Genomic DNA, 71,538 nt, shown 5'->3' with positions numbered 1-71,538 from the left:
GAGAAAAGGGCTTGTTTTTTTAAGGAGCTTTTTCTTTTTCTTTTTGTTTTCTCGGCTTCCAAACACTGCATGGACGAGATGAGGCTTTTTCTATGGATTTTCCTTTGATTTTCTAAGCATTTCTCTTTGATTTTCTTGGCTACCAAACAGAAAGTAGCAAAGTAATCACATTTTTCGTTAAATTTTTTTTTGAAGGAAAAAGAACCAAAAAAAGAATTGCTGTGTTGTTTATTTTAAGAAGAAAAATGGAGAAAATTTTAGAGAATGATTTGGATAAAGAAAAAGAAAGTTGAGGGATAATGAGGTCCGTTTGGATAGCACTTATTGTTGCTGAAAGTTGATAAAAATTGATTGTTGCTGAAAACACTGTAGCAAAATAATTTTTAAATGTGTGAATAGTATTGTGAGACCCATTTTTAATATTAAATATTACGTTAACAATGTGTGAACAGTACATGCACAGTACACAAACAGTAAAATTTGTCCCCCAGAGTCAAAAAAGCCGGCCAAAAAAAAAAAAAAATGAGAAAACGCAACAAGTGAAACGCGCCTCGACTTTCCTCTGTATCTAAACCCACATTGAGATTAGGAAATAGAAACAAAGAAAGAGTTAGATCTGAGTATTATTTATTTATTTTTTTTTAGAAAAGTTTGTTATTAACAGTGGATGTTAACACCGTTTGTGACGAAGGATTAAATTGGCCATTTTTTATAAGTTTTGGATGTGTTTAGTATTTCCTAAAAACTTAAGGTAGTTTTCTGAAATTTACTCAAAATATTATTATCCCAGCTTATTTCACAATTTTTGAGGAAGGCTACTCCTACAAACTATTTTGTAAATTTTTTTACAAATTGATTATATAGTTAATGATTATTGATAAATAAATAAAAAAATGTTAGGGGTAGAGTTAGATAAAAGGTAAAAATTAGTATAAATTTGTCATATCAATAAGATGTAAAAATATTATAAAATAGTGTTTTCAAAAAAAAAATTATAAAATAGTGTTTTAATAAATTTATCATGTGACAAAATGTGAGTAGTTAAAGAAAAAATAATAAATTCATATACAAGATAGACAAACTATCTATCATTAATGGTCTTGATTTTACCACCGCATATTCTTGGTGCGGTAGTTATTTTACAAGTATAAATGTTTGTGAGGTGTGAAAGGCAAATGTCAGAATTCAAGTCTCTAGGAGAAATTAATGGTCTTGATTTTACCACCGCATATTCTTGGTGCGGTGATTATTTTACAAGTATAAATGTTTGTGAGGTGTGAGAGGCAAAAGTCAGAATTCAAGTCTCTAAGAGAAAGTTTCACATGCATATACACTTAGATTAAGTTAAAGTAGAAATTCTATTCTTTAAAAAAAAAAAAAAAACTAAAAAAATGATCTTGATTTAAAAAAAAAATATATATATATATATATATAATATATGGACCGAGTTTTTTTTTTTTTTTTTTAAATAATTATTTTAAGATATCCTAAACTAAGCCCCATTTCAGGCCCAAAGTCACAAACCCTCTTGCACAATAATAATATTTTGGTTAAACGCATGATTCATCTCACGGTCTCTCTATTATTTATTTTTTATTTTTGGGTAAACCAATGCTAATATAAATTAACTATGAATAAATCTACTTCAAAAAAAGCTCGATCTCTCTATTTCTCTATCAGTCTCTCTGTAAGGCTTCCTTTCTCCTTTCTTTTCTATGTTTTTATTTTTTTTATTTTTTTTGAAATTAGGTTAAACGCATGATTTCCTTGTTGGGCTGGGGCTGGGATGAATTATTCTTGGAGGGGAGGGGGGCCCAAAGGCCCCAAACATAATTTTTAATAAACATTACCCATTATTATTATTATTATTATTTTCTTGGAATCAAAGCATGGCCTCCCCCTAAAAGATTGGAAAATTATTGAATATTTCAAGAATATCATAAATACACACTTTCTCATTTAGTCTTAATAGGACCTACAGTTATGTGAAAGGAGAGAGTACGCATTTATAGTACTTAGGAAGTATCCAATAATTACCTTCCATCCCTACGCAATATATTAGAGGCTCTTAAAATTTTATTACCATAGCTTATTTCACAAGTTTTGAGTAATGCTAGCTCTACAAATTATTTTATAATTTTTTTTACAAATTGATAATATGATGATTAATTATTGATAAGTGAAAAAATGATGTTAGTGGTAGATCTAGATAAAAAGTAAAAACTAATATGAATTTGTCACATCAATAAGTTGTAGAAATATTGTAAAATAATTTATAACAGTAGCAATATTCCAACTTTTGGTCACAATTTATTATTTGATAGAGTGTAAATGATGAAGAAAAAAATAGTAGATTCAAGCAAGTGATAAACAAACTACCTATTATTAATGGTCTTGATTTTTTTTTTTTAATAATTATTTTAAGAAATCCTAAACTAAGCCCACCCCAAAGCCAAAGTCACAAACCCTCTTGCACAATAATAATATTTAGGTTAAATGCATGATTCATCTCTCGATCTCTCTATTTTTTTGGGTAAACTAACTTTGATATAAATTAACTACGAAAAAGTCTATAACCAAAAAACCTATGTCTCTCTATTTCTCCATCTCTCAATCTCTCTATAACGTTTGGTTTCCTTTCTCTTTTCTCTTCATTTTTTTTTTTGGGTTGAAAATAGGTTATACGCATGATTTCCTTGTTGGGCTGGGGCTGGGTATGAATTGTTCTTGGAGGGAAGGGGGGCCCAAAGGCCCCAAACATAATTTTTAATAAAAATTTACCTATTATTATTATTATTATTATGGGGTCAGAGCATGGCCTGGCGCACCTAAAGATTTCGTTCCTGCGCAATATATTAGATGCTCTTAATTAGACTTCGGTTATTTCTGTAAACTTAGGCAGGTACCTTAAATTCGCCTAAAGAAGAATATATAAGAATAATGATTTATTGAGTTATTTGGCTAGTTATTATGTAAATACAAGTTTATGGTCACTTTGAAAGTTTTTGGGAGAAATAATGAGAGAGGTCCAATTCTATAGAGGGGGTGCCAAACTGAAAAATAATTTGATGTGCAATTCTGAAGTATAAATATTCTTAATTTTAGATTAATTACTAATATTGAGTAGTCTTTTTTTTTTTTAATATAAATTTTCTATAGGTTTTTTCCCAATTATTTATTAATTTATTTTCTCTTAATCCAGTATGTTATATTCTATCCTCAAATTTTATGTATTTAGTTGTGTTTATGAGAGATTTAATATTCATCTTTTTAACAAAATGGTAGAATTTTCACACACACCCGTATATATAGTGCAAGGTAGCATTTTAATGTTTTATATATAACATGTGTACATATTACGACATAAGTGATATCATCTTGAATTGATCCGACCCATAAAAGACTAGAAATTAAATTTTAAAGAAAAATACAACAATTTTAGTTGCGCCGATTCTAAACCTGTACCTAATTGGATTATATTCTAACCGGATTTGATTGCCAAAGTGTACTCCGATCCTAACACCATGTAGGTATATTGATAGGTTAAAGATGGAAACAAGGACAGCCTCAAGTGCAACTTTAAGTGAAGTTCTTAACGTAGGCAATTATTTGGTTTGGAGCGTTCAAGTGAAAACCTATTTGATTGCTCAAGATCTTTGGGACATTGTTCAAGCAAACAAAAAAGACCTAAATTAAAAAATGATAAAGCTGCTTTCAAGGCTTGGAGAAAGAAGAATGCTATGGCTTTACACGTGATCCAAATTTCATGCCCGCAACGGATATGTCATGTGATTAGTCTGATTACTTCCGCCAAAATTGCTTGGGAAACTTTGGAAGTAATATATAGGATCCCCAAAAGACATTATGTTGGTATGTCTCTCTCTATACTGCACGTGCACAAACATTTTATACCTCAAATAGGCCTAAGGTCTAGAAGATATGATAATAAACTTACCCAAAAAAAAAAAAAAAACTTAAAAGAAAGAAATGAAATGAAATATAGAATCATCATGCTTTTCCTCCTCCCCTCTGTCTCGTTTGTTTGCCACCACCATTACAACCTTAATAATACACCAGTAGTATTAACAAAAGCAAAGGCAACATTTGAACAGCGGAAATGGCCTTATGCCGGAGGACATGTGATGGGTGCCAAATCCATGATTGAAGCATTCAAAAAATACCCATTCTGATATTGCCACAAAAACGCCCCATCCTGGCAATTTTATTTATATATAAATAAATTATAATTCATGGTCTTATACTATGCTTTTATGCTATAATCATAAAGTTAGGCTCTATTTTTTTTTTTTTCCAAAAAATAAAGTTAGGCTCTTTTGTGGTCAAATCTCATACTACTTAATTATCTAATAAGTTTTGGGTTAAAATACAAATTACGTCCTCTAATTTTGTTTCAAATTCAATTCAGTTTAGCTTTTAAACTTCACTTTTGATTAATTCAATTCTTTACTTTCAAGTTTATTCAATTCATGTCTTCCTGTGAAACGTAATTTCCTTCGAGAGGGAATTGAAGATCCATGATAGTAGCATGGTGTTATTGTGCCTCCATGCATTAAACATTGGGCTCAAGGAATCCAAGGGTTGCAAGATTGTTCCATCAACATAACAAATCTTATTTTTGGCAGTCACTACCATGAGAAAAGATCTACTTTCACGTGTTGTAATTAATTGTGTCGTCCATAAAATGTTGAGTGGCAAGACTAGTGCTTGGATTATACTCCACTATGCCAATGGTAAGGGTTTCAAGCATATTCTCCGGTTGAAGTCTGATTGGAGAACATGTTTTAGCAAACGTTGAAGAAGCTACCACTGAAGCAGTGGTGGTGCCAAAAACTTTTTCAAGGGTGACCAAGCTATATATATATATATATATATACACATGAAGAATGTTTATAATTTTTATTTTAACATATGATATTTTCTTAAACAAAAATATTTATATTAAGTAAGTCTTTACATTTTTGCCAAAAAATAAATAAATAAGTCTTGATATGTCTAAAAATATACAAGTCAATTTAATAAAAATAAAAAATAAATATAGTATACATTAAATACACTATAATTTAATGAGCTATATATGACATAAGAGTAATTAGAGGGAATTAAAAATACATTAGTCAACTATTTAAGTGCATTAAATATTTTTAATAAGAATCTAGACAGGCTAGTATTTAAATTTAGGATAAATTATGTATTTGATCTCTATTCTTTACATTATATTTTAATTTGGTTCCTAACCTTTTAGTGTTGTGTTAATTTAATCTATGCTATTATATATTTGATAAAAATTGTTGATGTGACAAATGGTTAAAATAAAAAATTAGTTTATTGCCACATCAACGGCAATTAATTTTTTATTTTGGTTGTTAGTCACGTCAGCAATTTTCAATTAAGAGATAACAACATAGATTAAATTGACACGATACTAAAAGGTTATTGTCAAATTTGTGATTGGAGATCAAGAATGTGATAATCTTCTCTGATTTCTCATTGAATGAATAACTTAATCTCTGCTTATATATACAGGAAGCAGAGAATACAAAACTGGAAAAATAAGAAAAACTGAAACTCTGACTAATTAATAGCTCAAAACTAACATAACAGCAAGGTCCACAAAACTAACATAACACGTGTACTGTCACTATGGTGAATAAATACATAACTAAGCTACCTGTAGGTTTCTCTATTTAGATGTCTAAGCTGTAGGTCGTATGTCACAAAATCATTTCCTACCTGTAGGTTTCACTTTTTTACTTTATCCAAAAAAATGTAATTATGTTCTATTTTCCCCGTTAGTTAAAATTTCCGCTCATCTGTCCAACTTTATTTTGTTCTCCCAGACCTGCTATCAATTATTGGAATTTTATTTTTTTAATGGTTGCTACTAGTTATATTCTTGTTTGGGTGGTTGGTACTAGTAGAGTGTTAGTGAGCTTCCCTTCTATCCATTATGTAATTTTTCTTTAATTTAGATCTTCCAAATTACAGGTTAAATATAATTAGGTGAGGAAAATGCTATAAAGTTGTTCGTTGCTATTTTTTTTTTCTTAGGATTTTTATCTCTTGCTGTTAATTAAATCATAATATATTTTCATTATCAAATGGAAAATTACTAATTGTCTCATACTCCCAATATTCACACTCTATACACACCGGACATCACTTTGAAAAAGAGTAAATTCTAATCTGGAATTAAAAAACAAACTATTTACACTAACCTCTTCTAAATAACCGAAAATAGGCTCTAAAAAACTTAAATTTTGTATTTTACCCTTCACTTAAATTGCCATTCACATTCCTCTAATAGGAACTTTGGAAAAAAAAATTCCCCAAAGAATTTTATGTATTTTTAATCATTCAGGGGAGGGCATGTGTAAATAATTTATATTTTAAAGAAAGTGACTATCTTATTCCAAATTAAGGGGAGGTGAGTGTCGTCACAAAAAGTCTAAGAAAAAGTCACTGCTTCCCCTTTAAAAAACTGTGCATGCCTGATGTCCACTCTTTGTAAACAATTGTCTGGAATGCAGAGTGTGTACATTAGAAGTATGAGGAGAAGCTAAGATCAGGTAAACACGTAAAGCAATAATGGTTGAAATGTAATATACCTAATACCCCACTACGGTATTTTGGATATCTAAAAGAGTTTAATAGAATCTTCACTGAGTCACAATTTTAGATGTGAGAATGATATATTAAATTGTTGCTGGTGTTTCAGTTCCAAAAGAAAGTTATGTGGCTTGGAGAAATCGGATGAAAACATTTTTAATGAATCATGATCTTTGGAACATTGTTGAAACAACCACTGAACCAACTACACCTGCTTGGAGCAAGAAGAATGCTTTGGCTTTATATTTGATTAGGGAATCCTGTGGGTCGGACAGATTTTCTTTGATAGAGAAAATTAGTAAGGCTGAAGACGCTTGGGAAGAAATTGAATTCAACTCAGGTATCTATTTCTCTCCTAAAGATACACATGCTCTATCATTCTATAATAATAGCTTAAAGTTTGCAAATCGATGATAAAATAAGAGCTAAAATAATAACACTGGAGTGGTTGCCGTTGTTTCTTCGCTGTATTCGGTGTGGTTGTGGTTGTGGTGGTGGTGGTTTCGGTGAGTCTTTGCCCATTTGGTCATTGATAGGGTTGTAGAGAAATAAACTTTCTGAATAAAACTAAGAAAGAAACTCTCTCTTAATAAGATTCTTGTTATTGAAGAAAAGAAATGGAGAGCATAAAAATTAAATACAAAGCTCCTCTGCTATTTATACTGCATAACAGAGCACGTACGCGAGCACAGAAAAAGAGCGGGAAAAGAAAACTGAAATAACAAATCTAACTAACGCAACGGTTGCAAAAGAAACCAATACGTGCTATCTATACAACATCGCTTTGTGAATTTTCGTTTGTTCTTGTTTAATGATACGGCATCGTTTCTTCGTCTCTTGTTTAACGTTGTTTAGTGTTGTGCTTTTTACACACACTCACATGAAAGAGCCCCAGATTGTATCACATGTATGAAAACTCTATAAAATTCTTTATGAACTTGTTCATTTGTATTTTTTTTTTTTTTTAATTTGTTCATTTGTATACCAAACGCATGGGGTGGAATTTATATTTTACATGTATTAAGAAAATCATGAAATTTCTGATGGATTCTTTTTTGGTCAAAATTATCTGTTTTTATTTGTTGAGAAAGCCAAAGCTATGATTGTTAGGTTTTGATAACTATTTGTTGTGTGTGTAGCCAATAATAGTAAGTTTATGCAAAATAAAATTAGAAAACTGAAAGAAACAATAGCATAGGAAATACAAACATTTACGTTACTAGTCTTTCGGCTTTAAACTTATGTCTCCATGGCCGTCATTGCTAAGAAAATAAAAAGATTAAAAAGTGTCACAAAAGTACCTTTACAAGACCCAAGTTTCATTCGCATCCAAATTGCTCTCTTTCTCTCCCTTACCATAAGTAACACAACATGAATTCCTAATTCTCTAAAGTACTGAGTAAATTAAACCCTAGATCAACCCTAAGGCTACTTAAATTAGCAGTAATGGAACGTAGTATAAGTTGAATTATTATCACTTCGTTCACACTACTTGTCACGTAGAGAAAACATACTGGTTGTATCTATATAGTACATGTATCAATCCCAATAATCTAGAGATAATCTAGGGTAACACATACAAATAGGTCCTAGTACGATAAATCTAAACAAAAATTATTGGTTTGGGTATTGAATTAGATTGGGTTTGATATGTCTGACACCCATCCTCAAACCTAATGCTGATCATTTTAGACCAATTGGATGTGTATAACCATGCTTAACGTGGAATTGAAATTGTGAAAAAGATGTTGACTGCAGTAGTTAGTGATGGTTGATGACTGAATATGGTCGTAGAATAGTTGCAATGGTCAGATAATGGCAATGCCAATGCCAAATTGATGGATCAACAAATGAGAGTGTTGCTAATGGCTGGATAATAACAGTACTAGTAGCTACAATGATGACATCGGTTGTGGACAGCATTTCCCATGATTTGTCGGCAATTGATTTTGCGGGTTGCATATGCCTCTAAATGGCACATGAGGGAGTTGTTTCTAGATTCATATCGATGTTTTGTAGATATACTACTAATCTTTTGGAGTATTGTAATTTGTAACTCAAAATTAATAGTGCCCAGAAGATTTGAAAATTATAATTTATAAGGGGCAAAAAAACAAGTAGAGGCCAAAGAAGACTATATAAATACTCGTAACACCATGTTAGAATTGGGGAGAGAGATGTAACACGGTTCATCCTAAGAACTTATGTCCACAACTTAAAGCCTTTAACAATACCTTTAAACCAAAGTTAGGCCAAAGTTAGTTTACTTGTATCATTGCATAGTATTATTACTAGTACAATTATGATACTTTTGTTTTCATTAATATAGGTCGTGGGATAATGATCCTTGACTAAGATAATGAATTATGAACCCTGACTTAGGATTGGATATGATATCTAATATTTCTATTCTTTTTTCAAACAAACATCATATTATTTTAGGGAGGATTCTCTTAAGATGACCTTAAAATACTAGCAAGAGATTTCAAACTCAGGATCTCATGGATATCACAAGACTTTAAAGAATTATTAAACCAACTCATTACGGTCAGAATATTCATATCTCACATCAACATTTTATAAAAATATTGTAAAATAGTTTGTGGCTGTATTATTATTCTAAGACTTTTTTGGTAAAATTAAGACTATCCCCTAAAATCACTCTCTCTAATGCCATTGCCTTTAAAGTGGATAAGGACACACTACTTTATAGGTTGCTAGAGATTCTATTAAATAAATTGAATTTTGTGTTACGTTCTTGATTTACTCTGGGAAAATCTTCTAAAAAAGAAAAAAGATTTACTCAAGATTAATGAAAAAACAAAAGAGAATAGAAATGAAATCATATTTCAATTGATAGTGTTTTTTTAAGTGACTTTCTTTATTATCGTTCAATTAAAATGCTTTTTTATTTTTCCCGTCTTTTGGCCATTAGTATATTAGGATTTATATCCTAGAATATTCTCTCTCTATTTTCCAAAAAATATTTTTTTCATCAGGAAAAATTTTAAAATATATATCAAAATAATTAAACATTACATTAGTTAGTTAGTAGTGTGCAAGTAGCTTAGGGAAGTCAATAAAGCAACAATCATTGATACATAACGAATCTTCCCCTTTATCAATGTTGTATATATATGCTCCTCAAAACAGGCGGATGCATTCACAGATTCAAACGTGATAGATCTTATGAACGTGGACCAATATGAGGTTTGGAGTCATCAAATGAAATCCTATTTTACAGATCAACAGCTCTGGGACATTGTGGAAGGAACCGATGAACCTCCCAAAGCAGAAAATGATGAAGCTTGGTCCCATAAGAATGCCGAGGCTTATGAAGTGATCAAGTGTTGGAGTAAAAATGAGTTTTATGAAGCAATTTGCAAGACTAGTTCAGCCAAAATAGCTTGGGATACTTTGGAAGCTATATGCAAACTCCCCAAAAGTAAGTTACATAGGTATCTCTACATCTCTCTCTAAAATGCACATGTTCAAACATTTTTAACGTAACACCTTAAATTAAGCTAATGATCAAAGGAATAACTAAATAGGTAAGATTTAATGCATGTTACCCATAAAACAGTATTGATATTTTCGTACATGTATATTCTCATTAAGATTTAATAAGATAATTAGTTTTCTTCAAAATTTATGTATCGAATAATTTTGTTTGCAATTGCAGCTGCTTTTGAATTTCTTGCGGAGGATGACGGGAGCAATTATTTGGATTGGAGTCTTAAAGTGAAAGCCATATTGACGAATCGACAGCTCTGGGACATTATGGAAGGAACCGATGACCCTCCCAAAGCAGAAAATGATGCAGATGCTTTTAAGGCTTGGTCCCATGAGAATGACAAGGCTTTAGGACTGATCTGGTATTCATGTTATTTTTAAGGGTTACGTGTCAAGCTTCAGACGATTACTTCTGCAAAAATAGCTTGGGATGCTTTGGCAGCAATATGCGCACTCCCCAAAAGTAAGTTACATATAGGTATCTCTAGATCTCTCTCTAAAATGCACATGCTCAAACATTTTTAATTTAGTATAGTTATCCATGGTATGAGTCCAGTAAATGTGTATCAAGAACGAAAGTTTAACGTTTTACAAAAAAAAAAGAAAAAAAGAAAAAAAAAAAACAACAACAACAACAACATTAAACACTTAAACTTTCATTCTTCCCGGTGCTGTTAGTTACACCTGGAAGTTAGTACACACCAAGACCAACTAGAGGTCTAAACTAACCAAAACAACGGTTGTTATTAGTTACTACCAACTTATCAAACAATAAAACCTCAACCATATATACACACCAACCAATTACATTAACTCTCTCTCTCTCTCTCTCTCTCTCTCTCTCTCTCTCTCTCTCTCTCTCTCTCTCTCTCTCTCTCTCTCTCTCTCTCTCTCTCGTTTATTATAACATCAAATCCGACTTTGGGTTTGTAATAAAAATTACTTTCTACGTTACCCACTTAACTTTGAATTCAATAGTACTTCCTTTAATGACTTAATTAATCCTATTTGCATTTTTTATATTCACTTAACTTATGAGTTATGTGGATTCCAGTTAGCTCAATTAGTAAAATCTCTAATAGTTGAATAAAAGATTTTGGGTTCAATCTCTTCCTATACAAAAAACCAATTGGTGTTTTAGTCTGATGATAGATAATTATTATCAGAAACGGATGTTATCAGTTGAAACTATTTAACAAAAAAAAAAAAAAAAACTTACGAGTTATAAGTTTGATTTATATATGGTAATATAGAATTGCACAAATATTTTTTTATATATTTAATTTTTTAATTCCTTGTCCATATTTGATTAAGAATCAAAATACTAAATTAGGCTAGAGTAGAATTTCTATCTTGTATAAAAAAAAAAAATGCTATAAGTTATGCAATGCTAAGAGTTTTGCAGCTCAACTAATAACTTTAGGTGCTTCTAATGAAGACATTCAGAGTTCAATTCCCTCTATCCCCAACTATTCATATAAGTCATGTAATATGTTCACATGTTAAAACCTATTCTAATTCTATTATTAAAAAACAAGATATATTTCTTTTAATGTATATGCATGCATGTATGCTATACTTATGTGTGTTTTCTAAGTTTGTTGCATTTAGGACAAATGTTTGTACTTGTATATTATGCTCCAAATCCTAGTATTTTTTTTTTCCTTTCCAAAAAATAATTTATTCATCAGGAAAAATTAAAAAGTAGCAAAATGATTATTAAACATTACATTAGTTAGTAGTCTGCAAGTAACTTAGGGAAGTCAATATAACAACTATCATTGATACATAACAAATCTTCCTTTTATCAATGCTGTACAGATATTGTCACAGATGAAAGTCAATTGCAGCTGTTATTGAACTCTTGAGTCAATTCCAGCTATTACTAAGCGTCTTGATGACATAGACAATCATGGGGATTGGAGTGACAAAGTGAAAACCTATTTGACGGATCAACAGCTCTGGGACTTTGTGGAAAGAACCAATGAACCTCCCGAAGCTTTAGTAGTGATCGTGTTTTCATGCGGATACTGCTTATGTTTCGTGATTTGGGGGATTACTTTGGCCAAAGTTACTTGGGATACTTTGGAAGAAATATGCAAAATCCCCAAAAGTGATTACATAGGAATTTCTAGATCTCTCTCTAAAAAATGCACATGCTCATAGTCAAATATTTTTAAGGTTGGATATGTAGTCTATATATATATATATATATATCAAGAAAGAAAGAAAACTTTTTATAAAAAAGAAAGAAAGAAAGAAAACTCAAACGCGCATCGCTGCGGCGAAAATGGGTAACTAACCATGAAAGTTCAATATGGGTAAGAATCACCCTTGAACGTTTAGACCCCAAATTACAAAAATACCAATTCAAGCTTTATATCAAACAATTAATGTGCGGAACATGATAACAAGCTTATAACAGAATTGATAAACAATCTAGGCCAAATATAAACACATCCATAGCAGTAAATATAAGGCAAAGATAAAGGAAAGAGAGATGCAAACACACGGACAACACACGATGTGTTATCGAAGAGGAAACCGAAGTCCTCGGCGTAAAACCTCTCCGCCGCCTTCTAAGCGGTGATAAAATCCACTAAAGAATATAGTTGTGATACATGAACAGCAGAAGATCCTCCAAGCCTAATCTACCCAAGTACCTAAGCCCTCCAAGCTTCTTGCTCCAACAAGATTACGCCGAACCTATTTCTTCTTTAGCTTGCCGGATTCCGCTACTTGACCATATCATCAACCAATGTATATTGGTTCCTTTCCAAACTGCTTCCCAAAGCACCAAATGGACCTTCTCACAGATGTGAGTGTGGTGAGATAAGGGTTTTGTAAATGACCTCTCAAGGGTATGACAATGGAGAGGAAGAGAGTAGAGGAATTTGTAGAGNGGCGACTTAGTTGCGCTTTGCGACCAACGACCTGGGTCTCCATTTCTTCTTTGATGTTCTGGGTTCTTCTCTCTCTCTCTTTCTTTTTTCTTTCTTTTTTTTTCCTGGGTTCTTGTTTGATATGTTCTTCTCTGATATGTTCTGGGTTCTTCATTGATGTTTTGGTTTATAAATCGAGTTTTAGAGACTTGATTTCCAGGTAGAAAAAAATGCCACATCAGATAAAATCGAGTCTCTGAGACTCGATTTATAGCCAAAATCGAGTCTTTAGACTCGAGATGCTAGAAAATAATATATTTGAATCATAACTACTAATTATATAGTTGGAATGCTATGTCTACTTCGCTGGTCGCAGCGCGCGACCCAGGTCGCCACGTGACCATGTTTCTCTTATTAGGGTTTTTTTTTCTTCTCTGATTTCGGTGAGGTGAGCTTCAGATTCTTTCTCCCTCTCTTTGATCTGATTGAATTTTTTTTGGGTATTTCAGCTTGTACATGGGCGACTTGAAACTTAAAATTTTTTTAAATTGTTTTGGTTTATAAATTGAGTAATAGAGACTCAATTTTCAAGTAGTCGCCACGTGGAAAAAAATGCCACATCAAAGGTGATTAGACCATAAAAATCGAGTCATTGAGACTCGATTTATAGGCCAAAATCGATTCTTTTAGAATCGAGATGCTAGTAAAAAATATAGTTTGTAAACATTGCCTACTAACTATATAGTTAGGATGTTATATCTAGTTACCCATTTTGACCCATCGCTGCTGTTAAAACTTGGCAACTAGCTCACCTTGGCCTACCAGATCTAAACCAAACAAAACAACTGTAGTTATTACACTAACTATATTTTCTAGGGTACCTACTTTTTTATTTTCTAGGGTACCTTCTTAGTTTTGAATAAGTAGTACTGGTTATAATGACTTAATTAATTTTATTGGCATTTTTTTATTGAAAAAGTTAACAGATCTCTTTGAAGTATTAGTTTAGAAACTTTTTTTTAGAAATTTTTTATGGAAAAAAAAGTTATTAATTTCAAAGAAATGATATATCTACAATAATTTTACAAAATTTTCACAACAAATTTTACATGGCAAATTGTTACCAACAGTTACTGGTGGATAAAAAAATAATTTCAATAGTGGATTCATATTAGAATTAGTAATAAATTACGGCTTAAGATTTGTTGTAAAAGTATTGTGAAAATGTTGTAATCATAGCACTTCTCTTAATTTTTTTTGACAACCTTTTTATATTTTCTATAAAAATGATATTAAAATTTTACTAAAATGATTCATGAACAAATGTTTTAAAAGCATCCGTTAACCGGACTTTTTTTTTTTAATTAATTCACTTATCAAGTTTGATGAATGGACATATAGAATTGAATAACTTGTCCATATTTGATTGAGAACTAAAATATTAAATTAATTATAGTTAATGATCAAAGGAATAACTGAATTGGTCAGATTTAATGTTACAATAAAATAGTATTGATATTTTTTACATTTATATGCTCATTAGGATTTAATAAGATAATGAGTTCTCTCCAACATTATGTATCAAACAAAATTGTTTGCAATATATTTATAAGTTATGTAATACAAAGTTTTGCAGTTTAACTAGTATTTTTTTAGTGTTTTTAATGAAAACATTCAGGATTCAATTCTCTTCATCCTAACTAATAATATAAGTAATCCAATATGTTTACAAGTTATGACCTATTCTAATATTAAAAATTAAGAGATATTTTTTCTAATATTTGCACATGCGCTTATGCATGTTTGTATATTTATGTGGGTGTTTTAAGGGTTTTTTTTTTTTTTTTTTTAAGTATCTTGCAAAAGAGTAGATAGCAAAAGTTTCATTATATGTACAAATATATTCTAATTGCTCTACCAAAAAAGAATAATAGATATAATTGCTGTTCATTTACTTTTAGTTTCTGAAGGAATATGATTACGATGCTTGGAGTCGTCCGGATGGAACTTATTTGAGCAGCAAAATCTTTGGGACATTGATGAAGCAGGCTCCGAACCCGAAGATGATGAAATTGCCTTAATGATAGGAGCAAGAATAATTCCATAGCTTATATTTGATCGGGAATCGTCGTATGCATTTTTTAGCTTTAAGAAAAGTACAAGAACTGCCCAAATTGCTTGGAATACCTTGGCAAATTTGGCAAATTAGAGTTAGCTATCTCTCTTTAATTTCTTGTTGTACAGATAGTAGCTATCTCTCTTCCGTCTCTAGAAATGAACATGATCAAACATTCTAAAATAAGCTTAATCCACAGGACAATGACAAACTTATATATAGACTGCAAATTTATGAAGACAAAGATATAACTTGCAATAATGTAAAATTTAATTATTAATAAAATATTTTTGTCTAATTTTGGCAAAATTATGTGTGCACTGTTTTAAACTATAAAAACTTAAATTTAAACAATTAATTAATGACATAACTATTGATTTTATCACTACGATCTTGCAATGATAGAGAATATAGGAAGATAATATAATCTAACAACAAATTCATCTAAAATTCGTATTCAATGAAAAACTAATGAGTGATGTAACATTCCTTAAAGTATATACTAGGTGTAATTCTATAATCAATGACATAACTTTTTTTTTTTTTTTGATAGGAACATAACTATTGATCTTTGATGCGATAAAAATCATCTATATACCATTTTTTGTGTATCATTCTATGTTCCACCAATCAGAACCTGCTACATGTATAATTTTTTTTCCATTTTCAACTCCAGTTATTTTATAAGAAAAATAAAATCAATACATGGCAAGGTGATTGGTAGAACATAGAGTGATACAAAAAAAAAAAAAAAAAAAAAAAAAAAAAAGTACACGAAATTTGTATTCATCTTTAATCACCATGAAACAAAATGTAAAGGATGTGTGAATAAAATGGAAAGATGATAATTGTAGTTATGAGTTATTCTAGGTAGATTTTCATTTTTAATGAATATGATAGAATTTGAATCTATGTTGTCCATTCTTAATGATTACTCTTTATCATCAAATTAAGACATTAATTATTTTTTTTAGTGTTGGCATAATTTGAGTCCATGTCTTTTATTATAGTTTACGAGAAAACATAATACCATTACTAGTTTGGAACCACGATATTGGGGTGACTCTAGAGATAATATCAAGAAGCCTTTCTCACTCTCTTCTAAATAATTCTTTTTATTTTAAATTTTGAGCAAGCATCATATATAGTGTCCATAATAGGACACCCTATAAAAAAAATTAATTTTCTTTTTAAGTAGAGTTGAAAGCATGAGGTAGTTACAACAAATATTCAAATTCCAACTATACAATTAAATATAGCAATATTACTACAATCTTATTATAATTCTCACAAAATGATAGCTGTGTCACTTTCTTTTTTTTCTAAGCTGCCACTTTCTTTGTTGTCAATAAGAGGAGAAAATTACACTTTATCCCTAAACTATACGCTAATATTATCCAAGAGGTTGATTCATCTCCATTTTTGACACCTCTACCCTTTACCTCCTCGTTGCGCACGTATCTAACACAATATCTAATTCAATTCATATTAACCCATTAATCACCACAATTAAAAATAATAAAATAGTCTCTCTTTTTCAATGTGAGATTAAACAATTTCACTCACTCTTCATCTTCCATATTCACTTTCACATCTTTTTACATTTATGTTGTAATATATATTCATTTTAATTGATTAATATTAAAATGTCCTAACAGAAGGGTATATTTTAGAGTGGTAAGGTATAGTTGCCCCTAATAAAGAAGGAAGAAAGTGATGCCCCAACCTTTAAATAGTCTATTTCGCTCTCTACCCATGAGATGACACTTCAAAAATCTTCTAAACTGATTGTGTGGTGGAATGAACCTGTGACTTCTAAGTTTACATTATACCTTAGACTAATAAACCCGCCACCCACCACCTAAGAACCTACTTGGGGTTGATCCTTTCTATGACCTTGATTGAAACTATATTTTCATATCAAGAGTATTGTAACTCAATTGGTATCTCCTAATATTTCTAATAAAGATATCTAAAGTTTACCGCCCATTCTTCCAACCCCAACTACAAAAATCCTTAAAAAATATATAAATAAAAAATAAAATAAAATTATATCTTCACTTACTTTGCACTATATGTGTTTTGGTTGGAGTTTAGTGTATAACCCTTGTGCAAATAAGATTATTCTTTTAGCATATCTTTTTCTGTTTTTTATAATTTGGTAGTTTAAATTGTGAATATCTTTGTTAAAAATACCATGAGGTATAAGTTGAAATCTAGATAAAAAAAAATTTGTAATTACTATTAGATACTCTAAATTTTTTAATTTTTAAAGTATTGAAAAACTTGGCAGGGAGAAAAAGAACAGTGAACTCCGTAAGTATATATCATTTACGCAGAATCTCCGTAATGGTAATTGGCCCGCTGCTATTCAGGTCATTACCTCCTGTCCGGAGGCAAAGAGTGCAATAATCGCAAATACAGGAAGTACGGCTTTACACATTGCTATCCTTGCTGGACATCTGAATATTGTGAAGGGGTTGGTGAACGTGTTGCCGACAGACAAATTAAAAATAAAAGATAAAGATGGTAATACGGTTCTTGGTTATTGTGCTCTTGTTGAAAACACCGAGATGGCGAAATGCATATTTGACAAGTGTCCAAGCTTACTTGGCATTGGGAATGGACCAAATGGACTCATTCCAGTCGTGATGGCTCTTACGCATGACTCCAATACAAATGCTGTAGCTCGATGTCTCTTTTCTGCAACTGATCTGAAATATCTAAGTCCAGGAAAAAGCGTCAATGGTGCTACGTTTGTTACTCGATGCATTTATTCCAAAGCTTTTGGTAAGATTTTTTTTTTTTTTTTTGATTGATTGAGAAGATGGTAAGAAATTTAATTAGATTTGACCATACACTTGTTATAATTATTATTTGGGTAAAATATAGTTAATAACCTTTAAGTTTGGGTCAATAACAACCAAGTTCAAAATTTTTCAAAACTAACCAACGTGATTTCTAATCACAGTGAGAAAGGAGAGAAAAAACCAACGGTTTAGAATCCAAGTTGAGTTTAGGCACTTTGTTTTATTCTATTATTATTATTTTGGCAATCACTAGTTATTTCTACGCTTTGAAATATTATTTATTGTTAAGGAACATTCTCAACACAGTGATAAAGACTCAATACTTATATCTTAAGGCAAAACGCAACGTTTTATTAATCCATGCAGTGCACCATTTTGAACTTAAGCTGAGGACTTTTATCATCCACACAGAAACAGTGTCGTGTGTCTGTGTGATCAAACGGCAGTTACCATTGGAGGGAAAACTTAGTTAGAAGAGGCAGTTATACCGTTCCAGAATTCATGGAAATAGTTCCAGAATTTACGGATCTTAAGCTATTCAGTTTATGTGTATAATTGTACTCTATAAATAGAAGAACACTAACAGTGATAATGTATTGAAGATTGTAAGATCATTTTGGTTAATAGATTCATCTTCAACCTCTCAACTCTCTCTTTCTCTTTCACTCTCTCTTTCTCTTCTTTCTTCTTTATATTCTAAAATTCTTCATGGTATCAGAGCCAATTGTTAATTCAACAATGGCTTCCTCTTCATCATCTTCATCAACTTCCAGTTCCTCCGTAAACATACTCAATCAACCAATTCTGCTTCTCTCCAATATGGCCAATATGATGACCATAAAGTTGGATAATACAAACTATATAGTTTGGAAACATCAAATCACTATGGTGCTCGAAACATACTCTATGTATGAGTTGATTGAAGAACCTCAGTTAATTCCAGAAAAATTTCTCAAAGATCTCTCTGGTTCAACTACTGCTGTGGTGAATCTAGACTATTTGCTGTGGAAATCAAAGGAAAAGGCTTTGTTAACCTTTGTAAGCTTAACCTTGACTCCTTCCATTCTAGCTCTCACTGTAGGGTGCTCATCAGCCTTAGAAGTTTGGAAGGTCTTGGAGAACAGATTCTCCTCAGTTTCAAGGTCACATGTCATGAACCTTAAAGGTGAGCTTCACAATCTCAAGAAAGGAGTTGATTCTGTAGATGTGTATTTACAAAAAATCAAGGTGGTTAGGGATAAGTTGCTAGCTGTGGGAGTAATTGTGGATGATGAAGAATTACTTCACATTACTCTCAAAGGACTTCCTAAGGAATTTCATGCCTTCAGATCAGCTATAAGAACCAGGAGCACTCTTTTGAGTTTTGATGAACTCTCCACTATGCTCAATGCAGAAGAAGAGTCCCTCAATGATGGTTCTGAGGTAAAAGATTCAATGTTTGCTATGGCAGCAACAGCTACTCCAAAACCTAACAATAATGGGTTTAATCCATCTTTCAATAGAGGAAGGGGTAGAGGTAACTATAATCATAGAGGTGGCAGAGGAGGAAGAGGTTCATTTCAACAATCCTTTCAATTTAATCAATTCAATCAGTTTCAGCAATCTCAGACTAATTCTAATGGAGTTAAGTCAGACAAACCAGTTTGTCAGATTTGTTGGAAGGTTGGCCATTCAGCTCTTGATTGCTACCACAGGATGGACTATGCTTACCAGGGAAAGCATCCTCCTACCAAGCTTGCAGCAATGGCTACTGCATCAAATGCTTATGTCACTTAAGACAACCTTGGCTTGCTAATAGTGCTGCTACAGATCATGTAACATCAAGTCTGAATCATCTTAGCTTTCCAAAACCTTATCAAGGTCAAGATCAGATTACTGTGGGCAATGGACAAAATCTTCCTATCACACACTTAGGTAATGCTTCTCTTCCTCTTTCTCAAGCCACACTTCATTTACACAATGTTCTTAGAGTCCCTTCTATTGCATCCAATCTTGCCTCTGTCCATAAAATTTGTCATGATAACAAGTGTTTCTGTTATTTTGATGAAAACATGATTTCAATCCAGGCTCTGGCCACGGGGAAAATACTTTACCAAGGCAGGAGTGAGGATGGTGTGTATCCAATCTACCCTCACAAAGCTGCACAAATCTCTTTGTCCTCTAAATCTTGTAATAGGGTATCTAGTGATTCTATTTTCAATAGAAACCTGTGGCACTTGAGGCTTGGTCATCCTTCTGATCAAGCTCTCAATCATTTGTTTCCTAGTGCCAAGTTTCATTTAAATAAGTGTACTGCTGTAGAAAACACTTGTACTCATTGTTTGTATGGTAAGATGCACAACTTACCATTTCCTACTTCACAGTTTAATGCATCTAATCCTTTTGAGCTTGTTCATTTTGATCTATGGGGGCCTGCTCCAATGTGTTCAGTTAATGGTTTTAAATATTATGTCTTGTTCATTGATCATTACACCTGGTTTACCTGGATCTACTTGTTAAAATCCAAATCAGAAGTCTTTACCAAGTTTGTTCATTTTAAAGCAATGATTGAAAATCAATTCTCTGCTAAAATTAAAGTCTTTAGATTAGATGGAGGAGGTGAGTACACCTCTACTGAGTTTAAGACTTACCTTTTACAAAATGGTATTATTCACCATCTATCTTGTCCTTACACTCCCCAACAGAATGGACTGGTTGAGAGGAAGCATAGGCACCTCATTGAAACCACCATTACTCTTTTGTCACAAGCCAAAATGCCCTCTTCCTATTGGTCCTATGTTGTACTTACTGCTGTTACTCTAATAAATTTGATGCCTACATCTGTGCTTAACTTTCTTTCTCCCTGGACTACTCTTTATGCTTCCCAACCTACTATTTCTCATTTAAAGGTGTTTGGGTGTGCATGCTATCCTAATCTTAGGTCTTACACTCCTCACAAACTTGCCCCCAGAACTAAGGAGTGTATATTTCTAGGTTATCCTATAGGTACAAAGGGTTATCTATGTCTTGACCTTGAAACCAAGCATCTATATACCTCAAGACATGTTCTTTTTGATGAATCAAAATTTCCTTTCACTCACACTACTCCTTCTCAGTAATCCACTATCTCACCATTTGTTTTTCCTGATCTCACTTGGCTGTCAAATCAATTATTTCTTCACTCCTCCAATCACTCTTCTATTCTAGGTCCATATCCTATCTCTTCTCACATTTCCTCCATCCCCTCTCCCATACTTGCATCTTCCTCCAATGTTTCTCAAACTCGTCCTTATATCACTGGTTTCCAACCTCTTCCTCCTGTTCCTAGTACACAGTTTTCTGAAAATGACACTGATGAGGTTGCTACTGATGCTACTGCTAATGCCACTGATGAGGTTGCTACTGCTAATACTACTGATGAGACTGCCACTGCTGCTACTGCTTTTATCCCAGCCTTACAGCTTATGCCATGTAATAGGCATTCTATGCAGACCAGATCTAAGAATGGCATCTCTAAGCCTAAAACCAAACTATGCTACAAGACTGTCATAGATTACACATTTGTTGAGCCTCCTACCTACAAGATTGCTTCTCAATATCCCAAGTGGTGTGAAGCTATGGATGCTGAGTTCCAAGCCTTACAAAGGCAGCAAACTTGGTCCTTAGTGCCTGCTCCTCCCAATGTTAACCTTGTAGGCTGCAAATGGGTATTCGAGCTCAAACTGAACAGTGATGGCTCCCTTTCAAGGTACAAAGCTAGGCTGGTAGCTAAAGGGTTTCATCAACAAGCTGGCCTTGACTATCATGAGACATTTAGTCCTGTGATAAAACCTGCCACAGTGAGGCTTATTCTTGCTATTGCAGTGAGTTGCAATTGGAGTTTGAGGCAACTTGATGTCTCTAATACTTTCTTGCATGGACTTCTTAAGGAGGATGTCTACATGACTCAACCTCCTGGTTATGTGGATTCTCATCATCCCTCCTATGTTTGCAAGCTGCATAAATCCTTGTATGGTCTCAAACAAGCTCCCAGAGCTTGGTTTGAGAGGTTCACATTTCATCTTCTTCACTTGGGGTTCACTGCTTCCATGGCAGACAATTCTCTCTTCATTTTTCACTCCTCTGGCACTATCATTTATCTGCTACTCTATGTGGATGATATAATTGTTACAGGCAACAATTCTGCCCAGATTTCCTCCTTTATTACTGCTCTCAGTCAAGTATTTGAGCTTAAAGATTTAGGACCTTTAAGCTACTTCTTAGGCATTCAGATTTCTCCTACCAAGTTTGGCATCACTCTCACTCAGACCAAATATGCCTCAGATATCTTGCACAGGTTCAATATGTCCAATTCTAAACCTGTCAAGACTCCTTGTTGCTCAGCCACACGTTTGGTACCTCACACTGGTGTTGCTTTGTCTGATCAAACTGAGTATAGAAGCCTGGTGGGTGCTCTCCAGTACCTCACTTTCACCAGGCCTGATTTGGCATTCAGTGTTCAACAGCTTTGTCAGTTTATGAGCAAGCCTACTTCTACACGTATGGAAGCTGCTAAACGGGTTTTAAGATATGTTCAAGGCACCTTGAATCATGGCATTTGTTTCTCCCCAGGTCCCTTGACCCTCACTGCTTTCTCTGATGCAGATTGGGCAGGGGACCCTACTGATAGACGCTCCACTACTGGTCTCTTGGCCTTTCTTGGTCCTAATCCCATTTCATGGTCAGCAAAGAAACAAACCGCTGTCTCTAGATCATCCACAGAAGCTGAGTACAGGGCTTTGGCAACCTCTGCTGCTGAGCTTTCTTGGCTTCGTATCCTCTTCAAAGAACTCAAGCTCTTTCTTCCTTATGTCCCTGTTATTTGGTGTGATAATATTTCTGCCATTGCACTTTCTGCAAATCCAGTTTTTCATTCCAGAACCAAACATTTGGAAGTTGACTATCATTTCATTCGAGAAAAGGTGCTTCGCAAAGACCTCTGTGTGGGTTTTATTTCAGGCAAAGATAACTTCGCAGATGTGTTTACTAAGCCTTTATCTGCTCCTCCATTTCTCCTTATCCGTTCCAAACTTCTGGTGGATTCTTCCCCCATTCGTTTAAGGGGGGATGTTAAGGAACATTCTCAACATAGTGATAAAGACTCAATACTTATATCTTAAGGCAAAACGCAACGTTTTATTAATCCATGCAGTGCACCGTTTTGAACTTAAGCTAAGGACTTTTATCATCCACACAGAAACGGTGTCGTGTGTCTGTGTGATCAAATGGCAGTTACCATTGGAGGGAAAGTTAGTTAGAAGAGGCAGTTATACCGTTCCAGAATTCATGGAAATAGTTCCAGAATTTACGGATCTTAAGCTATTCAGTTTATGTGTATAATTGTACTCTATAAATAGAAGAACACTAACAGTGATAATGTATTGAAGATTGTAAGATCATTTTGGTTAATAGATTCATCTTCAACCTCTCAACTCTCTCTTTCTCTTTCACTCTCTGTTTCTCTTCTTTCTTCTTTATATTCTAAAATTCTTCATTTATGACTTCCTTTCAATTAGTTCCTTCTGTTTGTGACTCAATAGAAATGGCTTTGGATGCATTGCAAATATTCCTAAATTTGGTGACCGCTTTAGATATTGGGAACGAGTCCCCTGTGCTAGCATTAGCTAGCATGTCTTTTGCATATACAAGTGGAAATCAGCACATATTTTGGAAACGATGGATTTATAACTGAGTCTCACTCTCTTTTCTCTACCACCATTAAATTATGGACAAAATTTGAGGACAAACTATGATGTGGCTAATTGTTACAACTCCCACTAAAAACATTTAACATAGCTGTATATTTTGAAAATCTAACTATATATTTTTTATGACATTAACATACATGTCAAATTTCTTGTCAATCAAATGTTATTTACTATTTGATCTATAAACTTATTTTTTATATTTAATTTCAGGTTACAAAAACTTAAAATTTAAACATTTGACTGATGACATAGTTATTAATAATTGATATTTTGCAAATTTTGCAACCATGAAGGATATAAGAAGAAAATTTAATCCAATGGTAAATTTATTAAAATTCACATTTATTTATAATATATTATAAAAGTTAGATCCCTACAACTGGTAAATGCATATAATGATGATACATGCCTCTTTGACAATGCATAAATCACTGACACGCATCATATTTTGTAACTTCCTCTATCTATTATGTATGATAAGGTTGTTCATAACATCATATGGCAAACAACTATTGGTACATGTCAAATTTTTTTTTTTTTTCAATTTTTTTTTCTATGTATTACCAGTAAATATATAAATAAACATTAAGTGCGCATTATAAATTCAACCGTCTATAATAAATATACATTATAACGTCCTTTAAATATCCCATCAATTTTTTTTCCTTTTCTTTTTCTCATGGTAATTTTTTTTTTTCTTTAAGTAATCTAAAGGGCATATTTTGGGGGGAAAAAAAAAAGATTAAAGTAATGTTTGATTTGAGGTCAAAAAACCATGTAGGTGAAGAAGCTAAACAGTTAATAATGAACATCTAAGTACAATACCGTTGCATTTGTCAATGCATAAATCATATATATATATATATATATATATATATAAGTTGAATCCCCAAAAATGATGGTGAGGGGAGACAGGATCCAATCGATTACGCGGTAGATGTTCTTACTCTACTGACCTTGGACATTGAAGACTTGTATGTCAGAGCTTGTACCCATAGTTAATTTTTATGAAGAATTGGTTCAGCACAATATGGGAAAGGCATCTTTATATTTTTTTTACTAGTATTCTTTTAGAAACCATTCTATTCTAAGCTGCAAGATTTCTTCGAAGGACTAGTGTGTAAACAGTAAAGTTCTTATACGAAATTTGCTCATGGTCATGCATATGAACAAAATAACTGTCAATATGTTCTAAAAAAATTAAAATAACTGTCAATATAATATTTCTAGAAATTTGAACCATGACCATGAATGCTTGTGAGTCGTACGTAGAAGAAAGAACTAATTTGATTTTACTCTTGACTTGAATTGTTGTATTTTCTATTACTTCTCAATACTTATCTGGGGGGAACATCCAAAATAAACAAATGTGAACGCTATAATTATAAACTATAATTGAATCTACAGAAGTGTTGGATGCGCTGATTTTTATTCTTACAAAAATTATATATTTTTAAAGTATCTCATTTTTTAAGCTGTAGCTATATTTATACACATAAAACAAAATAAACAATACCCTCGAAATAAAATAAACTAAATAAACTAATAATAAAAATAAATCCATCCAAATGTGCACTAAGAAGAATCTTTTTTTTTTCTTCCTATCCACATAATTTGTTGACAAGTACCGATAATATTAATCAAAGCAAAAAAATAGGTGGCTCAAAACTATCTCTACTCTCTAGAATTTGAGAGAAATCCAATTAAGAAGAGATGCAAGTACGAACTACGAAGATTATAAATAGGGCAGCGGTTGCAGAGCTTCAATGACACTTAAGAAGTCTCCTTAATAATAAGTCTCACATGGTATAGATGGTTTAAATATTTAGTACATTAAATTAAATGTAAAAAATAAAAACCAATAATTTTAAGTACTACAATCTCTAGAGGTGAGAGACAAGCATCTTAATTATTCGAACTTTTAGCTGACAATTTCTGGCTATACATTGCCGTCATTGTCCTTTGGTCGGAAAGCCTTAAAAAATTTAAATTGTCTTCTATAAAAAAATCATTATCATTTCTCAATTTCGTTGACTTAAATAGTATTATTTTGTTTATATTCAAAGTCAAAAATTATATTTCATTGTTTTTATAAAATAATCTTTTAAGTGGATCAATAGCGAATATTTTCTTTTTGTATTTAGTATATTTGTATTTTTTTTTTTTTTTTGAGAATCAGTATATTTGTATATGAATAAATTGTACTATTACATCTCGATTCCTTTCTAATAATGGTAATGTTAGAAACACAAAATAACAAAACTTGATAGTAGATTCTGTACTGACCAATGAGTATGTTATAGAAAAATTAATTTTTTTCCACAAATGCTTATATGTCAAATGTTACGATTGATGAACTTTGAAGTGAAGTATTTTCTAGCTATGACATCATTTTATTTACACAAATCAATATCAATACTTAAATCAAGAAATTTTTTTTGTAAAAATCATTGTGAGCCATACTTAATTGGCCTACCAATTCCACAACTATTAAGGAAGACACTAAAAAAAAAATTTGTGGCCTACACTATTAGCCTACCAATTGGACCACTTTTGGAGGAGAGTGGAGGCAAGTCGGCAAACCCAACTATCTTATTTTCTGAATAGAAACGGCTGGTTGTAATTCAATAGCCGATTATATGTACTATGAACAAAAGTCACGAACTTTCAAAAAAAAAAAAAAAAAACACAATAGTCACAAAGTCGTATACCAACCCACTGCTCGTATCATTAATCATATTGATCGTGTGAACAAGGTTTGGCTATCTTTTCTATCTTTCTTCTTCGCATGAGAAAAGCCAGCTTTAGAAGAAAGAAGTTTTTTAAAAATTGTCATTGTCAACACTGGCTTTCATTTCCTCTTCTTTAGCTGGTCACCTTGACCCGTTTCCAATAGTGTACCAAATGATTCACATTGAGAAAATATTCATAACCTCAATCTTCATTCATGGTTAAAAATATTTTGATATTCACTTCCATTATTCCATCCCTTCCCACTTACTTCTACAGCACCCACCTGGGATTTTTCCTCACTAAACACCTTGGTTTTCCTGTTTGAAAAACTGCTTGACCTGCAGGTTATTTATTAGACCCATAAGGCAATTGAACATCTTGTAGTTCAGGCTTTTTGGAAATTGGAATTGGAACTCACTCCCAAGTTCAGGTTTTTATTTTTTTTTATGGAATTGGAGTTTGCTTTGTTGCCCTTTGTTTTTATTAGCTTTCCCGTTTTTCTTTTTCCTTTTTTTGGTGATGGTTTAGGATTACAAGAAGAGATATGGTTAAGAGTTTTGGTGTTTGAAAGCTTCCAAAGTTTGTTGCAATGAGTGGTGGTTTCTTTGGTGCCTTCAGATGCTGTAAAGGGGACATTGATACCATTCAGACAGGGGCGGAAGGTAATATAGTGAGGTTGGATACGCGTCGCGCGGCGCGTTTCCAGTTTTGCGTTTTCTCCTCTTTTTTTTTTTTTTTTTTTTTTTTTTTTTTTTTTGGCCGCACTTGCTGACTTTGGAGACAAAGTTACTGTTCATGTACTGTTCTGCACTGTTCATGTACTGTTTATGCACTGTTCACGCAATATTTAATATTAAAAGTGGGTCCCACAACACTATTTACACATTTAAAAATTATTTTGCTACAGTGTTTCAGCAACAATCAGTTTTCAGCAACTTTCAGCAACAATAAGTGCTATCCAACGGACCCACTTTTGGAAGAGATAATGTCTTTTTTTTTTTTTCCCCTTACAGTTAGAGAATGGATATAACTAAATTCATTTCAATGATTACAACTATTTTTTTTCTTCAACTTGTAAAGATTGGAAATTTTGGATTACAACCCAGTTGTTGAATTCCCTTCATTAGTTCATTGCTTTTAAATTTGTAGTCCTATTTCAAATTTGGACTCTGCTACTTATCTAGTTGATGCATAAGGTTTTGGTAGATGTCTAGTTTGTATCTTTTCGGTTAGGTGGGCAATGCCACTGCCAAAGTTTGTGATGGAGCATCTCATTGCAGCACATGCTAGAATAAACTTATGTGATGGTTAAATTGTCAATTTAGGATTGATTCAAGCGCTGAATTGATGGCCTCTTACAAATTCCCGAATTCCTAAACCCTTTTGGGAATCTATTTCTTTTTTTCTGTTGGTAGTTGAGTTTGTGAATTGTGACAGTCAAGTAAACTGATTCTGGCTGTTGCAATGGAGGGGAAAAACATAGATAGTGATAAAATATCCTGGCAAAGATGGGAACTTGAAAATGTAGGCGAGGGGGGGGGGGGGGGGGGGAGACTAACAGAGGTTTCTACTTGTTAGTTATATTAGCTGGGTTCACTCCCTAGTGAGCTTGATAATTAAAGCTCTATTGGCTTAGAATTAAAGGTCAAGGGTATCTGGCCTTCAATTTCTCTGTTCTCTTTCTCTTACTGAATACTTGTTCAATTTTAGAGCTCTCAATTCATGAACCTATGGATGGATTACTAGTCCTTTAGGATCACAAACCTTCTGATCCTGAATCACTTTGCTCTGTGCTAATTTTGTAGGATGAACTATGGCCAGGGCAGGCAAGCCTGAATTTTGATAGCCAAACCAGAAGGGCAAAATGGAAATTAATGAATTACTTGCACAATTTCTAACTTGTCTGCAATTCGACTCTTTGAGCATATTTCTAATGTGTCTGCAATTTGACTCTTTGAGCATACTATCAACTCTTCATTCAATATACAATGTAAGCCATGTCAGGCTAGGTTTGGAGTTTAAGCCTAGATATGCAGCTTTTCTTTGGACATTCTTTGCGCTTTTCTTTTAAATGTTTAGATTTGTTTACTGATTTTCTTTGCCTTTTCATTTAATATTGGAATACCATAGAAATCCACCCACAAGGTCTAACATGTTTTCATTGCTATTTTAAATTATGAATGTTATATTTTGAGAGGATGTGTTACAATCATCCTGTGTATTGATCCTTCTTTCTTTTACTAAATATTAAAGCAAGGTTTGATGTGTATCTGCTTTCTATTTTGTGCTTGGTTAGGGATTCCTACGAACAATGCAAGGCAATTTTCTTACAACTTATTGAGATCAGCAACAGGCAATTTCCATCCAACAAACAGAATAGGCGGAGGTGGTTATGGAGTTGTCTATAAGGTGAGATTAACTAGCTTAACTTTGTTGCAGTTGTCTTTATCTGCAAGTGTGGCACCCCATCTATTTTTACGTGCCCACCCTAAGGGGATAATGGATTCTTACACAACTTTTCCATTAAAAATTGTAGGGAGTTTTCAAAGATGGTACTCGAGTTGCAATCAAATGTCTTTCTGCGGAGTCTAAACAAGGAACCAATGAATTTCTGACAGAGATCAATATGATATCAAACATAAGACATCCAAACCTTGTTGAATTCATTGGCTGCTGTGCTGAGGGAAATCATCGGATATTGGTATACGAATATCTGGAAAACAATAGTCTTGCAAGTGCTTTGCTTGGTAATAATCAGATTATTGGAGTTTTATATGGAATCAATTAATTTTTCAGTTGGATGAATTTAACTTTTTTTTGAATTCTGTGTATTATGCTATTGTTAAATTGTGAGGTAACTAGTCAGCCTGAACAGTTGAGTCCTTCTCAGCTAATACCATTTTCTGATAGTTTGGCTGTCTTATATGCTTGTGTAAAGCATTCCTTAGGTTAGGTGGATTCTGGTGGATATTGCCATGGAAGGACAGAGTAAATCAATTAAACCAAATCATTGGATTTGAAAATCTGCTTCTTTTTTTTTTTTTTTTTTAAATCTTGTTGTAATGTTTGATCTCTTTATTTTTGTAAAAGACGATTAACTTACTGGATTTGTCCAATTGATCCTTTAAGATTTATTTCTGATGGTAAGGCTTTGTCTCTCATCATGGTGTGCTAATGTCCAGGATTATTATTTCAGGTTCAAAAAGCAAGCATGTTGCTCTGGATTGGCCAACGAGAGCTGCTATATGCCTGGGTACAGCGTCTGGTCTTGTGTTTCTTCATGAGGAAGCCAAACCACACGTTGTCCACAGGGATATTAAGGCTAGTAACATACTTCTTGGCAGAAACTTTGATCCTAAAATAGGAGATTTTGGGCTGGCAAAGCTTTTTCCAGACAATGTCACTCATCTTAGTACTCGAGTGGCGGGAACTGAGTAAGCACGATTCTGTGTTGCATTGCATTTTACTTATGAGCTACCTGGGCTATTTATTTATTTAGAAACCTGTTAGAGAGTTTTGCTTTTGGGGAATTTCCAATGAATTAATCATATTCAAACTTCAGATTCAATTTTTTGTTAANGGTACTACCATGGAAAGGGCACTGGTATTTCATTTTGTATTGAAGTCAACATGGAAAATTCATAGTGCAATTTATAATAATTATTGTTTAAAAGAAAAACTAAATTTTGTTGCAAGTTAAAATCAAACCGGTAAGAATGTAATCAAGTAGTGAGAGGAAGCAATGGAGAGTGAGATCAGGATATATATGTGGAATGGATCCAAATCTTCTCATCTTCTGATAGTCATAGATTGAGAGGATCCCATCAGACATGAGATTGTTTAGAGAGAGTAAGAGAGCAGGGAGTGTTTGAAGTGATATGCTTACAGTCTCTTGTTATTTTTTGTGCTTCCTCACTGACAACCCTATGTATCTGCAGTGGATATCTGGCCCCAGAGTATGCGCTTTTAGGCCAACTTACGAAGAAGGCCGATGTATATAGTTTTGGGGTGCTTATGCTTGAAATAATTAGTGGCAGAAGCAGTAGTAAGTCAGCATTTGGGGAAGAGCTAATGGTTCTGGTTGAATGGGTATATCTTTCTAAACTTTTGTTATTAGTTATCTTGAATCATGCCACCATATTATTTCATAAATTGCACCAACTTCCTTTGAGGTTTATTGAAATGACATGTCCCCCATAATATTTATTTAAATGTCTAAGTTTATGCCTGACTTTTCTAATGGTATATTTCATTTAAAAAAAAAAAAAAAAAAAAAAAAAAAAAAAAAAAAAAAAAAATTATAGCCAAATTATGGTTGAAATGTCACTACGAGTATGAGTTGTGTTGCATTTATAAGAACTTTTTTTTGATAGGTACATTTATAAGAACATCAAGGAAGGGAGAATTTCATTTCAATAAACCTCAAGGGGTGTAATTTACCCTTTTTTTTCCTGGTGAATGCAAGATGTAGGAGAAGAAATAAAAATGACTTTGTTGCAGGCTAGGTTGAGTTATTTTTCTAAGATTTCAAGTTCTCTACCGTCTTTCTACAACATCTCAAAAGTCCATTTGAGCATTCCTCTTCTCATTATCCTTTGTTATATTTTTGTAATATGTGCTTATATGAACCCTGTTACAGACATGGAAACTAAGAGAAGAAAAAAGACTTCTGGAGATTGTTGATCCTGAATTGACAGCATATCCAGAGGGCGAGGTGCTGCGCTTCATTAAGGTCGCTTTGTTTTGTACCCAAGGCAGTGCTCACCAAAGGCCAACCATGAGGCAAGTAGTGGAGATGCTTTCCAAAGAGGTTCACCTAAATGAAAGTGCACTAACAGAGCCAAGAATATACAGGGGACATTCCTCTAAACAGTTGGGTAGTGCTAGTACAGAGGAATCATCGTCTTCTCAGGCAGAGAAGGGAAAGCAACCAGTAAATTCTAGTCATTCATATACCTCTCAAAGCTCTGATATTGTGTCCCAGATGCTTCCCAGATGATGCATTTACCAATGTTGTATATTATTCTTTGTTTTTGTTCTTTAATGTTTTTTATTTTATTTTTAATTAGTAAGTTACACACACACAATAGATTTAAAACCATAACATCACCAACCACCCAATGTCAATATGTCATAGGAGGGGAAGTCTCAATTCATTAACTCTATCTTCTATTTTAAATTGATGTTAATGTTTTCTAGAAAATGAGTCATTATTTAAAAAGTATTTTCTGTAAAACTATCTCATATTCATATATTTGGTAGTAACTTTAAATAAGTTAGAAAACGTTCTCCTAACTTCTTTTATTTAGTTTGCCGTGAGATAGAATTGTTTTTCAAAAAATTTAATGAAAAACAATTTCTAAAAAATATGTCAATACTTTTTTTGTTAATCAAAAATATTTTTCCTTTAACTAATTTTTTTTGATCTATCAAACACTGAAAAATGCAAAAATTATCTCTACATAAGGTTATCTATTGAATCAGAACAACCCTCTCTCTCACTCTCTCTCTCATGTTGTCATATTTTGTGTCCTATTCTTTTTTGTTTTTAATTATTGTGTGCATTCTTAAACACTGAGTGAAAGAAAACTAAGACCGCAAAACTACGCCAGTGACTTGCAATGAGTCTAGAGTTAACATTTTTTACATAGATGTTTTCATTACCGTTGACGTGATGAGTTCACATTGTTAAATAGTATACAATAAAATGATGTCATATGAGCATCAACAACAATTTTTTTCAACTCAATAATTGTGAAAATATTTTACAATGTGTGTGGCATAACTCATGCAACAGGTGAATAAGATACCTTCTTGGATGGAACATGCAACTACTGAGGGGTTGGGGGGGCCTGGTTGAAAGGTCCAAGCACCTGCTGACAAGACCTGTTAACTGCCCCATTGTTGTACAGGAGCTTAGGCAAAACCTCAGCCAGGTAAAGACAACAATGGAGCAAGAAATCCATGCCTGCCCCCCTGACACAAAAGGTAACAATAAATTCAAAGGGCAATACCACACCAAAACATTTATATAACAACCAAAATCGATACATGAAAGTATGAAATAGAAACCTTTCTACATATACGTATATATATATATATATATGCTACACACCTAAACTACCATGCACATAATGACTCACTTCCACATCATAACTGTTAAGTATAATACAAATTCAGCATCTCTGACTCACAGCTACTTGCTTTTCAGATACATAAACAGACCAAGCAAACAGTTGGTTCAATCTCAAGCGGCAGCTACAACCTTGGGGGTTGCAGCGGTTGCAGCCTTGGGAGGAGCAATGCTAGAACTGCCAGCAGCAGGAGGAGTGGTTTTAGCATCATTTTTAGGTTCTGATGATGGTGGTGGTTTGGGCTTCATATGGGGAGGAGGATTGTGCTTGAGCTTCAGAAGTATATGACGCATTCTTGAGAGATCGGTTGGCTTCCCAGGTTTGGGCCCCTGGATCACAACTATAGAAGGATTCTTCTCTTTGTCCCTCTTCCCCTTTTTCTCTATTGCCACCACCTCATGGGGGATAAGCTCTCCAATTGCCTTCCAGTAATTCTTCTCTGCTTCGGCATGGAACTTCTCCCGATTTGCAAAAAATAGCTGACATATCACATCCAAATTGAATAAAATTATTTGTAAATTGGCTTACAGTATAAGGTAATTGAATATTCTTAAAACATTTTTTCTGTCATTAGAAAGTTACACAAGTACCTTGTGGGCATATAATATGTTGAACTTATAAGAGAGGAGGAAGTGTCATTTGAGTAAGAGTTCATTGGCAGTTGAATATTCTTAATACACTATATTTGACAGGATAGCAATATGGTTCCATATATTCATGGAAATATAATTAGTTTACCTGCCTTTCTTTTCTTTTTATTTTCTCTTGTATTCTATAATTGTCAGATATGAGTCTTTATGATAGCACATCCTATACAACCTGCATTACTTAAAAAAAATTCATCTAAATATTTAAATGAAGGTTACTAATGAGTCTGACTAAATGATTAGGAACTCCGCAAGTTTCCTAAAAGATCACCATTCATTCTTTTATAAAATCTCTCTCTCTCTCTCTCTCTCTCTCCCCCTCCTGGTGCTGCTATTCTACTTATTACTAAACGTAGCGTGTTTCTAATCCTTACTAATGTATGATAATCATCCCTTCATCAGTTAATACTTATACCTGCATGGACAATAAATCCACGGTGACCCACAAGTAAGACAAGTTAATAGGACCTTACTTGAAACTTTCAGCATGTTATTGTGCAGAATCCATTCATGCAATCCACTTATGAAATTTTTTTTATTTATATGATCTCAACAAACTCAACTGATGTTTACTTATTAGGACCTACACCCTCCCCATTTATTATGACGTACCAAATACCAAGAAAATTTAATTTTAAGGATGACATGATGACATCCCACTAAAAGTCAAATTCAACAATGTAGATCAAGACCATAAACTGCATTTTCCAATTAGCTCAACACATGTCTTTGACATTGATGTCAATAATTTAGCGAATCTAATATCAACTTCAACATCAACATCATCATCTTATAAGACAAAGGTAACCCTCCAGGGCATATGATTCCTTAAAATATCTCCTTATTTCCACAACAGGCCAAAAAGAAAGAAAAAAAAAAAAGGTGTGAATTTCACGGAATAGAGCCCCATAATGCTATACAAAAAGCTATAAAATTGAATTCATGAACTCCTCAATAGCATGATCTGATCTCACTCTAGTTCTTATAATGGGGGAGAGCCAATTGAGCCAGAGCTCATTAGCTGCTTTAGTTGAATTATTAAACAGATCCCTTTAATTGAACTAAGATATGAGCAGAAACAAAATGATGTCAGACCTTTATTTTTTCAAGAAAACTTTATGAAATCTTTATATAATATAAATATATATAAATTTCTTTACTTTTAATCTTCCTTTCTTATGCAAACAAACATTCAAACACAAATTTCTACATCTCAAAATCCTAAAAAACATGCATATTTAGCCTTGTCCAGATTTTTCAAAATTACCTACCATACAACATGACACTCCTGTTTTTATGGGTAGTCTTACCATACCTACACTTGTTGTGGGTAAGACTCCTTTACTAGTAACAAAATTTACACACTAGAGTAAATTTGTCACATCCATTGGTAATTCACGTTACATTGAGCAATAAATCCACAAATTTCAAATAATTACTGTTTTTTCTGCATGTATGTCAAACCCAATGGTAGGTTTTGCCATATCACATGATAGCTCTTTTATTCTCTCTCTTTTTTTTTTCTTTTTTTTTTTTAAGTGATTTTAGAGAAACAATAACATGACAGTAAATTTGTCACATTTTTTAGTAACTCAAGTCACATTAAAAACATTGAAGGTACCACAGAAGGACCCTTGTTTTATATACCATAGCTCCTATATATATATAGACACCCCCGAATCCCCATGGACTGATAGTGAGGTAGATTGAACTTGAGAGCTCCAAGTTTACATTACCTCCCAGACCAATGAGCCCACCACCATGTACCCTTGTGGGGGGTTAATACTTTCCCTAATGGTCCGTTTGGATTAAGGAAGAGGGAAAAAGAGTAGAGTAGAGTAGATTTAACACAAAATTAGCTTATTTTTAGCCAACTCTACTCTACTCCCCTCCACTCCCCTTCCTTCCCCCCTCCATCCAAACAGGCTATAAGAGATCCATACTTGGCATTTAAAATTCATGCTTTAAGGTTTTAAATATCAATCTCAAGGCTTATTATATAGTGAGAAATGGTCCATAATCTTCATATGACTATATTAGCAATGTTTTTTTTTTTTTTACATTTGAGCCACTCACCTTCTCCTTCTCCCTATTAGAACCTTTGTTGTTGTCAACAGCAACCATGCGCTTCCTATAGAACTCGATTTTGTAATCCTCAGCTTCCTCAATTATCTGATTCAACATCTCTTTCTCCTTCTTCTCCTTCTCTTCCAATCGAATCGCGTTCTCTCTGCACAGATTCATCCACAAAATTTCACTCATTATAACCCCAGCCATCAGATCATTCACCGCATATCTCTATGATGATGATGATGATGATGATGATTGAGCTCATAATTTTAAATTTTTTTAAAAAAATTATTAAAAATTATGAAAATTCTATTCTGATCTGAATTTCGAAGAAGTTAGAACTTAGAAGATAGTTCATATTACTAAGAAATTAATAATAATGATATTCTGAGCTCAAAATTTTAAATTTATAGGAAAAAATTATTAAAATTAGAGAAAAATCAAAATCTAATCTGAATTACAGAGACGATGTTAGAAGTTCATAGCTCTTTGATTTTACTAAGCAAATAGTATAATAACGATAATTGAGCTTATATTAAAATTAGAGAAAAATTTAAATTCTAATCTGAATTACAGAGACGAAGTTAGAAGTATCTGAATACTGAGATGGCGGACTCACCGGCGCCACTCTCTCAGAGCAAAGCCCTCCTCCGACTGCATCTCCGACGGCGGAGGTAAGATCGGGCCGTCCGATCCGCCAAAACCTCCATCAAAGTCCTTTCCGTTCTGCTCCGGCGAGAAATCAGAGAATCCTCCGCTATAGATCGGCGGCGGAGACGGAGTCTCCGGCAGCGTTTGTGTAGAGAACACGTCGTCTACGTCGCCGGCGACGAAAGACTGGCTGGCGAAGATCGGTGGCGAGGGCGAGTCTCCGGCCGAGTCCTTGACCGAGTCGGCGTCGAAGTTCGAGAACGATTCGAATCGCTGCGACGCGAGGCGTGGATCGTAGCCTGTGTATCCATCGTCGTCAAACGGCCGGGTCGGCCCGATAAATGCTGACATGGCTTTTGATTCTCTCTCTCTCTCTCTGAGTCACTCAACTCGTTAGCTTAGCCCGAAGGTTTCGGTGAATTTAACAGGTCATCAAAGCTTCCGTATCATTTTCTTTTAAACAAGATCGTACGGCTGTGAGGCATCAGCACCGTGTTACAAGCTCCACAGTAACAGCATTTACACCTATTAATAAAAAAAAGATATAATTTAAGCAATTTTGTTTAAAAATGATTCATACATTCTGTGTATTATAATTGTGTAAAATTTTTAGAGTTTTATCTTATGGTGTTCATTTTTTATACTAGATTTTTATCGTCAGACTAATATATTAAATGGTTTTTGTTGTTGGCAAAAATTAAATTTCATATCTCTTATTTAATCATCTGTTGTCTATGTATAATTATGTAAATTAGTTTCTTACAATAATCCTATAAATTTTAATTTATATTATTTATTTTATATTTAGTTTTTTTTTTCTTTTTGTATTTTGAAAATGACGAAAAATAGTGAATAGTAGTTGTTAGGTGTAAAAAAAGAAAAATAATTTTAAAAAATCTAAAAATTTGATGTTTTAATAATATGTAGTGTAAAATATATAAAATTAAAAAAAAATGTGTAAAACATGTAATTGATATATAATGTTTTAGAAAGTGAGGGGTTGTTTGGTAGGCAAACTTCAACATATGTTTTCAGTTTTTAAACAATATTACACGCATTTTTACGTATTTTTTCACTCACATGTTTTTTCACACATATTTTCAAATAACAAAACATATGTTTTCAAATACATATATTTTCAAATAACAAAACATATGTTTTCAAATACATATACCAAACAGCCTAAGTACGTAGTCTTCACAAAAAAAGAAAGTGAGTATGCAAAAAAAAAATAATAAAGAAAAGGAAAAATAAAGAACACTTTTTGCACATGCAAATGCTCCAGAAGCCAAAATGAATCAATTCTATTGGCTGGAGTTGATTTATACATCCAATGATATATTGACACGTGTAATGTAACTGCGAGGTTGAGTGTGGGTGAGCTTGACTGTGGTGGACAGTGCAACTTTTGTGACCCACCACCTGGAAATGTTAATCAATTGCGTGACGGCGGGTGTTGTTATTGTTTTTGAAAGTGATACACTGCAAGTGGAGTAATATTCGTGTGTGATCGCAGGAGTTGTCTAATAATAATACGTGTATTGATTTTAATTTTTGATTTGATTTTGAAAATGCGGTCGACAGGTCCCATCTGATTTTGACTGGTGGGTCCGCCCTTATGTGATGGTTGACGTGATCATGTGACTGTTAAATATTCAGTCATATCGGTGGGTAAAGAAAGTTAAAGTCTGGTTAATGTGTGCCATAACCATTTATTTTTTGAAATTAAAAAAGTTGGCAATATTTTTTCAAATCTTGAGAAATTTTTTCAAAAAATGATTAATTATTAAGGGCACACATTAGCAAAATTTAAAAAATTAAACTATTATGAAAAATGTTATCAAAATTATTTTATCATGTTTTTATTATTTTGTTAAAAGTTTGGTAAATTAATTGATAAAAACAATAGTGATCTGTTTGGTACATGTGTTTAAATACATGCTTTTAGTTTTTAAACAACATTACACGTATTTTTACACATTTTTTTACTCACACGTATTTCCAAAAAATATAAACAACATTATTAAAACAACATTACTAGACAGTCCCTAGGTTTAAGAAGAAAATGATTGAATTATGAGATTAACAACTTGTAATTGTCTTAAAAAAAAAAAAAAAACACACAATTATTATACATCTATTTCAAATGAATGAGATAATTTTCCAGATAAGTTTGTCAATTACCAACGCATATATAGTCATATGCATTTCTGTTTCCTTGTTTATGACCCGGTTTGGATAGCGCGTTTCCTCGCGGTGCGTTTCCAGCTTTGCGTTTTCTCTGTTTTTTTTTTTTTTTTTTTTTGGCCGCACTTGCTGACTTTGGGGACAAATTTTACTGTGCATGTACTGTGCGTGCACTATTCATGCACTGTTCACGCAATATTTAATATTAAAAGTGGGTCCCACAATACTATTCACACATTTAAAAATTATTTTGCTACAGTGTTTTCAGCAACAATCAGTTTTTATCAACTTTCAGCAACAATAAGTGCTATCCAAACGGACCCTATAAGTTTGTCCATTCCTTACACCCTATTGAATGTCCTAAAACATGACATGTGTCTCATTTTGTGGAGTTTATTAGGAGATGAATCTCCTCAAAGATTGAAAAATTAGAAAATACACATTTTTTCTATATCATCATTGCAAATGGTTTTTACAAACTACAATAAGCATTAGATTTAAGTTTTAGTTAGCTTACTTGGTAAAGTTTTTTATGATTAAATAAGAGATTTATGATTCAATCATCACCTACACAAAAAATCAATTAGTATTTTGGTCTAATGATAAAGAGTTATCATCAGAAATTGACGTCATATATTGTAACTCTCTAAAAAAATGATTAATTGACAAGCATTGAATGATTGAACCTCTCTCTCTCTCTCTCTCTCTCAACCTTTTAATTTGCTTAATTTTATCTAATAGGTAGGTTTTAGACTATACTTATAACTTCACATACCTTTTTATTCAGAGAAATAATCCATATATATAATAATAGGTGAAGTAGAGAGAAAATCCAATTAGATTTCAATTAGATTCTCAATTTTGTGCCACTTGTCCTAACCAAAACTCAAAAAAAAATCTAATTAGATTAAAAATTAGACTTCAATTTTGTGTCATGTGTCTTATCTAAATTTTCTAATTTTTGTGCCCAAATAAATGATGCATTAACATTTAATACGAAAGTCAAGAAAACCACAATGATAATACTCATTGGCCTAAGTAAGAACATTTCACCTGCACACTTTTATGGGTGATCTTAATAGAGTCTGGAGCTCTTCTAATTCCACAACCAGAACCAAGGAGTCCAACGAGAAAGATTATAAAAGTAAAACATCATTTCCTCCTAATTTCATATCGTCATCCCATGTCTCCTCCTCTCTCAAACTCTACCAACTAAATCCACACACTACCCTCTCCTCCTCCTTACGGATTTCTCAGAGTAAGGCCGGGTTCAAACACAATGTTCAATCCCACTCTTCCTTACTTCACACTCTCATACATTAGCGCTTCATTGGTGCCTCCAAGAAGATTCCAAGTTCAATGATAAGTTTTTATTTTTTAATGTCCCTTTTATATATTTTAAATAATAAAATGTAATATTTTTTTTTCTTCACTGTAGCATCACTTAAATAATAAAATACAATAGTCTCTTTTTTTTATTCATTGTTTTATCTAATGCTATCCTATGTATGATAAACCAAAAAAAAAAAAAAAAAAAACAATAGCATTACTTAAATAATAAAATGCAATATATATTTTTCATTGTTTGATTTAATTCTATTTTTTTATTCATTGTTTTATCTAATGCTATCCTATGTATGATAAACCAAAAAAAAAAAAAAAAAAAAACAATAGCATTACTTAAATAATAAAATGCAATATATATTTTTCATTGTTTGATTTAATTCTATCATCCGTGTGATAACAAAAAAATTGGCCAATATCATCATTACAATTAACCAGTCCCGTGCGGTAGCACGGGGGTCACATACTAGTTCTATATAATTCATGAATAGAAAACTTCTATATACTTTTCTATTTTGTTGGAACTTTATTTCTTTATTGTTATTATTTTAGAAACAAACACACACATACTCAAGTGAGAAGGAATGAGATTACGCTCCATTTGTTTTAAAGTAAAATATATCCACAATGTTCAGGTGTTTGTTTGCATTTAAAATGCAGTTAAACTTTTCATATAAAAAGTATATGGTCAAGCTAGTAAATATTTTTCATCGACTGTAAAATCTTTTATAAAAATTTGTAAAACGTTTTACTTTTAAAAACTTGGTGAACATTTTATAAAAACACATAGTGAACCTACTCGCCTCATTTGTTGGCTAGGTCATCATCTAGTGCATTGAGTAGCCGATGTTAACAATCGGGTTGTCGCAGTTGCAACTCTGCCAATGACAAAGTAGCCGGAGTTGACTAATGCCACCACAACAGTTTAGTCACGGAAGGCACCAATGGCTGAGCTCCCAGTTTTGGTATCCTATGCTTGAAAATTTTCAAATGTCACACTAAACATTTAAAAATATTTTACATGTGTGGGCGAACAAAAACTGGTCCCTATGGACCTCCATGGATTACAGCTAACAAGTCTCACATAATCTATTTATAATTGAACAACTGGGAATAAACACTCTATAATAGAAAACTCAAACAATTGATTTCATTGACAAAATACATGTTACAATGGTATTATAAGTATTACATCCTGATTCCTCACTTGTCCCCGTGGTGTTATACATTCTCTTTATTTCTCATAGTTTGTCTAACTTCTTTTTTCTCTATAGACCAAAAAGAACCTCCTCAATTCTGCTTCTTCCTTCTTATTTATAGGCACACTTCTCATTCTTATCCTTACGGCTGTCTTGTTGCCAGCTAAACACTTACGGATATTTTTCCTTACTTTTTTTGTTTCCCCCCTTCCTTTATCCTTGAGCTCTGTCTTTTGAGGGATACTTTATTTGTTTAGGCTGTCTTAGATACATGTAATGTGACAGAGATTAGGTAAGGGCTTCCAAATTGATGTAAAGGTAAAAATCTTCAACTTTCTTGCGTGTTCTGAAAGTTTCCCGTGGTCCTGGGCACTGTCTGGGAGCTATATGTGGATCATCCATGCACCTCACTTCAAGTAAGGTTTGTCCCACACCTTCTCCATTAGAATCGTTTTCCTGTGGTATTTTCCTTTCTTAGGTGTGGGGGATGGTTTAGCTTCCTCTTTCTCACAGCCATTGCCCTCTGGGACTTCCTTCAAGCATATAGGCTTGGCCTAGTTCGCTTTCGTGGCCCAGACCATTATTAGGCTTAAGGCCTGGACGGGGATTCTTCTACTCCTCACAACATGTAATATATTTTACTTCTAAACAAATAAACTGTTAGGCATAAGACAGACACACCATGAACCATTTACTTTTTTTATTAAAAAAAAACTTCTTACATCTATAATATCGGCAATCTTAATATATATTTGTTGTTAAACATATAGACAGTGTTTGGTTCGGTGTAAAATATTTTTTAATAGCTAAAGTTAAAAAATTTTTTTTCAAGTATTTAATTGCATTCCTAAAAATACTCTCTAATGAATTAGTAATAATGATTCCATTTCACTCAAATAAAAAAAATAATAAAGGGCTATTTGATGTATAAGTTTAAACACATATTTTTAATTTTTATATAATAATACACATATTTTCAACCACTTTTTTATCTATACGTATTTTTAGAAAAACTAAAGATGGTTGTTTAGTCGCGTATTGCACGTACCAAACAGTTTCTATGGATTTTAAGATTCGGCTACTTTCTCAAAAAAAAAAAAAAAAAATTTCAGTCACCAATGGATCAGACGGTTATAGACTGCTCCTCAAAATCAACTACCTCGATTGAATGACACGTAGACAAAGTCCCATTATCCGGCGAAGAGCATGCCCATTCTTCCCTTCACAAGTTATATAGGATTGATTTTCATTTTTGTCCTGCGCCTGAATGTTTTGCTCACCGCTGTACTTAAAGCGCATTTTTTCTCAAAATCCTTGCTGGCAAACAACTATTGGTTAGGACCAGTAGGCATTTTCGTAATTTCACACAAAGACCAATGACATTAACTTATCCAGCCCTTTCCGCCTATAAATACAGAAATCCTTGCCTTTGTTAAGCTCCTGGAGTGAGAGAGAGAGAGAAAAAAGAGAGAGAGAGAGAGTGAAGGGACTCAGAAAATAGAGAGGCTAACGATTTTTTTTTTTGTTGTTGCTCTCTTTCTTTCAAATTTTACAAAGCTACACCTCATTTTCACAGACATTTGCGTTTAGTTACGGAATCAGAATTTTAAATGAGTCGTTTAGGGTTTAAATCCGTGGTTTATCACGGTGACCTGTGTTTGGGTGAGCTAGACACTATCCCTATCCCGGACCAGAATTTCCAGTTCCCAAAGAACGAGATTCGAATCCACCACATATCTCCACAGAGCGAACGGTGTACTCCACTCGCTATTCTCCAAACGATTTCTTCATTCTCAGTTCGTTGCAAGCTCGAGTCTTCGCCGTCGCCGCCGTTTTCGTCGTCGTTGCCGATCGAACAGCAGTCTCATTTGATCAAACTCCACGCCTTGTGTTTCCGCGAATTCAAGGTCTCACTCTCAATCGCTCTTCGTTTTCTTGATTTCTCAAAATTTCCTTTTCTTTCAGAGAATGTAGCAATTTTTTTTTTTTTTGATAAGTAAGAATGTTATATATACGAATGGCTACTCTATGCATGAAAAAAACATAGAGCAAACCCAGAAAATACAAGAAGAAAAACTGAAAAAACAAAAAATAAAACCAAACAACAAAATAATTACAAAAGAGAGAGAGAGCTAAGAAAAGAAGGGAGAGAATCACTAGTTGTGAGTCCCCATGCTCGAGACCAATCAAAAAGAGATCCACTAAAAGAGGCAATCATCTGAACACCTGAACTATCCAAATCCTCAAAAGTCCTGCGATTCCGTTCCTTCCAAATACACCATAGGATGCATAACGGAACTAAGTTCCAAATCTGAGACGAATGCTTCCCCAACCAATTCCACCAACCAAAAAGCAAATTTGGGATCGATCTAGTCAGTCTACAAAATCCAATCCCCTCAATCGTCTCAAATTATCACCCGTTAGGATCTTATTCCAAGCTACACACCAAACAAAAAAAGAAACTCGCCTAGGAGCCTTAACTTTCCATATTCCTTTCCAAGGAAAGACAATTGAGGGAGAGTCCCGCAATTTGTTATAATACGACCTAATGTCAAACTCCCCATTAGGCTTCAACTTCCATTTCATCCGGTCTCTACCATCCATTGGGGGAGTATTAGCTCCCAATATACGAAGAAAATGCAGCCCTTCCTCCATCTCCCAATCGTTAAAATCTCGAATAAAACGAACATCCCAAATTCTTCTATCATCTGCCCCCTGCCTTGACAAAGAAGCTTCCACAGATGCCTCCTTATCAATGGCAATTCCATACAGCCTTGGGAAAGCCACTTGGAAAGGTTGATCCCCATACCACCCATCCTGCCAAAATCTCACTCTATTTCCCAACCCAACAACAAATTGACAATTCTTTCTAAAATTTTTCGTGAATTAGATTAGTAATTATACACTTCAATTGTGTAGAAGTGGAAACTATGATAGCTTGAAATGAATTTATAGATTTTTTATCTTCTTGAAAGTTTTTGAGCGTTGCTTTGTTAATTAAAGAAGAAACTATGAAAATTGGAAATGAAATTAATATTTGTGGTTTTTTTATATATATAATTTTTTAATTGGAAATTAAATTGAGGATGCGAATTTGTTTGATTTGGCTATGTAGACTGCGGTGGTGGTGATCGGAGAAGAAGAGATTCATTTAGTGGCAATGCCGACTAAGCAACAGAAGTTTCCGTGCTTTTGGTGCTATTCGGTTCCTATTGGTCTGTACAATTCGAGCCTAGGGATGTTGAATCCGCGGTGTCTAGCCATCGTGTTTGATCTCGACGAGACTCTTATCGTGGCAAATACAATGAAGTCGTTCGAGGACAGAATCGAGGCTCTTAGAACTTGGGTTGCGCGGGAGACTGATTCTGTACGCGTCTCGGGAATGACTGCGGAGATGAAGCGGTATCATGATGACCGAATGCTGTTGAAGCAGTATGCAGAGAGCGATTGCGTGGTGGAGGCCAATGGGAAGGTTTTGAAGGTTCAAATGGAGGAGGTTCCGCGGCTTTCTGATAACAGTGAGAGAATTGTTCGGCCTGTGATTAGATTGCAAGATAAGAATATTGTCCTCACTCGAATCAATCCCGAGGTTAGAGGATCTATTTGTTGCTATGCATTATTTGAGTTTTATATAGATGGAGTAGATAGATAATAATGATTGATGATGCATACAAAAGGAGCTTTCTCGATTGTTGAACTAAATTCATATGCATTATAAACTGTGCTAGCTGATGAGTTAAATGGCTCAATGAACCATAGCTCAAGCGGAACTTTCTTCTCCCATAATAATGGGATGGAGGGTGAGGCTGTGGATTCAAGACTGATTAAAAAAAAAAAATGCTTAAACACACGCTGATGTTGTCCACGTGCACCAATTGATAGCTATTCATTTGAACATTTGTTTGTAGTAAAGCGAGTAACTTTTGCTGCATTGGACAACACGCTGATGCATTAGAATCTAGGAAACTTTAGCATCTTGTTGGATGGAACACTTTTAGGGTTTTTAACTGCATTTATGCTGACTCCATCCTACCATGTGTGTAGGGTTTCTAGCTTTGCGGAATTCGTTGCTATTAGACAACTTGGGATCCGGTATAGCTGCTATAGCAGTAACTGGGACTAATACTAATTACTAAACATATTATATAAAATTTTGGGTAGGCGGTTATTCTGCAACATGTGTAGAGCCCATTGGTTTAGTTATTGGGGCTTTCTGTAAAGTATAATTTCTTATTTTCCTACGTAATGATTGTTTTCTTTGTGTAGAATCGTGATACCAGTGTACTTGTGAGATTACGACCTGCATGGGAGGATTTGAGAAGTTATTTAACTGCAAAAGGAAGGAAGCGGTTTGAAGTTTATGTGTGCACTATGGCAGAAAGAGATTATGCATTAGAAATGTGGAGGCTTCTTGACCCAGAGTCACACCTTATAGGTTCAAAGCAACTCATGGACCGTGTTGTTTGTGTCAAATCAGGCAAGAATTCTACAATTTCGAGAATACTTTGACCTTAATTCAGGCTTATATAATACATGTTGGGATTTGCAATTAGTTAATCTTGCTATTCTGTTTATTTTGGAGTTCATATTGTGCTAAAATTAATTAAATTGGATTTCTTTAGTTTTTTAGGTTTTTATTGCAATATTTGAAGACTTTAATATTTTGCCAGTGAGCTCTAGATCAAATGATGCTTCCTTCTCCTGAGAATGGGTGTGACGGTGAGGTCATGGATTTAAAATCCACTAGGTTATAACTTAGCAATCAAATTTTCAACCTGCAGTGTAGGGTTGTGTTATTCTGTGTTCATTATAGCAGCTCTTGTGTGTTTTTTTATTTTTTGGTCCTCTCTTTCTAAATCTAAATTAATTTCTGAAATGCTTTCTTTGTCTCTTACCTGGCAGGCTCCAGGAAATCTTTGCTAAATGTCTTCCATGATGGCATGTGCCATCCAAAGATGGCAATGGTAATTGATGACCGTTCAAAGGTTTGGGAAGAAAAGGACCAACCGAGAGTTCATGTGGTTCCTCCATTCTCTCCTTATTATGCTCCGCAGGCAGAGGTACTAATCATGTCTTTTAAATATTCTAATGTTTTAAGCTAAGTTCTTTTAATTTCTTTTATTTATGATTTCTTTTATTTTTTTCGTTTAATAGACAGCCCATGCTGTGCCTGTCCTCTGTGTAGCAAGAAATGTTGCATGCAATGTCAGAGGTTATTTTTTCAAGTAAGAGCAGTTTTGCTATACAATAAAAGTTGTTCATATAACCATCATTGTTGATTATTGGCTTAGAGTTGTAATTTATATTTGTAATGCCATGCATCCAGAGAGTTTGATGAGAATTTTTTACGAAGAATCTCTGAAGTCTTTTATGAAGATGAGGTGGTAAATTTACCCCCTGCTCCTGATGTGAGCAACTACATGATGTCAGAGGTATTTGAATTGCTCTGAATCTCATGAAACTTTGCCTCTTTGTTTTCATTGCTCTATTAGTCATTACCCAGTATCTTCCTCTCTCTCGCTCTCTCTCTCTCTCTCTAAAATTCTTATGACCAAATGTTTCTGAATGTTAGGATGCTGGATTTGTACCAAATGGTAATACCAATGCTCCCATTAGTGAAGGAATGAATGGTGTTGAAGTTGAACAGAGATTAAACATGATGGTAGGTTTAATATTAGCAGATATCATTTTATCAGTGAATTCTCTGTGATGCTAACAATGTGAGTATAAATTAATTATTTTGATAGAGTTTCTGATTAACAGATGTTATTTTTATGACGGAAGTTTCTCTATTGAACATGAGTACATAATAATTATTTGGTAATTGGAATATGTTATTTCTATGATGAAAATGTCTCCATCTCTGCTCTTTCTGTGCATAATGGGAATTTGATAGTTTATTTTACATTTTCTATTATTTTCTTCCCCTCAGGATGAGAAGTCTGTTAACGACTCAGGTGCTCATTCATTGACAAACAATCCTGACTTAAGATATGAAACCTCTCAGTCACCTGTTGCAATCATACCGAATGTCATTGGTCATGCACCTTCAAGAACACTGATGCCTTCTCAAAGTATTTTCTTCATATATCTCAATATATCTGTGTTTTGGAAAGTTTGATACACAGTATCGCAGATGTGCACTTACTGTCTTCACATATTTTGTTTCCAATTATGTTGTAGAACCTGGTTTGCTTGGGGCACCAGTTACTCGTGATTATGATATGAAGAGAGGAATCCTTACAATGAAGCATGTTCTAGATCTAAGGAATCAAAGCTCAGGTGAACCTCCTCTTTTGTCAAGATTACCTACACAAGCACCATCATTGATGCAGCCGCAAGGAGGCTGGTTGGTCGAAGATGATATTAGTAGGGGACCGTTAAATAATCGACCCTTGGGATTTGTTCAAGAAGCTGATTCATCAAAATCTGATAAGCAGCGTGCCCATCTAAATCCATTTTCTCCTATTACACCAGGATCTACTCCAACTGGTTTACTCTCACAAACATCCCAAAAGATTGAAGAGGTTTGTTCTGAATATTCTTTAAAATTTATTAGAAAATTACTTTCTAGTTTTGACAACCCTTTATACAGGTTACTGAGAGCACTTAAAAGTATCGCTTCTTCTTTCTATGCAGACATGTGCCAGTAATGATTTGCAAAAACAAATTCCTCCACCTGCAAGTCAGCTGTTAGGTATGGGAACTTGCAGAATCACGAGTCCATTTATCTTCACAACTAAAATTTAAATTCAAATATTTTTCCAACTATTAAACTAGTCTAATAAACAAGGCACCCATTTGGTTCTCCATGTATGATTCTTTCCAAGAGACTTCCATATAATGTATTAGTTTTAATTTTTCCTACTATGCACCCCAAATCTTTCTTTTGACTATTGGAAAATAAAAAATCTCCAAAGTACCAATATTAATTGTCCTCATAAGCTGCCCTTATTACAAATTGGGAGAATTGCCTGCATCGCCATCTTCTGTTTTCTTCTTTGGGACATGCATAGTTTGTTGACAGCAGCTTATTTGATGGACAATATCTCAGTTTTCCCTCTTCATTAATTGTTTATTATTTCCTCTGTTTTAATGCTATATAACCTCACTCTCGTCTCTTGCTTCTGTGTTGCATTATCATAGTGTTTGATTTTGCACTGCATTGAAATCAGAGGGATGGAAAGTTAATTTGATCTTTAGAATTCTTTTGGCCTTCACTGTTAATGACAAGCTTGTATTAAAAGATTGCTGCTGTGAATTTTATGAATGATATGCTGTTTATGATGACCAATGCCTCTTATGTATATCCATTAGCTGATTGAAGTTTCTTGCAGAGGTTGGTGCGTCTAAAAATCAGGTATCTAATAGCAGAGAATGTCAAGGTGATGCTGGAAAATTGAACCTGCTACCTTCCCCTTTATCCATTGGAGTGCTGCATGAAATTGCACGGAGATGCGACACCAAGGTACAAATGTGTTTTGACTTGACCTGGGATGCCTTGCCCCCCCCACCCCCCTCTCCTTGTGCTGTTCATCACATTCTGTCCTACTGTGCAGGTTGATTTCAGATCTGTTGTGAGTACCAGTAAGGATTTGCAATTTTCTGTTGAGGTCAGCAAAACCATGTTTCCTTATTGAAAGTAATTTTGTATCTTTAGTCCCGTCTGAATCCTCCAATAATATCATCTTATGTTTTTTTTTTGTTGCTAAAAGATATCATCTTATGTTTATTGCTGCTTTACCTGTCATTTTTGGCCTTACCTTTATACTTTTTATAGATCTTTATTGCTTGTTTTCATAACGTTAAAAGCTGATGAAGCTGATATTGCTTCTTATTATCATTCTCTTGGGTATATTATTTACATTGAAGTAAGCTGCTACTGATGTTTTTTATTTGCGCTTCTCCCAGTCCTTCTCTCTCTGTTTTTATAATTTAAATTAAACTTGTGAAAGCTGGACACTCATTCTGTTGGCCTGTTGGTTTAGGTTTTGTTCACGGGTGAGAAGATTGGGGTTGGAATGGGTAAGACAAGGAAGGATGCTCATCAACAAGCTGCTGAGAATGCCCTTCACAACTTAGCAGGTAAAGCCATTTATTTAATCATTCTCCACCGAAGATTTCTTTTTTTAACAGATTGGATTTTGTACTACATATACTTTTCAACAATTATTTCTTTTAACATATAACTGATGTGACCTTAAGTATTCTGGAGCTTAGACAAATGTTAAGTGTGAATTTATTGGTGAGATAGAGCAGCTTGATTGGTAAGGGGATCTATGTTGAATCTTTTTATTGGGTGGTGGGTGGTGAGGGTAGCTTGTTCTTTTAGATGTGAGGCTATTTGGGGAGGGGAGGTCCCCTTATTGTTGGTGTATCTGGGATTAGAGAAGCAGAAGAAACCTGTGATCTTATAGTACTTGGTCTATGAGGAAGTTATTTATGAGCATAACAATTATGCCACCAACTGGTGGTAATTATAATTATATTCTATTTTCACTCAGTAGCACTTATGCTGATTCTGATTATTGAATAATGACATCATCAATGCTATTCTTCTGAATGGAATTTTTGTGCGTGAAATTGCAGAAAAATATGTATCATATATTGCACCTCGTTCTGGGGTCGTTGACAGAGATTTTGATAAGCTTTCTCTTGGAAATGAAAATGGATTTATATGGGATATTGCTGGACCTGGATCGAATGAGCTGCAAAGAGATGGAGTGCCTAAAGAAAGCACGTCTGAGGTGGGAATTTCTGATGATGCCTTTCGTATTTGATTTGATTTCTTTGTTCAAAGACATAGGTGATGCTTGGATAAAGGGTATGTGGGCAAGACATTTCCAGATGAGGGGTAGTGGTTATCTAGAGAAAAACCACTCCCTTTTGGATTTTGCATTGCACCAAGATGTGAGAGCTAAATCATTGAATGGGGAGTGAGCTGGCTTCATGTCTGCTATTGCTGCTTTACCCAGGCTCCACTATTTCCTAATTTAAGAGGTAAGGGCTTGGTGGTCAGTCCCTAGTTTCTACCCGTTATCCAAGTACTCCCTTGTAGTTGATTCAGCAATTTTCCTTTTGTATCTTAAGAGTTAATTGAATATTCGTAGTGTCTGGTGACAATGAACAAATATGATGTGGTGAATTTTTAATCTCTATCATTTATATTTATCTATGTTTGGTGTTCATTTTTATGCTTAAAAAACCATAAATCTAGTATAATTATGAACATAAATAAAGAATGTATATATATATATATATAAAACTCTGTCAACAAAATCAATGAACCCACTTAAATTTGCAAATTATTCTGTTAAGCAAGTTTTATTTCTTATCTTCTTCTTAGTATTGAAACTTGTTCTGCACCCATGTGGGACTTATCATTTTGTCAAGTGTCCCAAAAATCAAATATTCAATAACACCATTGTCCTATGATTAATTGATTCTGCTTGGTTTTAGATAGTGTCTTATGTTTTTGGCATTTGGTGGGGCCAACTTGTGCTATTTGGGTGTACAGCCTGAAACATAAAATTAATCTCATTGTCAGAAGAAGAAACCATTTATGTATAGTGTGGTTTGTGTTCTTGATGTATTTTTTTTTTGTCATGGATGATCTGGTTTAATAATCTGTACCTGATGACAATGATTTTCAGGCTACTAAAGATGAACCTCGGAGCACTTCTAATGTAACAAATCAAGCAGAAAAGCGTCCCAATTCTCCAAGGTAACATATGAAAAAGGGTTGAGTGTTATTTCTATTTTACTTCACAGAATTTTTGTTTGACAAAGGAGAGGGAGAGGGTGGGAGGGGGAACATGCACATTTCTTACAGAGAATTCCAGGGGTGGAGTATCCCGGAGGGGTTGTTTCCTTCTGATTCATGATATTACCTTCTGTTCTTTCTCTTAGTGAATTTGAATCCATTCCTTGAGAGATTTCCTTTAAGCAATGTTGATTGAGTTGCTTGGTTGACTTTTATTTTAACACAGTATTTAAGGAATGTATAACATAGAATATGGTAATCTGTACTTACAAATTATGATGGGCTTTCTGCCCAAGTTTAGGGGCTTTCCAGAGAGGACAGAGTAGAATGGTGTTTGAAGATATGGAGGCTCTATTTTCATGGGATTAATGCAATGTTCTATTAATTTTTCATTCTTCAATAATGTTTCCATGTCCCGTCTTGGACTTTCATAGAGCATGGTTCCCCTGCATTTATTTTGGGTCTCTATACATCCTTTTTTGTGTGTGTGTGTGTGGGCATGTTTTCTGGATGCCATTTTAAGGCACAGAAATTGAGGGGGTGCATCATATCTCTCCCTATAATTTCAAGACTGCTAGGAACAGAATAGAGGATGTTTGAGAGTTGGTATTGTTCTTGGGGTGTTGGACAGTCGTGCTGCCTTCCCCTTCACTTCCTTTTTTGGTGCCGCTGCTTCTTTGAGGCTATATCACATGTATTTTGTTCTTTGTATTATTTGCCATTTTATAATCTTTTTTCCTGTACATTTGATCTTGTTTCAGTGTGTGTTTGCATTTGTGTGTACATTTGTTTCAAGAGCAAAAGTTTGAGGCTAACTTGCAATTCCAAGTAATCAGGCATTGTCTTTTACCTTGGGAAAGTTTACAATTCTAGTGCCTGCTTTGGAAAATACTTTTACTCACTTCTTAATGGCCCTTTTTTTGGAATGATCATGCAAGTTCTGTGGATTCATGCTTTAGCTATATATATATATATATATATAAATAGAGCTTACTTGTGTTTATTTATGCTTTATTTAGCCATATAAGCTGCTTTAATTTTCTTATTTGGTTATTCTTTCCAGTTTGTCAAATTCTATTCCTAGTAAACGATCGAAGGAAGAGCTATTTCGTGGTTCACAAAGCCTACCCTTATTTCGGCAACAGAAGAATGGGCATCCTGTTTCATGAGAAACCATAAGGTCTAGAGTTAGGCATTTTATTAGTTCAGCATCTGTTTTTCCCTGACAAAGCTGGGATTATAGCTTTTGCTGAGGTGAAAAATTCTCTTTCTTTAAAGTAGTGATTGCAAAGATGGGCTCTTCTTCTTCTTCTTTTTTTTTTTTTTTTTTTTTTTTTTTTTTTTTTTTTTTTTTTTTTTTTTTTTTTTTTTTTTTTGCCGTACTTTTTCCATCTTTTTACTTAGTGGATATATCAATGGTGAAATTAGCCCACAGATTTCGTATTTTCATCATATAGGCTTCCATGTAATATTGCAATTGAAATTGTTTAGCCGGTTACAATGTTTTGTTCTTGATTTGGTTGGATTGCTTTTTTTCATACCTATAGAGCGTTTGGATTCAACTTATTTGTGCTACTGCGTTTTCCTTTTTTCTTTTTTTCTTTTTTTTTTTCTCAGCGTGTATGAACAGTAACTGTACTGTTTATGTACTGGGATTCACAGTGCATGAGACAAATTACACTGTTTATGTACTGTTTATGGGACTTACAACCACTTTATTAAAAAAAAATATTAAAAATGGGTCTTGCGTCACTATTCATACATTTAAAAATTATTTTGTTACAGTATTTTTAGTTTTCAGTTTCAATTTTCAGTTTCAACAAAAAAAAGTTGTATTCAAACGGACTCCTAGTTGTAATAAAGCAATCCATGAAATAACTGTTACAGCTATTCGTCAAAGTCAAAGCGATAGCGATAGTAAAATACCTCTAACTGCCATGGCTCTCAGTATAGCCTTTTCTCGTCCCACACAAGTTTTTCTTCAAACACAAGTTTTTCTTGCGTTGAAGAGGGGACAGGATGCCCTTGATCCTACTATACTCTGCCCTGTTGCCATCCCTTGCCGTATCATATGGTGGGAGCTTTATTTGCGATGGGAGCATGAGAGGCACCGCACAAGTGTAGAGTGGTGCTAGCCTGTTAGGGATGCTTCACATTTTACCACATAGGTTTATAAGTTGATGTGATATCAAATTACAATTTTTTTTTTAATCTATGGTTAGAAATTTGCCTAATAGGCAAAACTTAGGTACAGTACCTTAGATTTCTTATTTAAAATTTTGACATCTGTCCAATTTAACGTCTCAAGCAAACGGCGTCAAAACTAAAATTTTTTTTTCCCTTTTTCCTTCTTTTTCCTGTACGTTCTGCAGACGGCTTCTCTTCCAAACCCAAAACCTTTTTCCCTCAATTTCTCAGTAACCAAACAAGAAAGATCAAAAAATAAAAGCCATATCTATTGGGTTTCAAACCAAAAAAGGGACCCTTTTCAGCTATACCCGAAACTAAATTGAAATTGCACAGTACATAGCACACCTCATACGATATCTCTTCTTCTTTCGTAGAAAAGAAAATCAGAAAACAAAGAGAAACAAAAAGAAAAAAGTCAAATAAATTTTTTCTTTTTTGAAAGGAAAGAATTGAAAATGGCAGACCAACTCACCAATGACCAGATCTCTGAGTTCAAGGAGGCTTCCAACTTGTTCGACAAGGATGGCGACGATCTGATTCTCTCTCTCTGATTATTATTAATTATCAAATCTACTTCTTCGATAGATCAACGTTTTTTTTCCGCCTTCCATATTTTTTTCAATAATATCTGCATCGTTGATTTAGATGATCATGTCTGGGTTACTAGACAATTTAATTATTATTTCCCCTTTTTGTTTGATTTTATTTTTTGATATTTCCTGTTTGGTTACTGAGAAAATGAGGGAGAAAGGTTTTGGGTTTGGAAGAGAAGCTGTCTGCAAAACGTACAGGAAAAAGAAGGATGTAGGAAAAAAAAAAGAAAAAGAAATTTTAGTTTTAACGCCGTTTGCTTGTGATGTTAAATTGGACAGATGTCAAAATTTTAAATAGAGAACTTAAGATATTGTACCTAAGGTATTGTATCTAAGTTTTGCCCTTATCTAATCTACCCCACCCTGGCTACTACTAAAAAACGGGAGCACCATACACCATAGTACCATTACCAGGCAGGGATGTTACAAAAGTAATTTAAATATTTATTTCTTAAGTTATTGAAATCTATTAATTATAGATTCAAAAAAAAAGAAAGAAATCTATTAATTATATTTATTGTCGTATCGGTAAAATTTGAAATAGTTTTAACATTTTCCCACGTTTATTAGATAACATTGAGGTGTTTTTTTGTTAATGGATGTTCTGATAGTATTAGTTTAGAAAACTTCTAAAAACTTTTTATGGAAGAAGAAAAAAGTAATTTTATTTTTTATAGAGGGTTATTTATTTATTTAATATTTCTCATAAAAATAACACTTAAATTTTCTTAAAATAATCTATGAACAAATGCCCGGACACCCGTTAACCGACTTTAGTATATGCACATGTTGCAACATGGGATCCGGATTCTCTCCATTTCCCTTTGAAATGGAGAGTGTCCAGTTCACGGTCAGGATTTGTTTGGAAACTATCAAGGGTCAGAAATGTGCCATGTCATTTAAATGTTAAAAACTTAACTCAACATATTTAAACTCTGGTTAAGCCAAGTTAACTCAACATTCTTTTCTCTCACCTGAAATTTCAAAGTTTAAACTCTCATTCTCCGTTTCTCAACCAAAAAAAAACTCTCATCTCCAAGGATTTTCTTTCTCCATCCCACGGTCCTCACCGTCGCCGGTGCCACCAGCCATCGTGCTATTCTTTTCTCTCACCAGCCCATCTGAAATTTCAAAGTTCAAACTCTCATCTCCAAGGATTTTCTCTCTCCATCCCATGGCCCTCATCGTCGCCGCTGCCACCAGCCATTGTGCCAGGCCACCGCTGTTGCGCGGGCTATGTCTCACACCAACCTAGCATCATCGGAAAGTGCCGCCCACCTGCAGGCATAGGCACTACCCAGCATCACCTGATTGCTCTGCTAGATCAGTCACTGCACAGTAAGTTTCTCTCTCTAATTTTTTTATTGATAAGCTCTGTTTGGTTGCTGAAAAAATGAAGGGAAAAAAACTATGATACCGCTATTTTTGATTGATTTATTGGTGCTAAATATGGTTTTTTTTTTTTGTTTTGATAGAACGGTTTCTTTGTGTTTGTGTGTGTTTTTAATTTTTTTTTTTTTTAAAGCTTTTGGTTTTGAGCTTGGTGGGGTGTTTCAGATTTGGGGGATTTATGGATTGTTTTGATCTAAATTTGTTCTAAAAGCAATGGGATTTATGGGTTATATTTTTAATTTTTCACTTTATTATGAATGTATTGTGAATGTCTCTTTGTTGTAACATATTATTCTGATTGGACAAACAATAGAAATGTGTAACGAAGATTTGACAGCATCATAGTTGTTCAACAGAATAGGTTCCTCTGATTACTATCAGAATATGACTGGACCTTTTCTGCTTTGGCTGTTGACATAAACAAAGATTTGAGCACAAAAGATGAGAAAGAGGTAAGCGTAAGTTCTGTATTGAGTGAATTATTATTGAATAGTATACAATAATTTTGGTTCATTCTTTCTTAAATTTGTGATCTTATTATTGAATTATTATTGAAGATTTGACAGCATTAATGTCAAATGTAGTTCCTTTAAATTCAACTTGGTTGCCTAATTGTCATAATGCATTTGATTTTTATTTTTATAGAAAATGAGTTGAAGCAGCTAGCAGCCATCTATTAAAAGTCTGAAGAGAAGGGTATCTGTACAAAAGTCTGTAGAGAAAGTAATAGTTGTTGTTCAAGAAGTCAAGTGCAAGATATATGCAAAGCTTCATGTACCAAATTTTACACACTTGTTATCAAGAAAAGGTTTTGAAGTATTCCATGACTGATTGAAGACAACATATTTTGAAGCTAGCAAGGCTAATTTTTCAGTTTTAGTAAAGATTTAGATTTGATATATTCTTAGCTTATAGGACAAATTTGACAAGCGTTTGCATAATTTGTAGTAGCATTTGGATAGTTTTCATAGTTGGCTTATGAAGGTACTCATATATGTTGGTTTATTATATGTACATGTTTGAGTAGTTTTTAGTCAATCATTGTTCATAAATGTGACAAGTTATTTTCCCTTGAAGCATTGCAACTATGTATGTACCTGTGCATGACAAATTTTCCCATTTATGCGTTGTTTTATAGAAACCATAAACCAATGGAATTTGTACCACATACATGACTACAAGGTCAGAGTATCATAAAAAATAGAGCAATTGCTCCAAATTGATCATTTTTTATGTCGCATGAAATTTGATCCAACATAGTAGACAAGAAAGGAATATAATAAAAAATGAACAAATTTTATTAAAATGTACACTTTGGTCACATAACAAGAATTCCATTGAAATATACACTTTAATTACATGATTATAATAACATGAACCTTCTACAATTTGTGTGTCTATTGCTTGACTACACATTCCATCTCTTGCTTCTTGACTATACATTCCATCCAAAGTCCACAACTTTCAATCTTAGCTTGATCACTTTGACTTGCCTCATGTTAAACAACTTGCCCATTCCATTCCTACAAAGGACAATTTTCACACACCCAATTCTGCAATCAGTGGCATGATAGGGAAAACAAAGAGACATTCACAATACATTCCCTAAAGCTTTCATAATAGAGTGAACAATTAAAAATAAAATCAAAATCCATGCAAAAGCACATACATTTACATAACAGTTAGACCAAAAGAAATAAAAAACCCACAAACCAAAAAAATGGAACAAAGCATTCTAATAACCACAGCATAAAACACACACAGATAATTCTACACTTGGTGTTTCTCCTGGAACCATGCCTTTCTTTTATGTTGTCATTTTCATGTCTTTTTTCTTAACTTATGCAAAGCATATGAAGTATTTTCCAATAATTAAATCTTCACCCATCATTTATCTTAAACTAGCTTTGCTTCTGCCGTTTATTCTAAAAAAAATTAGCTTTGCTTATGCTTTTCCTTTTTGTGTTTTTTATCCTAGTCTCAAGAAACTTGGGCGTGGTTTCAAAAATATAACTCATAAATCTCATTGCTTTTAGAACAAATTCAAATCAAAACGATCCATAACTGTTTTTTTATCCTAGTCTCAAGAAACTTGGGCATGGAATAAAAAATATAACCCATAAATCCCATTGCTTTTAGAACAAATTCAAATCAAAACAATCCATAACTATTTTTTTTCCTAGTCTCAAGAAACTTGGGCATGGAATAAAAAATATAACCCATAAATCCCATTGCTTTTAGAACAAATTTAGATCAAAACAATCCATAAATCCCCCAAATCTAAAACACCCCACCAAGCTCAAAACCAAAAGCTTAAAAAAAAAATTAAAAACACACACAAACACAAAGAAACCGTTCTATCCAAAAAAAAAAACCATATTTAGCAACAATAAATCAATCAAAAATATCAGTATCATAGTTTTTTTTCCCTTCATTTTTTTCAACAACCAAACAAAGCTTATCAATAAAAAAATTTCCAAAATTAGGATCCTTAAGGCATCCTCTCAAATACAAGATGATTACATTAGGATCAAGATTTTCTGTTATAATTTGCCCATTTCCCCAAATTTCCAATGTTTGTTACTGCTGTGACAGCATTAGCTCTAATAGCGGTTTGGACCAATAGAAATACATTGATTCTCAATGTGATTTGGGTTTATGAGTGTGTTTGTGCTTGTGAGGTTTGTGAGTGATTGTATGGTTTATGAACAAACAGGTATCTTTCAATCTTAAAAGAATTACTTCACTATTTTTCAAAGAAACCCACTCCAGGTTCTTTTAAGAACATTCTCCTCTCCCACCCCACCCCCTCCTCCTCCCCCCAAGAAGGATGACTACAGTCAAAACCACCAAAGTCTTAGTAGTTGAGGAAATTCTTTTTTTCTTTTTTTTTCCTTTTTAATTATATTTTGAATTAAATAAAGTATAGATAAGAAAGCACTCTTAAAAAATTGGAAATAAATTATGTGTGGATTCACATGTTTAAATCATTATTAAATATAATTGAAAGCGAAAAATGAATTAAATTCAACTTCAATGGTTATCCTTTACAAACTATAGTTCCAAAACTGAGCATATGCAAACCATTTACTAAACCCTTACATTTGGTTTTAGTAACGAATTTAGATTGAAACAACGCATAAATCTTACAAAGCTGAAACACCACTTGCTGATTTCAATCTGTAAACTCAAAACCAACCACTGAAAAAATATAGCACAAAAAAAAAAGAAACCATTGCTTTTAGAACAAATTCAAATCAAAACAATCCATAACTGTTTTTTATCCTAGTCTCAAGAAACTTGGGCATGGAATAAAAAATATAACCCATAAATCCCATTGCTTTTAGAACAAATTTAGATCAAAACAATCTATAAATCCCCCAAATCTGAAACACCCCACCAAGCTCAAAACCAAAAGCTTAAAAAAAAAAAAAAAATTAAAAACACACACAAACACAAAGAAACCGTTCTATCAAAAAAAAAAACCGTATTTAGCACCAATAAATCAATCAAAAATAGCAGTATCATAGTTTTTTTTTCCCCTTCATTTTTTCAGCAACCAAACAGAGTTTATCAATAAAAAAAATTAGAGAGGGAAACTTACTGGGCAGTGACTATTCTAGCAGAGCAGTCCGATGATGCTGGGTAGTGCCTATGCCTGCAAGTGGGTGGCACTTTTCGATGATGCTAGGTTGGTGTGAGACATAGCCCGCGCAACAGCAATGGCTTGGCAAAATGGCTGGTGGCACCGGCGACACTGAGGACCGTGGGATGCAGAGAGAAAATCCTTGGAGAAGAGAATTGGAAATTTCAGATGGGCTGGTGAGAGAAAAGAATATGCTGAGTTAACCTTGGTTTAACCAAATTTTGAATTTGTTGAGCTAAGTTTTTAACATTTTAATTTACGTGGCACATCTTAGACCCTAGATGTATGTCAAATGAATACATTCTCCATTTCAAAGAGAAATGGAAAGGATCCAAATCCACTAGTGAGTGGTGTTGATGCTTCCCCAACTCACGTGGATCCGATGAGATGCTACTATTTTTTTACTACAAATTTTATTATAATGATTACAACTGAATGAAATAATGAATGTAATTACATTTACAATATAATAAATAAAGAACTATCATCAAGAGGGGATATTCGAAGTTAAAACTCTCTAAAATAAAATACTTTTTTTGTGTTGGTACTCGGTAACAAATGATCCATTTGTAAAATTTATGTCATAGATTATATAATATTCTTAATAGGGAAATGCTAACAAGCGCCCTTAAGACACTGGTTAATAATTCATTTAAAGAAAATTTTTATGGGAAATTAAATGAAAAAAAAAAAAGTAATTGATTATATAATATTCTTAATTACTTTTTTTTCTCATTTTTCATAAAAACTTTTCCCTTTGTTTTTATAACGTTGACATTCAATTATCAGTGAGGTGTGGTTGGATTTGTTTATGCATCGATAAGGTTGGCAATTAATTTTCGGGTAATGTAAGGTGCATGGTAGAGGATAATAGGAAGTGAATAATAGTTAGGGTATGGCACGAGGCACGAGCTTACTTTTTTCTTTTTCTTTTTTTGAGAAACCAAGGCACGAGCTTACTTTCCTCTCGTCCACATGTGAATCCCCGACATGAAACATAAGAGGACATAGTGCCATCAAATTATAAGCCCATTGGCTAGAATCTTTCTTTGAATGCTATAAGTTGTGAATTCTTATAACATGTGCAATTTAAGAGTGGTTCGACCCAATCAATTATAGGGCTTTCTCTACCACCTCCATGTGGGTGTTCCTCCACCTCCATGTGGCCTTCACTACCACCTCCGTGTGGGTATTCCTCCACCTCCGTGTGGCCTTCACTACCACCTATGTGTGGATAATTTCCACCTCCGTGTGGCTTCATCTCTACCCATGTATTGTGGGTCCCTCTGCTATTGTGCACTTCGAGCTGATCTTGGTCACTTTGTGGGTCTCATCAACCCTATTCGTGGGTTTCTTTTTACTCCCAATGGGTTCATTTCTCTGCTAGCGCTATTGCCAATCATCGGTGAGTTTTGCTCCGTCAGTAGCAAGCGTTTTCTTCCTTCTCAGGCTAATGGGTCCCGTTCAACTATTCACTCTCAATCAGCGCCAATTCTGCTCCATCCTTGATAGCGATTGCGTCTTTGGTGAGTTCTCATCCTTCTGGTGGTATTTTCTCTGCTGCTTTTTATGTTGGGTTTCCATGGAATTTTGGTATTATCTCTGATTTTGGTTTGGAGAAGCTCTTTAGATTGGATATTGTTGCCCTTTAACTGTGAGGGTGGGTTTTATATCAAATGCTACTCTTGTTTTGGGTATGAACATTCTATCTTGGCTCACCAAATTCCTTTAATTCCAATCCTGATTTTTCACCTTGCCATGAGGACCATAGCTTGGAACTATCGAGGTGCTGGCAGAGCCTCGACAGTTAGAGCCCTAAAGGAGCTTATTCGTGAGTCAAATCCTGATATTGTTTTCCTCTCCGAAACCAAAATAAAATCTATGAGAATAAATAAGATTTGTGATAGACTGAAGTTTGTAGATTCTTGGTGTGTTGATGTTGATGGTTTGTCTGGGGGTCTTGCACTGTTTTGGAGATCGGGTGTTGAATTAGAAGTGGTCTTTTCAAATAAAAACATGATAGTGGCACAGGTTTATTCAGACCCCCCTGAAGCTCCCTGGCTTCTTCTTGCCATTTATGGTCCAATCCAAAGATCCAAAAAAGTAAAATTCTGGGGTTTGCTGGAGAATATGGTGTCTTCTTTTTAAGGGTCCTGGGTTGCAATCGAAGATCTAAATTGCATCAAGCATGCAAAAGAGAAACGTGGTGGATGCGCAGTGGGCGAGAGTTCTGTTTGTTATCTTAGAGATTTCATGTCTAATATAGGTGCTATTGATTTGTGTTTTTCGGGTCCATCATTTACATGGTCAAATAGGAGGGAAGGTTTGGCCAATATAAAAGAAAGGTTAGACCAATGTTTATGTGATCAAGAGTGGCAATCTTTATTCCTAAAAGCAGGGGTCAAACATTTGTGTAATTTGAACTTGGATCATAACCTGATTATGCTTGATACATTCCTAGACACTAATATTTTGACTCGGCCATCTCGTTTTGAAGTGATGTGGACTAGGGAGGAGGAAAGTAGATCGGTTGTGGAAAATGCTTGGCAATGCAGGGTTGATGGCTCTCAAGGCTTTAAGTTAGTCAAAAAGTTAACTGTGACTAGCCATGAGCTAAAGCACTGGAACAAAAGCACCTTTGGAAATTCAAAGGAAAAAATTAAAGGCCTTAAAGCCAAAATTGCTGAGGTTCAACAATTTGCCCCCACAAGAGAGAATTTGTAACTTGAAGCTTCCCTAAATTTAGAGCTTGATGAATGGCTAGATAGAGAAGACATGAGGTTAAGTCAGATGTCTAGGGAATTGTGGGTTAAAAAGGGTGATTGTAACTCAAGGTTTTTCTGTCTCTCAACCATAATTAGAAACGAAGAAACTGCATCTCAGAAATTAAGCTTGATGATGGTACTTGGATTAGAGACCGATGGGAAATTCAAAACTATTTTTTGGTAAAGTTTTCCTCCCTTTTCTCGTCTAGCCTCCCTCATTTCCCAGCAAACCTAGAGAATTTAATAGCCTTGTGTTACTGACCAAGAGAATTTTGAGCTTTACAAAATTCCCACTAGAGAAGAGATCAAGAAGGCGGTGTTTGGATGAAATCCCTCAAAGCCCCAGGTTCGGATGGCTTCCCAGCTCTCTTCTACAAGCATTATTGGGACACAATGGGTGATCAAGTGGTTCAAGCTACCTAGCTTCTTTCGTAGTGGCTGGCTTTTGAAAGATTTCAACAAAACCTTCATCCACCTTATTCCTAAAAAGAAAGGGGCATGCAATTCTAATCATTTTCGTCCTATTGGACTGTGTAATGTGTTCTACAAAGTGATATCCAAGATTTTAGTGAATAGACTAAGACCTCTTTTAAATAAAATGGTGGATCTGGCTCAAGTGGCCTTCGTGCCTAATAGATGGATTAATGAAAATGTGGTCTTGGCCTATGAAATTGTTCACAGCTTCAAATATATGGGGAAGAAGAAGGGATTCCTTGGAATCAAGCTTGATTTTCAAAAAGCTTACGATAGACTGAAATGAAATTTTTTGATGGTAGTCTTAAAAGCTTTTGGTTTTAATCACAACTTTGTTAATCTCATCCACCAGTGCCTCTCCTCAGTTGAGTTCACTTTGCTCTTGAATGGTGGCCTTGGTCCAAGTTTCTCCGCCTTGAGAGGGCTTAAGCAGGGGGACCCCCTGTCCCCACACTTATTTATTTTGGGCAATAAGGCTCTCATGAGATTGATAAATAGGGAAGTGTCTCAAAAGAACTTAACTGAGTTTAAAGCTTCTAATATCGCACCACCTATCTCTAAGCTCTACCATGCGGATGACATTCTTTTGTTTTGCAAAGCTAAATCCTCTGAATCAGCCATTCTTAGAAGCTGTTTGGAGAAATTCTATTCTTGGTCGGGTCAATCGATCAGTGTGGAAAAATCTGGATGCTTCCCTTCCAAAGGTGTAAGCCCTCAGTTTATGAATCAAGTTAAATGTTGTTGGGGTCTCAATATATTGCCTCAAAGTACAACATATTTGGGTGTTCCTCTCTTTCTATCAAAGAGCAAATCTCAAGATTTCGGTTATGTTAAAGAAAGATTGGATAATAAGCTCAAGGGATGGAAAAGTAAAAATCTGTCTTGGTCTGGTAGAACAACCCTGATTAGATCGGTGGCCCAAGCCATCCCGACGTATTCTATGTCGGCTACTCTTCTCCCTAAAGATCTTAGTGATCAATTAGATGCATCAGTGCGCAGATTTTGGTGGAGCCCCAAATCAAGGGCAGGTTCGTCTTGGTCTTCTCTCTATTTGCCACAAAAGGAGGGTGGCTTGGGTTTCAGAAAATTCTGGGATTTCAACCAAGCTTTCCTCTCCAAACTTGGCTAGTGGATTCTATCCAGAAAGGATTGTCTTTGTATTAAGATTTTGAGGGCAAAATACAAGATTTGGGATAATTGGCTGGCTCATCATTCTCCTAGCAATGCGCCCCCCTTTTGGAAAAGCTTGATGGGCACAAAACACCTTATTGCAAAGGCAGCTTGCCTTTTGGTAGGCAATGGGAACTCCATTAGAACATGGATTAACCCGTGGATTCTTGATCTCCCTGGTTTCATCCCTAGCCCGAAATTTGAAGCTGATCTGGATATTGCTTTGGTTGTTTCTCAGCTCCTTACTCCAAACCGAAGCAGTTGGGATATTCCAAAGTTGAGTTTTCTATTTGAGGAGCATGTGATTGAGCTTATCCTAAAAATTCTCATTCCTAGTTGCCTTATGGAAGATAGTTGGTCTTGGACTACAACAATATCTGGAATTTTTTCGATCAAGTCCGCTTATTGGCTGTGTAGGAATGGCTCTCCTCCCTTGAATTCCAACTTCATTAGAGGCCAGATTTGGAGATCCAAAATTCATGAGCGCTTGAAGTTGCATCTATGGAGAATAGCTGCAAATGTTTTGCCTACCAAGGAGGTAATAAATATGTTTAATGAAAATATAGATGGGAGCTGCCCTTTATGTAATTCAACCTTGAAAACTTCCCTTCAACTGTTCACGATATGCCTATTTGCAAAATCCTTATGGTTCCGAAGCCATTGGAGTGTGGGGATTGACTTATTGGCTTTTGGGTCGGCATCTGATTTTGTCAACTTCCTCTTGTCCGCCCCTTTTTTGGTTAATCAATGTTTGGGCCAAATGGAAGAATTTTTGTTGTATGGTGCCATCCTTTGTGACATGGTATGGAAACAAAGAAATCAGGTCCTATTTGGAGACGGATCTCTAAATGTTGATAGGGTGTCTACGAAGATCTCATGTCTCTTCTCTGAGCATAATATTCCCAAGGGCTCTACCTCTTATTAGCAAGTACCTTCCTCTGTTCAGACTTGGATCCCTCCCCTAGGTGCGTCTTTTAAAATTAATGTCGATGCTGCTGTGGGGCCTCGCTTCTCTTCTATAGCTGCAGTGGCGAGAGACCAGAGAGGGGAGTTGGTATTTGCCGGTTCTATGAAAGTGAATACCACCCTCCCTCTCTTGGTGAAAGCGGAGGCTATTAAGTGGGCTCTCTCTTTTGCTCCTGCCATGGGTAATGATTGCATTATTATGGAATCGGATTGCCAATACTGTGTGCATCTTCTCAATGACTTGGCCGAGCGCCCCCCCCCCTGCGCCCCCCCCCCCCCCTGGAGGTTCTGGTCCTTGTGCTCTGAATTGAGGTTGTTTTTGTCTGTCTCAGATAAGGTTTTTGTGAAGTGGGTGCCTAGGCAGTGTAATACAGCAGCCCACACTTTAGCAAAATGGTCTCTTTCTTGTAATTTCTTTGGTCTTTTTAATTTTGGGAATTGCCCTGCTTGTTTCTCTTCCATCATTTTGGAAGAGTCCAGGAGGGCCTTGTAGCTCTATTTTTCCATTCTTTAATAAAGTTTCTAGTTCATTAAAAAAAAAAAAAAACAATTATGGGACTGTCTTTTGGCATAAGACAAATGATAAGAATTAAAGATAATTCTTTCTTTCTTTCTTTCTTCTAATTTCATGTTCAAGCATGGTTTGAATTTTTTTTTTTTTTTTTTTTTAATTCTTCACAATATCTTATTATATTACTAGACTCATCACATGCATTTTGCACTTGCAATAAAGCTCTTTTTTATTTTTTATTTTAAGTTTAATAAAATAGTGTTTAAAAGTGAGATAGAAATAATGTCCTAATTTTTAGGATTTTAATAAAAGTTTGAAAGCCTAAAACTTAGGAACTTTTTTAAAAATAATGAATTACTCTTTTAAACTGTTTGTGTTTTTTATTTTAAAATTATTTAACTAAAAGATAAGGGTATTTTAGAGAGTTTAAAAATGTGTGTAAGGGTATTTTAGTACGCAAAATGTTGAAACTCAAACATGAAATCTTGTTATTAATTGTATAGATAAATAGGGAGAATCTTAATCGGGCTACTAAAAGTTTTATCAAAACACACAAAAATTCAAATCCAGATAATTGATGTTTATGTTGGGAAATCTTTGTTACTAGACTAGAGTATAGTGACTGGTTACAAAAGGCTATTAACATGCTATCACAAAATCTTTTGTAATTTCATGTTAAGATTTTGTAACGGCGTGTTAATAGCCTTTTGTAGCCAATCATTTACTAGTCTTTTGTAACAAAAGCAAGAGTAGTTTTTTGTAACAGAAAATGCTGAAGGTACTACAAGGTTTACTAAATAAAACTTATAAATTATTATGATTATAAATGTTATTTGTGGGCTTCAACCACCTATTTGAATTGTTTTTAGATGATTGATGATACATCAATTTATAAGCTTTATGTAGTAAAATTGTAGTATTGTTAGTATCACTCTTTTGGAAGAGTTTAGTTAGGTTCTTCTTACTTACTTGCTGGCCAATTAGATTACATTTAGCACAAGCCAATTCAGATGTATGCAAACCAAGACTTGTCTATAGAAGTATAAAAACTTTGCATGCAAGTATGACAATCAACATTATGAATGAAATTTTAGAATTAGCCAAGAGCTACCAAAGATTTCTCTTATGAAGGCATTATATCAAAGCCTTCATTCACGCTCTAAGCAACTCCCATTTCCTTATACACTTGTTAATAGCTAGCCTATTCACATAACCTCTACATCATCTAGTATCAGAGCTGAGATTCCATTCACGCTCTAAGCAGCTCTGATTTCCCTATACACTTCTTAATAGTTAGCCTATTCACATAACCTCTACATTATCTAGTATCAGAGCTTAAGATCCCATGGTGATCAAATTCTTTCAAATCATTTTCATTTTCTGCCTTCACGAAGCCATGAAAATAGGGAGGACACATCCACAGTTGAAAGACCTGCAGGTTTGTTATCGGGGATACTAAAGCTTAATCCTCTCATGTCATGATTTTCATACCATAATTTCATACTATAAAACCATGGAGTTATTGTTCGATGTAACGTAAATTACATTAAATGTAATAATGTTAATTACTCTCATTTGTGACCCTAATAATATCTGCCCAAAATGACAAAAGGTTTGCGTGCAATGTGTAACACACAAAATCTTATTCAACCCTATAAAAAGTAACTAACTTTTTTTGACAAATTATATTAGACAAATTTACTGCTAGTATCAACCTGCTCAAGCACTTAGAATCCTGCTAAAATATCCCACAAGAAGGCCAAGTAATTTTGAAAGATAACAAAAGCAACTTGATGAACAGATGTAAAAATGACAGTTATCCTTCTGGTGAACCAAGAGCAACCAGTCTAGATATTGGGATTTGAGTTCCTCAGTCAAATAGTTTTCAGCAAAAGACCATACTTGGAATCATATTCGTTCATTGCTACTCACCAAGGTACCACTTCCCCTGATGAGGGGGAAAGCTGTAGCACTCTGACAATTGATGTCAGGCTGGCAGTAAAGACTAGAGTTGATTATGCAAACCACAAAAATAGAGATGATAATCACAATGAGGCCAAGTGTGCTCACTGTTTTCCTGAAAATTTGAAGAACTCCAGAGTTGGCGCTATTGGGTAAGGTACTATTAAGATACAGGAAAAAAAATTACATCGTTGAATGTCAAAATGAAGACTTACTAAGTGCAAAAAAAATTATAGAGAAGCTAAACCTGCAAGATAATGAAATGAATGGCAGATGAGAGATTACATAAGAACAATAGGAAGTTACAATATATTTTTGTGTGTTGAACCACATTGGATTTGTATGGTTGAGTAACCTGATAAAAAATATCCACCATCTGATATATTATGATTGTTCCACAGTAAAAGAAATGTTCACGAGAAATGAAAGAGAAAAGAAAGAGAACAGAAAAGAGAGAGAGAGAGAGGGAGGGGGGGGGGGTCTAAACTTTCTCTATAATCTTGTGGTACATTATTGAAAAAGAAAACTGTTTCCATATTTGTTCTGCTATGCATTCAGATGACTGTATAAATTCAGCCCTCAAAAACTAAGAATTTGTTGCATAAAAAGTAACTCAGCCACAGTTGATAATTGTTCCAATAAGAACAAGGAAACCATCATATGAGCTCTACAAGGAAACTCATACATGATAAGCATGCAACGAGAAAAAGAAGGTAAGCAGTACCAGAATTAGGAGGGAAATGGCTGGGGAATATAAAACTCGGCAATAAGAGGGTTGCTGAGATAATTTTCCTATCTTCCATTCCATCTAAGATCTGCTGGTACAGATCCTTTTATTGTTCACTCATCTAAGGTACACAGGTTTTGTTCCTTTTTTTTTTTTTTTTCAGTCAACAGAAGTTAGAAAGCAATGTTGATATAAATGTATACAAAAATTTATCTAATATGTACGATGTACCAACTGACAAGTACTCACCATAGTATTGTGAGTTTACTAGGAGTCTAGGAGGCCCTCAGAACTCACCATTTATTCTATGTTCAAGAATTCACACAACAGTGACAAATACAATGTCACCTACAGCAGCATCAAAAACCTACGAAACAAGGTCACAGGATATGTCAGTGTCATATACTACATTTTATCTGTAACAAAAAAAAAATAGTAACTTTTCTCATTATATTTTTCTTACATTTGTTGTGATCTTATTTATAAGCTCAGAGAAGCTTGAATTCTTATGACCATCTCCAAAGAGAAAGAACCTATAACTGCATAAGTAAGCAACTTTGTGGCAACAAGGAACACATATATGCACTATACTTGGAATATCAGCGCCATTTAGTCATGAACGTGAGACAAAGTCCTGGTAACTAAAGTTTGGAACTGCGATTCTTAATTGCTTTCCATTGTTTGGAAAAACCCCATCCACGAGGCTTATCTGTAGTTCCTCCAGGCCATACAATACTGTACAAATGCTGACTTGAACTAGAACGGTTTGGTTATTTTGTATAAAGTGTCTCCAGGGTTGCAACAGATAGTCCACAATAATTAGACCAGTATCCCATCTGCCTATAACCAGTTACAATCATGTTTAGGATATCATATGAAGGATAGAAAGGAGATCTGCTCTGGGTTTTTTATTAGGCCCTGTCAAACATATCATATTGGTCTGCAATATGTTGCTTGGCATCCGCTTCCCCACTTAAAAAATGCTCAATGCACCGAGATTCAGAGTCCTTCCCCCAAACAACATAAATATGCATTCTTGGATATTGAAATTGTACCTGCAGATGTTATTTTGTATAAAGTGTCTCCAGGGTTGCAACAGATAGTCCACAATAATTAGACCAGTATCCCATCTGCCTATAACCAGTTACAATCATGTTTAGGATATCATATGAAGGATAGAAAGGAGATCTGCTCTGGGTTTTTTATTAGGCCCTGTCAAACATATCATATTGGTCTGCAATATGTTGCTTGGCATCCGCTTCCCCACTTAAAAAATGCTCAATGCACCGAGATTCAGAGTCCTTCCCCCAAACAACATAAATATGCATTCTTGGATATTGAAATTGTACCTGCAGATCAAGCAACAGATCTAATGCACAAGCAATCCAAATAGTATCAGAGGCATATAGACCATAAAGGCTCAACACGATAGAACCCTTCCTCAGCTTGTGCCACTGTCACATGAGCACTTTTCTGTCCTAATTCAAGCGTGTGTGGGTGAAGTGTCATGATGTAGAATAATTTAAGCCGAACAGAAAGGCCCATTAGTCCATTGTCTTTTATTTCTCTGTCATATTTAAGTTGTTATTACGTCTTTAGTATTTTAAAAGGTTATGTGTCTAGCATATGACTTTTATTGAAGTTGGATGTTTATAATTTAATGTTATATCTCATATGTAAGATGAAGGATAGGATTCTGAGCTTAAGGCTATTATAAATAGCCTCTTTTGAGTAGTCATAGGCAGCCTTTCTCAACTATTTCATAAATTTTGAGATTTGAATATTTCTTGAGCTCTTTTGAGTCTACAATTTGATATTTGATTGTTCCAACTTCAATCCTACTACATTTTTCTATACTTTAATCATTTTTGTTGCTAGAATTTCCTCTTAAACCCAACTTCAGCCTCACAGCATCATGTCATAAGCTCAGAACTCCTTGGATAGATTTTGTAATTTTATAAGGAAGTAGTGAATCAGAATCTAAAACAGTATATACCAAGTGGTACATACACAAAACTGATACACTAGTCAAATCTAATCTGATAATTAATCCCATTGGCCTCAAAGTCGAATTTTCAAATGACATACACAATCCAAATAGTATCATATGAACGAAGTGATACATTCAACACAGATGAGACAGAGGGGGAAAAATTTTCAGGATCCAAAATGCATACCCCAGTTTTTCTGTGCATGCGGCCAGCAATTGAGGCATTACGTGACATATAATGACATAATTCTCTACAGCCTACAGAATAAGCATTGGAAGGCAATAGCATACACCAGAGCAACATAAATCTTTAAAAAAAAAAAAAAAAAACACCTTTAATAAAGGCAGAAGCCAATGTTATTACTTATCATACACTCAGGCTCGTTTCCGCTATATTCTATATAGCATCAACTGAGAATACAATTACTGTCATTGTTTCAAAGCTATTGGACATCATATCCTCCTCCGCAAAAACTAACCAAACCAAAATCAAAGCTTTTTCACCAAAATACAAAACATACCCTTTTATTGCAATCAAGATCACAATCATGATCATCATCTAGGATTGCTATCAACAAGCCTCGCACCAACCCGATCAAGCCTCGTCACCATAGCCAGCGCCTTCAAATTCCCTTCATTCCAAAATGCCTCCACCATCTTCTCCCCAATCTTCTCCCCTCTCTCCTCACAATCTATCACAGCCACCGCCGTCGGCCCCGCCCCGCTTATGGTACACCCGAACGCCCCGGCCTCAATCGCCGCCTTCTTCACGGCTTCCATCCCCGGAATCAATGGCGCCCGTCTCGGCTCCACGATCTTATCTCCCGACAAGGCCTTCCCTAACCCCACCAAGTCCCCTTCCAACACTGAAGCCACCAATGCCCCAGCTTGACTACAATTCCACACATGATGAGCCATTGCTATCTCTAACGGCAGAGCAGCCCGCATTTTCTTCGTCGGAGCTTCGAATTCAGGAGTCACCAATACAAAGTAAAGCTCTTTATCATCCGGAAATGTCAATTTCTTCAAATCCAACGGCTCGTAGTTTCTGATCAAAACAAACCCTCCCATGATCGCCGGGCCAACATTATCAGCATGATAACCCGAAACCTTCTCCTCCGATTTCAATCCCGCTAGTACGAGCTCCTCGGAGCCGAGTTTCCCCCCAAAAATCTCGTTGACGGCGACTGCGGCGGCGGCGGCGCTAGCGGCACTGGATCCGAGTCCGGAACCTAGAGGAAGGCCTTTGTGGAGAGAGAGAGAAAGGCCGACGGATCGGATTCCGAGCATCTTCATGACCTCGATGGCGGCAATGCCGGCGCAATTCCAGAGAGGGTTACGGCTGAGCTTGGAGCAAGGGTCGCCGGAGATTTGGGAGATGGAGATCTGGCCGGGGTGGACGGAGGAGTCGACGGAGAGGGAGACAGAGTCGCCGAGGCCATCGACGGCGCAGCCGAGGAAGTCGAAGCCGGGACCGAGATTTGCCACGGTGGCAGGAGCGAAGGTTTTGACGGAGGAGAAAACGGGTTCGGGTTCGGAAATGGATAATTCGAGGGTTTTGGAGGGAAGAGAAAGGTTGCAACGGAAGGAGTCAACGGGTTTGAAAGTAGTTGTGGGTCTGAGCACTGCAGGTTTTACTGGAGTGGCTTGATAACAAATGGCCATTGCTTTGCTTTGATTTAATTTGATTTGATTAGCACTCGCACACAACACAAATGGCGATAGAAATTATATATATGGAGATCGGAGGGAGAGAGCAACAGAGAGGTTTTAGGGTTAACAGAAAGCGACAAGAAGCGTAGTTCACGATGACTGAAATGGCAGACCAAATAGGATTTATTAATATTTACTCTTCTATTAAGTTATTTACTGACGTTCATAAAAAAATTAAAAAATTAAAAAAAAAAAAAAAAAAGTTACTTACTGACAGTGACACAAATACAATACAAATTTTCCCATATTGACCAAATAACAATGGGCAATGGAATCTAAATTTTTTTTTTTTTTCTCTCTCAAAAAAAAAAAATTCTTTCTTTCTTTCTTTCTATTTTTAGTGCAGTTTTTTTAATTAAAAAAATTAATTGTTAAAAATATATTTATTTTTCAGGTAAAATACGTTTAGTTAAATTCAAGACTTTTCAACCAATAATTCCAAATTAAACCTTAAACTCTCTCTCTCGATCGACGATTAATGACCAAGTTGATCAATTTTGAAAAAATTTGAATCTAACTGTTATTAACCCGAACCTTAGAACTATTAAATGTATTTTACACTAATTTTTCTTACAAAATACTTGCAAACTAATATGATAATCAACAAAATACAATTAAAAAAAAATGTGAATGGTAATATGATATCATCTCAAGTTCTAAACAATATAAGAGCATTAGCCCAAAAAAAAAATTCTATTTTCACTACTTTATATATTTTAACACGTTGCTTTACAATATACCCTACATTACATTTCTTACTTTAGCACATCACCCATTGAAATAACATTTTTTTTTTTAAATCCTACCTTTAAAAAAGAAAAAAAAAAAAAAAGCATGATCACCCCTCCCACAAGCACCAGCTAGACAACCACCACAACCCACATCCAAAACCATTCCACTAACCATTAAAACTACAGATATCGGACCACCGTTGACGATCCACAAACTACTGCTGCGAACCAACCAAAACCACAGAGATTAGACCACTACCGACAACCAAAAAATCCACAGCAACCAAAAAAAACACACACACAACC

The 71,538-nt window shown here is 34.4% G+C and overlaps 4 protein-coding genes and 3 long non-coding RNA genes across 12 annotated transcripts; 3 read left to right on the top strand and 4 right to left on the bottom strand.

The window, feature by feature from the left end:
* Positions 1–26,431: 26,431 nt before the first annotated feature.
* LOC112006339 (putative serine/threonine-protein kinase) lies at positions 26,432–33,001 on the top strand. 3 transcript variants are annotated; one of them, XM_065762975.1, is made up of 8 exons: positions 26,432–26,837; positions 26,936–27,069; positions 28,704–28,816; positions 28,944–29,154; positions 29,604–29,841; positions 30,346–30,496; positions 31,047–31,340; positions 32,205–33,001. In XM_065762975.1, the coding sequence occupies exons 2-8, from the start codon at positions 26,997–26,999 to the stop codon at positions 32,265–32,267; spliced, it is 1,143 nt and encodes a 380-aa protein (XP_065619047.1). In that variant the 5' UTR covers positions 26,432–26,837; positions 26,936–26,996; the 3' UTR covers positions 32,268–33,001. The 3 variants fall into 3 exon arrangements, with proteins under 3 accessions (XP_065619047.1, XP_065619046.1, XP_023894384.1); XM_065762974.1 differs by having other exon boundaries at positions 26,433–26,837; positions 31,047–31,419; XM_024038616.2 differs by having other exon boundaries at positions 26,433–26,837; positions 31,047–33,001.
* On the bottom strand, positions 32,407–36,358 carry LOC112006340 (clathrin light chain 2). Its single transcript, XM_024038617.2, has 3 exons — positions 35,878–36,358; positions 35,265–35,418; positions 32,407–33,020 (listed from the first exon to the last, which is right to left on the bottom strand). The coding sequence occupies exons 1-3, from the start codon at positions 36,258–36,260 to the stop codon at positions 32,655–32,657; spliced, it is 903 nt and encodes a 300-aa protein (XP_023894385.1). The 5' UTR covers positions 36,261–36,358; the 3' UTR covers positions 32,407–32,654.
* Positions 36,359–42,067: 5,709 nt separating this feature from the next.
* On the top strand, positions 42,068–51,968 carry LOC112031715 (RNA polymerase II C-terminal domain phosphatase-like 2). 2 transcript variants are annotated; one of them, XR_010624781.1, is made up of 16 exons: positions 42,068–42,546; positions 43,755–44,228; positions 44,906–45,116; positions 45,542–45,699; positions 45,794–45,864; positions 45,966–46,071; positions 46,212–46,301; positions 46,572–46,713; positions 46,823–47,166; positions 47,279–47,336; positions 47,977–48,107; positions 48,199–48,252; positions 48,628–48,724; positions 49,229–49,639; positions 50,293–50,363; positions 51,466–51,581. XR_010624781.1 is itself a non-coding variant. In XM_065762958.1 (16 exons), the coding sequence occupies exons 1-16, from the start codon at positions 42,250–42,252 to the stop codon at positions 51,569–51,571; spliced, it is 2,568 nt and encodes an 855-aa protein (XP_065619030.1). In that variant the 5' UTR covers positions 42,068–42,249; the 3' UTR covers positions 51,572–51,968. The 2 variants fall into 2 exon arrangements, 1 of the variants encoding a protein (XP_065619030.1); XM_065762958.1 differs by having other exon boundaries at positions 49,229–49,386; positions 51,466–51,968.
* Positions 51,969–53,931: 1,963 nt separating this feature from the next.
* Positions 53,932–55,653, top strand: LOC112031669 (uncharacterized). Of its 3 annotated transcripts, none has more exons than XR_010624787.1 (3): positions 53,932–54,523; positions 54,891–55,029; positions 55,223–55,653. It is a non-coding gene; the product is annotated as an uncharacterized LOC112031669 (long non-coding RNA). The 3 variants fall into 3 exon arrangements; XR_010624786.1 differs by having other exon boundaries at positions 54,100–54,523; positions 54,934–55,029; XR_010624785.1 differs by lacking the exon at positions 53,932–54,523 and having other exon boundaries at positions 54,530–55,029.
* A 184-nt stretch (positions 55,654–55,837) lies between these two features.
* LOC112041030 (uncharacterized) lies at positions 55,838–58,561 on the bottom strand. Its single transcript, XR_002886149.2, has 2 exons — positions 58,182–58,561; positions 55,838–56,100 (listed from the first exon to the last, which is right to left on the bottom strand). It is a non-coding gene; the product is annotated as an uncharacterized LOC112041030 (long non-coding RNA).
* A 7,167-nt stretch (positions 58,562–65,728) lies between these two features.
* LOC136063083 (uncharacterized) lies at positions 65,729–67,839 on the bottom strand. Its single transcript, XR_010624782.1, has 2 exons — positions 67,262–67,839; positions 65,729–67,165 (listed from the first exon to the last, which is right to left on the bottom strand). It is a non-coding gene; the product is annotated as an uncharacterized LOC136063083 (long non-coding RNA).
* Positions 67,840–69,122: 1,283 nt separating this feature from the next.
* LOC112020110 (homoserine kinase) lies at positions 69,123–70,599 on the bottom strand. Its single transcript, XM_024052673.2, has one exon. The coding sequence runs from the start codon at positions 70,451–70,453 to the stop codon at positions 69,344–69,346; it is 1,110 nt and encodes a 369-aa protein (XP_023908441.1). The 5' UTR covers positions 70,454–70,599; the 3' UTR covers positions 69,123–69,343.
* Positions 70,600–71,538: the final 939 nt, after the last annotated feature.

This window comes from Quercus suber, unplaced genomic scaffold (genome assembly GCF_002906115.3).
Source record: "Quercus suber isolate HL8 unplaced genomic scaffold, Cork oak 2.0 scaffold_484, whole genome shotgun sequence".
NCBI lineage: Eukaryota > Viridiplantae > Streptophyta > Magnoliopsida > Fagales > Fagaceae > Quercus > Quercus suber.
This window is presented reverse-complemented; position numbering and strand designations above follow the sequence as displayed.

What these genes read in the sequence shown, in the direction of transcription:
- LOC112020110 (XM_024052673.2), bottom strand. Translation starts at nt 70,453, where the DNA reads ATGGCCATTTGTTATCAAGCCACTCCAGTAAAACCTGCAGTGCTCAGA.
- LOC112006340 (XM_024038617.2), bottom strand. Translation starts at nt 36,260, where the DNA reads ATGTCAGCATTTATCGGGCCGACCCGGCCGTTTGACGACGATGGATAC. An exon ending in GCTCTGAGAGAGTGGCGCCG is followed by an intron (nt 35,419 to 35,877) that starts GTGAGTCCGCCA and finishes GAATCTGTGCAG; the next exon opens with AGAGAACGCGATTCGATTGG. An exon ending in CTAATAGGGAGAAGGAGAAG is followed by an intron (nt 33,021 to 35,264) that starts GTGAGTGGCTCA and finishes GTGATATGTCAG; the next exon opens with CTATTTTTTGCAAATCGGGA.
- LOC112031715 (XM_065762958.1), top strand. Translation starts at nt 42,250, where the DNA reads ATGAGTCGTTTAGGGTTTAAATCCGTGGTTTATCACGGTGACCTGTGT. An exon ending in TGTTGTTTGTGTCAAATCAG is followed by an intron (nt 45,117 to 45,541) that starts GCAAGAATTCTA and finishes CTTACCTGGCAG; the next exon opens with GCTCCAGGAAATCTTTGCTA. An exon ending in GCAACTACATGATGTCAGAG is followed by an intron (nt 46,072 to 46,211) that starts GTATTTGAATTG and finishes TCTGAATGTTAG; the next exon opens with GATGCTGGATTTGTACCAAA.
- LOC112006339 (XM_065762974.1), top strand. Translation starts at nt 26,997, where the DNA reads ATGAGTGGTGGTTTCTTTGGTGCCTTCAGATGCTGTAAAGGGGACATT. An exon ending in CATTCAGACAGGGGCGGAAG is followed by an intron (nt 27,070 to 28,703) that starts GTAATATAGTGA and finishes GTGCTTGGTTAG; the next exon opens with GGATTCCTACGAACAATGCA. An exon ending in ACTCGAGTGGCGGGAACTGA is followed by an intron (nt 29,842 to 30,345) that starts GTAAGCACGATT and finishes ATGTATCTGCAG; the next exon opens with TGGATATCTGGCCCCAGAGT.